Source organism: Lupinus angustifolius, chromosome LG08 (genome assembly GCF_001865875.1).
Source record: "Lupinus angustifolius cultivar Tanjil chromosome LG08, LupAngTanjil_v1.0, whole genome shotgun sequence".
In the NCBI taxonomy this organism is placed as follows: Eukaryota; Viridiplantae; Streptophyta; class Magnoliopsida; order Fabales; family Fabaceae; genus Lupinus; species Lupinus angustifolius.
This window is the reverse complement of record NC_032016.1, coordinates 22,272,350-22,344,438: the sequence shown is the minus strand read 5'-3', so window position 1 is coordinate 22,344,438 and position 72,089 is coordinate 22,272,350. Positions and strand designations below refer to the sequence as shown.

Here is a 72,089-nt window from a genome sequence, read left to right as displayed (position 1 = left end):
ATACCCGTACTATTTGCGGGTACTCATGTGAATATTCACAGGTACGCAACGAGTTTTCGGTTTGAATCACATTTTTATATATTTTATAATAATCAATATATAAAAATTATTATTACTTAAATCACCTGTTGTACAACTCCTAGATATTAACAAAATTGTTGGTTCACTAAAATAAAAAAAAATTAAATCCTTTTGTTCTCTCATTATTAATTAGACGAGGTTGATCATTTAAATCAATTAGGTAAAAGTTCCCAAATAATTTAGGTAACTTTGGACAAATTTATTTTTTCATTTTTCCTAATAGTATGTTCCATTTTAGTGTATCTCTGGGGATTTATTGAAACCATTGAATTCAGAATATGGTAAAGTCATTTGAAGAATTGTGAGGCGCATGCCCCCACTATGGACTGAGTAGGTCCAATGTGATTTTAACCCTTCACGTTGTTACACATAAAATTTCACACTCGTTTTGTTATTAAGTTTTCCTAAACTACCTTCTAGATCTTTTAAATGCTCTCATTTAATCTTTTCAATTTTTACACCGTGTTCAATTCTATGGTACCACCACTTTCTTAGCTCATTTTTGTCTTATCCAAAACCTTTGAGTTTGGTGGCGCATTAATCCACCATCGTCTAGATCAATCTATTTCACATTTATTCTTTAACACTTTGTGCACACGAAAATGAAAATATGGCATGCCACTCACTTATAAGTCTAGGTGAGCACAACATTTCTTTCAAAAAATGACACTAGATTTTCACTTATTGTTATTTGTTAAAAAAAATGTAGTCAAAAAATTAATAACTAAATATTTGCTGGCCAATCATATATACACACTATGGTGGAGATGAAGTTAAAAATGAATAGGAATTTGGTAGAGGTTTGTTATGAAGCTAAAATGGAGTGAGGAAGATAAAGCTTCTTTGGGAGATGTTAGATATGAGGGTATAAGGTGAAGGAGTTTGTAGAGTTTTAGGGTTTGAAGTTGCATTGATGGAGGGTTTTTTTATGGGATGTTTAGCGAACTGTAAGTATTTCTCTAAATTATGTGTGAATTTTTAAATAAGTCATTATAGTTTAAATTTGTAATTTGGTACCTAATCTCTATAATTATTTTTAATTCGGTTATTGTGATAAGGAATCATAATCAAAATTGGTTCAAAGACTAACTCATTCAACTAATAGAAGAAGATAATGGACTAATTTTTTATATTTTTTATTAGTCTTTTAAATTTTAGTGTATCACTCATTTGAAGATTTGTGGGAGTGCATGCCCCCACCATGGACTGAGTAGGTCCAACGTGATCTTAACCCTTCACTTTGTCACACATAATTTTAGTGTATCACTCATTTGAAGATTTGTGGGAGCGCATGCCCCCACTATGGACTGAGTAGGTCCAACGTGATTTTAACCCTTCACTTTGTCACACATAATTTTTCACCTTTGCTTTGTTATTATGTTTTCCTAAACAACCTTCTCACGCTCTCATTTCATCTTTTTCATTTTCATTTTTTACATCGTCTTCAATTCCATTGCACCACCACTTTTAGAGCTCATTTTTATCGTATCCACAACCTTTGAGTTTGATGGCGCATGAATCTGCCATCGTCCATTTCTTTCCATTCCACTACCTTTGTACTTTTGCGGTTCTACTAACAATTAATATCCTTCAATATGACGTATCAGACATACCATTATGAAATTCAACTTGTCATCTCTAATGAGATCATTCTCTCAACATCTAGAGAGATATTGTCAGCATCTGTCTCATAACCAAACTCAACACCTGAGTCCCTATCTTCACCTTGATACTAATCCGGTACATGAAACTTATGGGGTTCTAGATTAACATATATCACCCCCACCATAGTTCCACCATGTTTTCTTCTTCTTCAACTCATCTACTTTATCATTGTGTCATACCTATGATGCACCTTATCTAGCCATCACGCCTTCACCACTTTTGTCATTATCAGACATCTAGGTTAAGAGTCATTTACCAATTGGCTATGATACAATTGTTGGTACAACAAAAGCGATCGTTGCACAACATTGGTCACAAGCAATCAAATAAAGTGCATAAAATAAATAGAATAGAAGAAACAAGAGAATTTGGTAACAGCGTTTAGACAATTGTGCTTACATCCTAGGGAGACCGCTGAGCGGCTATGAAGATATTATTAGAGAATAAGTATTACAAGCCCTAGCATACCCATGAGCCTAAGTGCACATGTGTGTTTCTATTTAGTACTTATATCTAGTATGTGCACATAAAAGCACGAGATTTGAGTCTAATGTATAACATTGACATTTTACTCTATTATAATGCTAGGCAATGTGAGACTTCATATAATAACATATTTTAAACATTTCCAACAAGAGACTTGGATAATTTTAACCCTTCACACATAAAATTTCACCATCACTTTATTATTAAATTTTCCTGGACTACCTTCTCACTCCTTTATATGCTCCCATTTCATCTTTTTCGTTTTTACATCGTCTTTAATTCCATGGTACCACCACTTTCGGAGCCCATTTTAGACATACCCACAACCTTTGAGTTTGGCAGTGCATGAATCTACCATCGTCTAGATCAATCTTTTTCGCATTTATTGTTTAACCCTTTGTGCACACGAAAATGAAAACATGGCATGTTACTCACTTATAATTCTAGGGGAGCACAACATTTATATCATAAAATGAAATTCTAGATATCACTTGTTGTGATTTGCGAAAGATATAGTTAAAAAATTAATAATTAAATATTTTTTGGCCAATCACATATATACATTAAGGTGGATATGAAGTTAAAAATGAAGTGGAATTTGGGAGATAAATATGGAGTGAGGAGGATACAGTTTCTTTGGGAGAGGTTGGAGATGAGGGTATAAGGTGATGGAGTTTGTGGGAGTTTAGGGATGTGAAGTTGGCGTTGATGGAGGGGGTTTTAGGCTATGTTTGGAGCACTATAAGCATTTCTCTAAATTATGTATGAATTTTTAAATAGGTTATTATTGTTTAAATTTGTAATTAGGTACCTAATCTCTAATTATTTGTAATTGGATTTTTGTGATAAGGAATCATAACTAAAATGGGTTCAAAGTCTAACTCATTTAACTAATTGAAGAAGACACCTCAGAAGACTTTAATATTTAAATGACTTGATGCTTATATTAACCTAAATAAGCACTAGATATGTGGGTGAGGTCTTGAAATTGGATAATTGGTGTATGGTTGTTGTTTGTTTTGGATATTAATAGAGATGATAGTGGGGTTGGGCAAACATAGTAGTGCATACCTATACTCATACTTATACCCACATTATCTGCGGGTACACGTGTGGATAGTGGATATCGGTCGGTACGCAACAAATTTTCGGTTTTGATTACATTTCTATATATTTTATAATAATCAATATATAAAAATAATTATTATCTAAATCATTCGTCATGTGACTCCTAGATATTAACATAATTGTTGGATCAATAAAATAAAAAAATCAAATCCTTTTTATTTGCTTGTTATTAGTTAGACTAGATTGATCATCAATTAGTTAAAAGTTCCCAAATAATTTACCTAACTATGGACAATTTTTTTCCTAATAGTATTTCCCATTTTACCGTATCTCTCATTTGAAGAATTGTGGGGCACATTCCCCCACCTTCATGCTATTACACATAAAATTTCAATCTCGCTTTGTTATTAAGTTTTCCTAAACTACCTTCTAACTCTTTTAAATGCTCTCATTTAATCTTTTCAATTTTTACACGATCTTCAATTCTATGGCCCCACCACTTTCTTAGCTCATTTTTGTCCATCCGAAACCTTTGAGTTTGGTGGAGCATTAATGAACTATCCTCCAGATCTATCTATTTCACTTTTATTAACTATATAATAAAAAAAAGGTCATTCCATATCATCTATTGTCACATGTCAACTTCTTATTCATTTTTACATCCAAAATTATTTCATTTCCTTCATGTGTACATTCATATACTATATATTTTTTCCTTATTATAATAATATAATAATATTAAATTCATTATTGCATTTCTTAATTATTTCAAAACAATAAACATGTCATTCTATCTTTATCTATGATAGCTACATTATATATATTTCATTTCCTTATTATAATAATATATTAAATTATATAATAATATTAAATCCATTATTGGGTTTCTTAATTATTAAAAAATATGGCATTAGACCTTTATTTATGATGACTATATTATATATTGTCTTTCCTTATTATAATAATATAAAAATATTAAATTCATTATTAAATTTCTTAATAATTTCAAAATAAAAACATGACATTAGACCTTTATCTGTAATGACTACACGTCATACTAAATCTATTTACTATATAACAAAAAAGATCCTAATGATGTCATCATTTAATGCGTGGTAGACGCTGGTGCAATTTTTTCCCTCATAAGCAGCTCCACACACTTACAATGTATTGACTCACACTCTATTCGCTTCTCATAAAAAATATCATGTTTTAAACTTCTTCCATGTCATCACTTGCCACATGTCACTTCCTCCTTAATTTATTTCCCTCCTAAAAGGTTTCATGGTACTACTACGTACCTACCTACACCATAATTAATTTTGTACAATGTATATTTTCATAATTAATAATAAAAATTATATAAAGTATGCAACATGTTATGTTGCTCACAATGATGAAAAGTAATTAATGAAACACTCAAACCTTTTAAAGTTTTAATTAACATAATTATGAGAGAGGTGATAAATACTATTTCATAATCATATTAATGATAAATAGCTAAAATTTAAAAGAAAAATTATATTGTGTATTAACAGTCAGATCAATTATTTTCTTTTTTAAAGTTTTAATTATGGGAGATGTGATGAATACTAATACATATACCATCATCAATCTAACTATTCGACCAATTAATACTTTTATTATCAAATATTATGATAACACTTTTGGTAACAAAACCTTAATATAACCCCTTCATCTTCCCTTATATTGTTATTTAATTTAAATTGAAAAATTATACAATTTCACCTCATTCAATATTTCTATTAATCTATCTATTATATTTAACAATTACTATTAGTCTAAGAATTATTGTACTTTTCATTCCATCAAAGTTTTGTGATACTTTTTCCACTGAATTTTAATATTACAGTTTAGATTCTTTGAATTTTAATTTTTTCATATTATAATTTGAAAAATCAAATCCGAAATTGAAGTTTTTTAGACTTTTAATATATTTTTAATAAAAAACTCATATAGTATCACAATTTGATTTTCCTATTTTCATTAAAAAATCAAATTCGAAATTGAAAAAATCATTTTATTTTCTACAACTTTTAAAATATTTATTTAAAAAAAATCAGATAGTATCATGTTTTGGTTTCCTATTTTCATTAGAAAATTCAAATTCGAAATTGTCATTTTTGTGCCTCATGTGTTTGAAGAGACAACTACACGAGTAACATATATGTTGATGCCTCTCATTGCTATGCCTTAAAAGAATTTTATGACAATTTTATGGCTCTCTTTAAGGGCATTTTATGTCACTTTTATGGCTTTGTTTCCAAGCATCCAATGCTTCATATCCAAGATACCAAGACTTTGCTTGCCTATAAAAGGACACATATAGAGAGCTTCAAAATCATCTTCACAACATCTCTTTCATTTACACATATATTGTGAGTGCATTCTTGGTGAGAATTCTTGTTCTACTTGAGAGAGTATTTGTGAGAAAACATATTGTCATTTGTCCTCATCATTATAAGAGGATTTCTTGTACTCTTCTTTTTTACATAGTGGAATTTTGCTCTTGATCGCCCGTGGTTTTTTTTCCTCTCACACTGAGGGGTTTTTCCACGTTAAATCTTGTGTGTTATTTTCTTTATCCTTTACTTGCTTCTCTTTTGTTCTCAATTGATTCAATCCTGTGCTTCCGCATTGTGCTCTATCCTTAACAATTCTTAACAATGCAATGCACGGGTAACATGTGTTTTAAATACGCAAATGCATGAGTAACATGTGTATTCTTACCAATGTGAATGTACGAGTAATACGTGTGTTCTTAGCTATATGAATGTACGAGTAACATGTGTGTTCTTAACAATATGAATGCATGGGTAACATGTATGTTTTTAACTATGCGAACGCAAGAGTAACATATATGTTCTTAACCATATAAGTACACATATAATATGTGTGTTCTTAAGCATGCGACAAAAAAATATCGCCATGTGCTAATGCATAAGTAACTTACTACTTTATTCTTTAACACTTTTTGCACAGGAAAATGAAAATATGGCATGCCACTCACTTATAACTCTAGGTGAGCACAACATTTATATCAAAAAATGACACTTATTTTCACTTATTTGTTGTTTGTTGAAATAAATGTAGTCGGAAAATTAATAACTAAATATTTGCTGGCGAATCATATATACACACTATGGTGGAGATGAAGTTAAAAATGAATAGGAATTTGGGAGAGGTTTGTTATGAAGCTAATATGGACTGAGGAAGATAAAACTTTTTTGCGAGATGTTAGAGAGGAGGGTATAAGGTAAAGGAGTTTGTAGAGTTTTAGGGTTTGAAGTTGGCGTCGATGGAGGGGTTTTTAAGGGATGTTTGGAGAACTATAAGTTTTTTCTAAATTATGTGTGAATTTTTAGATAATTCATTATAGTTTAAATTTGTAATTTGGTACCTAATTTCTATAATTATTTTTAATTGGGTTCTTGTGATAAGGAATCATAACCAAAATTTTAAGAATTTTTGGATCACACATGTGTTTAAGTGTGGTTAGGGTCATTATTTTATGTAGCCAAATTTAAGTAATCTAATTTATGTAAGGTATATGGCTATAGACACAATTGTCATGAAAATTACTGTTTAGATACCTAAAGTCTTATTCATATTTTATGATAAGCAAATTGGAATAAGAAAATCAAGTAGCATCATCCTTCATGGAATGGTATGTACTTCCTTATAAATAAGAGGTTATGGTCCCCAATTGTAGATGCAACAAAATAACTCTATTCTCTTCATCCTGTTAGAAGATAAACTAAAGACTAGGGGTGGTCTACAATTGGAAGACCAAAGAACCTACATATTCTATATGAACATGCATTTGCATACAAGGACAAAGGACATGAAGTTGGTGGACTCATGATGCTGAGAATGATATAAAGTTCATCCATCATATTCTCAAATGAATACATTAAGGGACGCTTCCGCTCAAGTTCTAGTTTTATCTTTGTTCTTCTTGATGATTTAACATGAAAGATCTTGGCTATATGATGATAGTTTCTTCATCATCTTTAGTATGTATGTATTATTATTTATCTTTTAAATATAAAGTCTCCCACCATTAAAGTCTCTATATTAAAGATTATTTTCTTACAAGTGGTATCAGAGCCAATTTCATATTATCTCATTCGGAAAATAAGTTTTCTTTTTTGGTATCTCATTAGAGAAGTAGGGTGTAAGTAGTCTTTCTATAATTATGCATGATATAGAACTTGTTTGTAATATTACATATATTTACATGCATATAGTTTCATGATGCACATGATGCTTGCAAGGTGTGGTTTTACCAAACAAAAGGCCATACATGTTGAATTTGATATATTTAAATAATGCTCATGTTCATGTGAGAATGATCATCTCATTTTAGTTTAGACTTTTACAGTTCAGAAACTCAAGTAATATATCCATTGGTTATGTGGTTCAAGAGTTGAACCACTCAATTAAAGGTTCCCGGTCAATTCTCACCATAGTTCATATTTTGCACACTTTCAGTTTTTCTTAATTACACTTCAAAAAGAAAATTACAAAATGGACAGTGATGAATTGGAACCGAACCAGGTTATGGGTGGTCAAATGGATGTAACATTATGACAAGGCAATTACTATAATATATTCTCTAAATTTGTTTTATGACTGAATATAGAAATGAAATATAGTTTTGTAGACTGGTTGGGGAATGTTCATGTTAAAAAGTTTTGGTCTCAGGCTTGACACTAACTGAGTGCACAATTCTATTACTTTTCAAGTATAATTTATTGAGTTTATGGTTGGTTGTGTTGTTTGAGGTTGTGTCGTTAAGTTAATTGCTTCAAGTTCGAAGCCCATTTGCATCAACTATAGCCAATTTGTGCTCTGTCTATAGAAACAATTTCTAGAACATATTAAAATATTTTGGTTGCCAAAACTTCACAGTTGTTGGTTGCATTGTTTGGGACGTACTCTTAAAAGGATTGGGGTTGCATGTTCTACACCAACCCTGTCCCCTATTTTGGAATTTAATACCCAAATGCTTTTATAATTTATTGTTGTGTTTGGTTTCCGGTTCAACATCAGTCCAGTGATTGCAAATTTAATTCTACAGTGTGCCTTACTGGTGTGAAAAATTAACATTTTATGTCAACCCATGCAATGATTCATGGTTGGATAAAGTGGAATCTATGAAATTAATCCATTATGCTATTTCATTCATTCAACCAACACCCTAGTTGGAGTGGTGGTTGTTACATCCTATTTAGCTGCAAATGAAGCTTGCCACTACGTTACCAATGCAGCATGGTTGTTGGTCCAAAATATATATTTATATGCTGGATGTAAATTATATATTTTGGATAAAATGTTCAATCAAATTCAACTAAATGATTATCTTTTGAATTATAAAATTGTTTGACTTTTTTGGGTGAACATATTAAATAAGAAGTCACCAAAGTGACATCTCTTGTGTAGATTGTTCATAATAAATGTTGAATATTAGTACGTATATTTATCCATGCGAATATTAATCAGCCCAAAGGAAGATTATTATTTGGCCGGTTATATGCACACATGTGATGGTAAACATGCGATAATTATAAGGTTGCATATGTGAATTATAAATCAGTCCAAAGAAGGGTTTATTATTTGACATGCATTGTGATTAATGTTTGACCATTATAACAAAAGTTTCATTATCAATTCATATTGAATATCAAGCCAATTGTATGTTTGTAGTTTTATGCAAATAATGATCAACCCAAAGGAAGATTACTATTTGGCCAAAATTATAAATATACTTGTGGTAGTAAAACACTATGTTGGATATGCAAGTCAAAGTGTCTCACATATTTAGGGAAGGGAATGCTTGTGCAGACAAGTTGGCTAACTTTGGTGTGCATTCTAGATCCGATTCTTGGTGGAACTATCCTCCTTCGTTATTTTGCATGATTTTAATAGAAATATGTTGCTTCTCCGTAACTATAGGTTTATGGGCTTGTAATTGACCTTTGTTTTGGCTTTTCTAATATATTTGTGGGTGTAGTTTCACCCTTGCTTTAAAAAAAATGTGATAATCATATAGTTTTCCATGTGATAGTAATTCAGTCCAAAGAAATGCTTAGTATTTGACATGACTGATTATCAATATTTGATTACTACATTGAGTGTACCACTTATAATTTAATATTTTTATCCAAAGACTAAATATTAATGTTGTGTTAGGTAACTCGTGATGTGTCCCACTAATATTTGAACTTAATGGTTAAAGTTTATTGTGAGTTTAAGTGAAAGAATTATAGAAATTTCTTTTTGTTCTTTTTTCTATTGAATTCTCTGCTTTTATAATGTCTGAACATACCCATTCTACAGTCTTCCTAAAATTAAACTAACTTTAAGAATTAATGAGAGAACATTGTGTTTGTTCTCGAATGCATGAATATAGACCTTGCACTTTAGAAAGGAACAACTCATTAATTTTAAGGAAGTTCCATTAAGGATAAAGAGAACGATGAGTAATGATAATGTTCAAATAGCATGACTCTTATATTCATTAGGTATACGAGTGCAATGTTTTTTTGAAGGAATTTTAAAGTTAAAAAAAATATAGCAGATTCCTTATGCATTTGCTAAGTGAGTGTAATGTATATATAAAGTTGTGCACATCATGACATTGTGTATTTGGTTAAATGCATATATTTAAGTAATTCAATAACCAATAGTTGAAAGACAACCAATTATATTATAAAGTAGTTATAAAGAACAAATAAATTATATTGTTACATATATAAAGTGATTAAGTTAAAGATCATACAATATTATTATTTAATATTGTTAGGTGCCAATACAGTTGAAAATCCATGTAAGGGTATATGTGCCTATTAGGTGGATGATGAGCTATTTCGAAAGGCGCTAAGTAGACACATATAGTGTCATCTATTATGATAGTGATTTTCATAGCTTATTATGAGACATACAATTATGGGATATGACTATACAATTGTCGTTTGGCTACTGATTTGGATATATCGAAAGGCCATTAAAGTTATATTGTGACAAAAGGATAATATTGTTATATCCCGTTTAAGGAAACAGTTCAGAATGGTCAAATGTCTATAGAGCATATTGACACAAACTCCAATTTGCAGATCTGCTCACTAAAGGTTTATCATATAAGGTCTTTTAGATGTATATTGCTCATATGAGTATTGTATCACTTGATGATATTTTGGTTCAGTGAGAGTTTGTATTTGAGTATTCTCTTTACATAGACATGTCTACGGATATGGATATATATTTTTCTGCAGAATAAAGTTTATGGTTCAGTTTCACTCTGAAATTTACTTATGATGTCTCACTAAAGTAAATGAGGATCAGTTGAAAATTGACATGTATAGATCACCTTCATATGATTTTCATGCTACATATTTCATGATTGATTTAATGTCATTTAGTTGAGCTAATATTAGTGATCATTGATTGGTTTAGTTATGATTGATATAACGAAAGTCACTTTGGTTCTATATATTAATACAATTAATGAACGAGATAAAGATATGTCTTGGGTTTATAATGACGTGTTTTTGAGCTCATAAAGTCCAACACAATTTATAAAATTACATATGTGACCAGTGGAAAATTGTAAGAATTTTTGGGTCACACATGTAATGTTTAAATGTGGTTAGTGTTATTATTTTATGTAGCCAAATTAAAGTAATCTAATTCATGTAAGGTATATGGCTATAGACATAATTGTCATGAAAATTATTGTGTAGATACCTAAAGTCTTATTTCTATTTTATTATGGGCAAAATTGGAATAAGAAAATCAAGTAACATCATCCTTCATGGAAGGGTATTCACTTCCTTATAAATAAAGGGTTACGGTCCCCAATTATAGATACAACAAAATAACTCTATTCTCTTCATCCTGTTAGAAGATGAACTAAAGACTAAGGGTGATCTATAATTGGAAGACCAAAGAACCTGCATGTTCTATATGAACATGCATTTGTATACAAGGACAAATGACATGGAGTTGGTGAATACATGATGCTAAGGATGATATAAACTTCATCCATCATATTTTCAAATGAATACATTAAGGTACGCTTCCGCTCAAATTCTCGTTTTATCTATATTCTTTTTGATGATTTAACATGAAAGATCTTGGCTATATGATGATAGTTTGTTCATCGTCTTTAGTACGTATGTATTATTATTATTTATCTTTTAAGTATAAAGTCTCTCACCATTAAAGTCTTTATATTAAAGATTATTTTCTTACAAAAATCTGTCGAAAGACTAACTGATTTAACAAATAGAAGACAATTGAAAAGATGAGACTTTGTTATTAAAATGACTTGATGTTTATATTAACCTAAAGGAGCACTAGATATATGGGCGGGGTCTTGAAATTGGATAATTGGTGTATGTTGTAGTTTGTTTTAGATGTTATCATAATTATTGGATAATTAAAATAACAAAAAATTTCAAATCTTTTTTTTTGTTGGTTATTTACTAAACGAGGTTAACCATTTGAATCATCAATTAGTAATAAAACATTACCACATCCACATGATAGATTATAAAATTTGGATACATGATTATAATTTTTTTGTATTTAGGAACATATTTAAAGTTCCCAAATAATTTAGGTGGAAGGACTAATTTTTCTATATTTTTTAATTAGTCTTTTCAATTTTAGTGTATCACTCATTTGAAGATTGGTGGGAGCACATGCCCCCACTATGGACTAAGTAGGTTCAAAGTGATTTTACCATTCACTTTGTCACACATAATATTTCACATTTGTTTTGTTATTAAGTTTTCCTAAACTACCTTCTCGCTCTCTTTTAAATGCTCTCATTTCATCTTTCTCATTTTTTTACATTGTCTTCAATTCCATGGCAACACTTTTGGAGCTCATTTTTGTCATATTCACAACCTTTGAGTTTGATCACACATGAATCTGCCATCGTCCATTTCTTTCTATTTCACTTTTATTCTTTAGCCCTTTGTGCACAGGAGAATGAAAACATGACTATGTTACTCACTTATAACTCTTGGGGAGCACAACATTTATATCAAACAATGACACTTCATGTGTCACTTAATCTGTTTTGTTGGGAAAAATGTAGTCGGAAAATTAAGAATAAATACCTGTTTTGGTTGTGCAAGATTTTCAAGTATACTAGTTTAGTCCATCAAAAATTAAAAAAATATAATATGGTCCACAAATAATTAAATATAGGACAAATTAATCATTTTAATATATTTTTTGACATGTGATAGACACTATTTTGACTTATACTTGTGATCATTGAGAATTAATTTGGATTTTCTTTTCTCGGAATCATATTCGTATATGCGAAATTTTTTAAGGATTAAAATAAGTATTCATCACTCAAAAACTAAAGGTACACATTAAGGTGGAAATGAAGTTAAAAATGAAATAAGAATTTGGGAGAGGTTTGATATGAAGCTAAAAGGTGAAGGAGTTTCTGGGAGTTTAGGTGTTTGAATTTGGCATTGATGGAGGGATTTTTAAGAGATATTTGGAGAACTATAAGTATTTCTATAATTATGGGTGAATTTTTAAATATGTCATTATAGTTTAAATTTTTAATCGGGTACCTAATTCCTATAATTATTGTTCTTCTGATAAGGAGTCTTAACCAAAATCGGGTCAAAGACTAACTCATTCAACTAACAAGACTTAATTATTAAAATAACTTAATGTTTATGTTAACCTAAACAAGAAATAGATATGTGGGTGGGGTCTTGAAATTGGATAATTGGTGTATGGTTGTTGTTTGTTTTGGATATTAACAAAATTGTTGGATCAATAAAATAACAAAATTGTTGGATCAATAAAATAACAAAATTTTGTAAATCTTTTCTTTTTGTTGGTTATTAATTAGACGAGGTTGACCATTTAAATCGTCGAATAATTTTGGTAATTGTGGAGGAATTTGACATATTTCTCTTTGTAATAGTCTTTTCCATTTTAGTGTCTCGTCATTTAAAAAATAAAAAAAAATATCCATTCTAAGATATAAATAAAGCAAACATTATTGTTTATGTTCTTTTATGATTGTTGATGTTAACTAAATGACAAAAGTAAAAAATGATTGTTGCAGTTCCTATTTTATTTTATCTTTGATCTTAATTCTTAACACAGGACTGAGTAAATAATCCACTGGTTCGTGATGATTAAAAAAAGAGTAAATTATACTGACATCTCCTGAGTTTTAATGAAATTACATAAACCACTCTTCATTTTTCTAAACTTACACAAACCTCCCCTAGTTTTGTACTTTCATTACACTGACAACCCCTGGATAAGAAATAAGTGTAATCTTTTAAACAAAAAATGTGATAAATGCAATTAAGTTAAACAAAACATGATATATTGCGTAAACAAGTCTAAATAATATACAAATTAATGTATCTTTGTTATTTTTTTGTTACAAAATGCATCAACAATGATAAAAAAATATTGTTTAAATCACTCTTATAATGCAGTGTAACAATATTGATTTGTATATTATTTAGACTTATCTACACAATATATCATGTTTTGTTTAACTTAATTGCATTTATCACATTTTTTGTTTAAAAATTACACTTATTTATTATACAGGGGTTGGTCAGTGTAATGAAAGTATAAAACTAGGGGAGGTTCGTGTAAGTTTAGAAAAGTGAGGGGTGGTTTGTGTAATTTCAGTAAAACTCAGGGGGTATTAGTGTAATTTACTCTTAGAAAAACATAATGTAATTTCAACCTAAGCTTTGATGCTTTTATCTTGAGTTGGGAAAATGTTTTTTCTACCACTAAACTTCTAAAACTACGCAGACAATTTCTCTGTTGGGTAATAATAAAGAGAAGAAGAAAAACAAGAAAACAAATTATTTAATTCCATTTCTTTTTCAAATATAAAAAAAATTGTTTCATAGATATATAATAGAATTCTAGCTGTACATATAAGATAGTAGTTAATTGGGTTATTCAACTATGTTCATTTAGTTAAGACATGATTATCGTCATTTTTAAAGACTTGAGTAGCTTCAAGATCATGATTCTCACTATGTGCCTCACATCGGTACATACATAATATATAAGAAAGAAGGTTACAATGATTATTACTTAGTTTTTAGGTGAAAAAACTGGGTGAACAAGTAATTGAATTAGAGCTTATCCTTCCATACACCCTTCAAACATAACTTTTTATATAAAATAGTTTTTACATAAATATTATTTGTATATATATGCATAAAGCTAAAGCAACCTATATTAACATATATGATATATTCTGCGCATAAAGCTAAAGCAACCTATATTAAACATATATGATATATAATGCATGTGAGAGATCGACTTCAGGTAAAAAACACTGCATTTTATTATTAGAGTAAATTTTTACCCTTAAAGTTAAAAGAAAAATAGTATTTTTTCTCTAATACTTGAAACGGATTTAAATTCATCATTAAGAGTCAAAATATTCACCAGCACTAGAGAGGAAAATGTTATGAAAAATATAAAAAACTAAAATGCAATAAAACATGTATTTTTTATCCCAATAAATATTAACTACCATCACTAAGTCATCATCTAAGATTCAGTGCCTAGCTGGGCTATCAAATATAAAATAGCAACAAAATTAAAACGTGGAGTCTTCAATATTTTAATATTTATGATGAACTATAAATATGATCACATCCCAATTAAATCCCATATGCAAGCTTCAATCAACCTAGAATTTGATGGCCCTAGTTAGTCCCATGTTGCTCAATTCCTCCTTCATTTCACTTACTGATTTCGGTAAAAATATAAAACCAGGAAGGGCTAGTCTCCTTGTGCATAGAATTGATTCCCCCATCCGATGTTTGGCAAGCAAAAATGTCTCTGAGAGAAAATCAGCCAATTTTCAACCTAACATATGGGATTACGATTTTTTGCAGTCCTTAAATCATGAACATGGGGTGATGAATAATTCATCTTTATATAGACAACTTGATTTTTTTTGGACTTAAAATATCATTCTATAGCTATTACTCCCCATTCCCATTGTATGTATTTTATGGTACTCATACTTGATTTGATCTTTGTGTATATGTACATAGGATATAAGATATGAGGAAAGTTCTATGAAGCTACAAGAGGAAGTGAGGAAAATGATCATTGATGAAAATGTAGACATATGGACAACATTGGAGCTAATTGATGATGTTAAACGATTGGGTCTCAGCTACCATTTTGAAAAGGAAATAGCAAAAGTCCTTGATAGGTTTCTCTCTCTGGAAATATGCAATGTCCAAAGTACTCACACAAGCCTCCATGAAGCTGCTTTAAGCTTTAGGCTCCTCAGAGAATATGGTTATAAAGTCTCATCAGATATAATAGTTTAGTTATGATAAAAATGGATAAAATTGTAGACTTTTGATTTCACTTAATATAATAATGCAGAAATGTTTGAGAGGTTTATGGACCATAATGGTAATTTTAAGGCAAGTCTTAGCAAAGATGTTAAAGGAATATTGAGTCTATACGAGGCTTCATTTCTGGGTTATGAATTTCTGGGTTATGAAGGAGAAGACATCTTGGATAAGGCCAAAGTTTACTAGCTTCCATCTTAGGGTGCATAATGAAGATAGAGAGAGTATTCAATTTGAAAAAGTGAGCCATGCATTGGAGCTTCCCATGCATCATAGAATCCAAAGGATGGAAGCCCAATGGTATATTGATGCATATGGTAGAAGAAATGATGCAAATAAAGTGTTACTTGATGCGGCCAAACTAGATTTTAACATTGTGCAGTCAACACTGCAGAAGGATCTACAAGAAATGTCACAGTAAGTTTATATTTATACATAAAAATTTGGAAAATTATAAATCTAACAAAGTAGCAAATCTATATTATTCTTTATGGTGGGAGATATTCTCATGTCCGTACCTCATATTACTCATAACATTATAATTAAATTAATATATTAGAATCAGTCATAAAACTTACAATTTCTTACTTAATTAATATTTATGAATATAGCAAAAATGATTGAATAAAATTTAATTTGCCTATCCTGCCTTCTTCTAGTGAATAAAATTTAATCATTTACAAATTATATTTTCGAATTGTCACATCTCGTTAATTAAATTTTTAATCTGAAACTTCATAATCTTGATTTCCTAATATATACAGAGATAAGCAAAATTTACTCTTGTAAGACACACACAAAATAAGTATTTTTTTTAATAAATTGACTTTTAATAAAATAAATCAATGGTATATCTATTACATGCAATTATCTAGGGTATTATTTTCTTATGAGCGAATAAGATGTTAATAGATTCTCCAATCAATAATCACTCTCGAGCTTAGAACTATTATTCAAAAGACCATATTATTCAAATTCAACTTAAAATAGAATTTTCTATGTTTTAACCACAAAATAACATAGTGATAACTCTGAAATGTTTCATTGCCCAAAAATTGGAATGTAACACTAGTTTTGCCCAACATCTAAATGAATTGAAAGGGCACACATCTTTATATATTATAGGAGTACTCATACTTTTTTTTCATGCGACTTACTATATATGAAAAAAGAAAAAGATGTTTGTCCATATGTAAAAACTTATTATTTTATAATACAAATTATTATAAACATCGCAACTCACACGTGGTTCTTCCATATATGTTATTTTTGTCAACAATTTATTATTATAAAAGTGTTTATCATCTACATTTTCCCAATAAATTACAAACATGTTTAAATTACTGTTGCACGCTAATGAAGGTGGTGGAAGGGGACGGGACTAGCCTCAAATATAAGCTTTAGTCGGGACAGGTTAATGGAAACTTTCTATTGGACGGTTGGAATAGTCTTTGAACCTCAGTTTAGTCATGTTCGCAAAGGTTTAACTAAAGTGTGTTCCCTAATGACTATCATGGATGATATGTATGATGTTTATGGCACCTTGGATGAACTAGAGCTTTTTACTGCAGCCGTGGAAAGGTAATCTATTTGTTTATTTATTCCCTTATATTATTGTAGTGAGGTATTAGTCAATGTTAATTAGTGAGCTAACTAGATACAGATATTTCTTTCAGTTGGGATATAAAATCAATTCAACTTCTTCCACAATACATGAAGATATGCTTCCTATCTATTTACAACACCGTAAATGAAATCGCTTATGATACATTGAAAGACGAAGGAGAATATATCCTTCCGTACCTCACGAAAGCAGTATGTGATAATTGACACTAAAGTCACATTTGAAATTAGAATTTAGACTAAATTAATTATAAGAGTAATGTATTTAGTTCTACAATATAAAATATTCTTTGCTTTTTATCCATTTCCTTAGTTATATGTTCTTACTAAACTAAGTGTTCGTTTTCTTAATATAATTATAGTGGACAGATTATTTGAAAGCAATCCTACAAGAAGCTAAGTGGTCTAAGGACAAAAATTTACCAAAATTTGATGACTACCTCAAGAATGCGCAGGTGTCGGTGGCTGGTGTAATTATGTTGATTCATGTTTATTTCTTGCTAAATCACAACATCACTAAAGAGGCACTTGTTTCCTTGAAGAATTACCATGAACTATTGCATAGGCCATCCATTATTTTTCGCCTTTGCAATGATTTAAGTACTTCAAAGGTAATTTTACTATTGTAACTTACCTTAATCATCCATCATGTCATTTGTCATTACAAGATCGTTGTGCTTGATATGCTACTTAGACACTAACTAATTAGAAATATGTTGCAATAAATAAAAAAATTAGTAAAATTACATAAACCATTTATATATAAATAGTTATTAATTTATATACATATAATATATTTATTGTCCCCGCAATTGTGTATTTCACTTTTAATTAATTATAAGTATGATAAAATTTTGTATTTTATATTTAAATATCATTACTAAAAATAATAAAACATTTGAGTTTATCTTATTATTCAAATATTTGTTATTTGGTAAGGTTAATACATTTTGAAAATGTTTATAAGGAAGTAATTTAAGGAAGGAAGAACTTGTTGTTTGGCCCAACAAAAGTTGAATTTCAATTTCTCCATTAAGTTGTAAGAAATGATCATTATCATATTTAACAATGTAGAATATTTCAAAATTTATCTAGTCATAATTTCCTAGATAACGAGTGATACACATTACAAAGAAGTAAAAACATAATAAATGGTAAAAAAATCTCATTTTAGTTCGTTACAAAATGTATCTATAATTTTAAGGAGATGTTGCTTAAATACATAAAAAAGAAGTATAATTTCATAATCAAATTCTATATGCAAATTTATAAATAATCAATTTATTCTAACTAATGTATAATTTAGTAAGAGTAAATTACACTAACAACTCTTGAAGTTTAATTTAAAATTACATTCATCACCTTTTTTAAAAGATTATAGTCATCTCCCTTGTAGAGTTAGGTAGTGAGTATAGCCCGTGTATTAAGGGTGATTTATGTAGATACAAAAAGTGAGAGATGATTTATGTAATTTACTAAAATTCAATAGTGTCAAAGTAATTTAAATAATAAAATTAGAAACACAAATTAAATTTGAGAGTTGAATAATTGACTAATTACTTGATCATATATTTGAATCTTGCAGAGTGAATTAGAAAGAGGTGAAGAAGCAAAGTCGATTTTATGCTACATGTCTGAAAATGGTGTTAGTTATGAGGATGCTTATAAACATATCCATAGTTTGCTCGACGAAAATTGGAAAAGGTTGAACAAAGATCGAGTCACATCTTCTCCTTTCCCAAAACATTTCGTGGAAATAGCAATCAACCTTGCTAGAATTTCTCGGTGCTTTTACCTTTATGGAGATGACTTTGGTGCCCCAGATAATGCAGCAAAAAATAGAATTTGGTCCTTGATAATTGAACCCATTGCTACTAGGGAGACAAACGCATAAATGAAATGTGTTTTTTATATGGGACGTGCTTAATGTACTTTAACCAATTAAAATCTTAATATATAAATAAACTTTTGTACACAAGTTCTAATAAAGCAACAATTAAACACCAAATATTCAAAGATTATTATTTTTAAACAATTGAGTTGGTTATGTACGTATGTAAAAATTAATTAGGTTAAGGAAACATCATTTAAAATATAAATTTACTATCAAATGTATGCTCAATTGCACATGATTATCCCAACTTAGTCAAAAAAAAACTAGAGTTCAAGAGTTAATTTGGAAGCCCGACTGAATTTTAGCATTTTCAATCTTTAATTAGTTTTACCTTTCAAAATTTAACATTTCCAATCTCTATATTGTCAAGCTAAGATTTTTTCCTCCAATTTTTAACTTTATTGAATTATTTGAGATTTCCTACCAATGTCACCAACAATTCAACCTTCCATAAAATTGTGCATTTTGAAATATATAACAAGAGTTTAAGTGAGTCGTATTGGGGGTCACCAAAGATAGAAAAATGCTTCAAGCCTATAAAATGCTTACAAAAATATTTACATATTATAGATCATAGAGGTCCTCACCCCGGTAATGGAATTGGAACTCATGAGTCTGGTGGATCATGAGCTATTTCTAGGTGGACCAACTTTCGTCCATGATAAGACAAGACAACAACCAGAAAAGTAGACATAAAATTGAGCTCTAATATATCCAATACACTAAGTAAGATAACTCATACTTGATGAGGATATGTTGAGCATTCTATTTGTGAGTTAGTATGGTAAAGAGCTCTCATATTATCTAAAGGCATGAGTTAAATAACATATATGTGAGTTAGTATGGTAAAGAGCATTCTATTTGCTTAAGATTTTGAGTCAAGATTGTGGCATCAAGCTCATATGTTTTTCTATAAAAGAATACTTTAATTTATGGATGAAGATATATCATTGTTTGGAATACCCAATTCCAAAGAAGCCTTGATTTTGTCATGGATGTAAACCTTCACTCTCTCGAGTAATAAAGTTTTTCCCATTTAAAAGAATGTATGTTCATGCTTAGTCCATGCCACCTTATTTAAAGGGAACGTAAAATTTATTTATGAAAACTTAATCTTGTTATACGACATTGTTATATTACTCTCGTGTTCAACTTCCACCCAACCGTCACCCACCTCTAAATCTGCCACCACTCAACCATATCAGAGCTCGCACCCTCAACTACTATTCCACCAACCACCTATTCAACCCCCTCAAACCCGTCTTGTTCAACCACCAAGCTCACGACTCATGTATGATTATGTGTGTGCTTGGTCACATATGCCTATAATAAGAAGGATATTAAAATTTTCATTATAAAAATGAGGTGTTGGTTTTTACCATCGGGAACTAAAATGAACTCCCTAAAAAGTATGGGGTGTGATATCAATAGAGAATAGACTTGTCCTCATGGTCCAAAGAACTAGTAGAGTGGCTCATCATTGGGTTCCTTATTTCTAAAACTATAAGAATGTAAGAAGGGGTCCATTTTAAAAAATTAAAATTAAATTTTTTTATTGTATGTTTTATTTTAGAGTAAATTATACTCATACCCTGAGTTTTAGTGAAATTATATAAATCACCCTACATTTTTTTTTGTATTAATAAGGATATTATATCACCATATAGGCAATGAACTAATCCCTTTCAGAGTGCATGACTACCCCTTCCAACAAGTATCGCTATCAGGAATTGAACTTGTGACTTTTTGGTCATCCTGAGGGTCTAGTGAGGCCTTACACTACTAGATCAACACTTTGTTGGTTAACCTCTTCATTTTTACACCTACACATACTCCCTTGATTTATATTCATGTATTACACTTTGCATAAGATATAAGTGAAATCTTTTAAACAAAAACCTAAACAAAATGTGGAATATTGTGAAAACAAATACAAATAGTATATGAGTCAATACATCTTCATTATTTTTGGTTAGTTAAGTATAAGAGTGATTTAAATAATATCTCCTTAGAATTATTGATACATTTTGCAATGAAGCACAAATATTGATGAGACATTGACTCTTATACTATTTGATTTGTCTCGACAATATACCATATTTTGTTTAACTTAATTATACATATCACACATTTTTGTTTAAAAGATCACATTTATTTCTCGTATAGAGGTTGTTAGTGTAATGTATGTATATAAATAAATGGGTTTGTATAAGTACAAAAAATAAATGATGATTTATGCAATTTCACTAAAACTTCGGAGATAGCAGTATAATTTACTATTTGTTTTATTAATATTTTTATTTTTATAAATCATATAATAGTCTTAATACATTTCATAGTTTTACTTTAAGTTCCTTTAGTAAACATAAGATAATAGAGACAAGATGGTTAAAATTTCAAGACTCATAGAGATTTAAAATTCATAAATCAATACTTTGTTCAACCTATGGTATCAAGTTTTAGATAATCTCCACACAAAAAAAAATTAATCTAGTTGGTAAAACTCTAACACCTAAGGTTAAGAACTTGTCGCCACAATTTCCTCAATCCCTATGAAAAATTGTTCATTTTTTTTTATTAATTTAGGGTCAACACTTTTTTAACCTGCATAGAGCCTCAGATATGTGGCACCGGTCACAACACAATCCAATAAATGTGGTATAGTCTGGGGCAATATTTGAAAGCTACTTTTTAGAAAGCTATTTTTTATAAACCTAATTCAATTATTGTTAAAAGTTAAAGTAACTTTCAATAATTCGTTTACTAATTTTACCTTTTAGGTTTAAAAAAAATAGATTTATTAGTCATCTACAATTAAAAATTATATTTGTGATGTATTAATTACTTTTAACATTTATGTATCAATAATTTTTTATTTGATTGTTAGTTGAATATATAATATATTTCCATAATATATATGTCAATAATGAAAGAATGTTACAAACTTATTCAATTTAGTCGTATTTTTAGAAAAATTATGATATTGAACAATGTTGTGAAACTTAATCCAGACATTAAACCGGAAGAGGTCTTAAATTAGGTTTAACTGCTTTAAGCTATTAAACAGTCCATCTTTTTTTTTGTATAATTAATATTTATGTGTAATTATATTGAAATAACAATTTTCCCTCTTTTTTGGATCGGAGTAAAACCAAACAATAGAGTAGTGTTTTATTTTTTTAAAATTTTTAGTGAATTGTCCGGTTCACCTCTCGGAGTATTCCGGTTCAATCGAGTTTAATACAGTCGGATCGGAATTTTCTCTGGTTCAAAGCGGTCTAAACTAGAGTCATTTTCAAATCCGGTCAGTGGTTAAACCGATTGGACTGCCTAATCCATTCCGGTTATCACAACACTGATATTGATAACGGAAAAACAAGAAAAACGATGTATCTAATTCCATTTCTTTTTCAAATCAAAAACTTGTTTTTTTCTTTTTTAAATAAAAAAGTTGTTTACTAACAAAGCGTTGGTATAGTGGTATAAGATCCTTTTGATTCTCAAGGTCGAGAGTTTGATTCCTGAGAGCAACAATTGTTTGGGATACAACTACGAACCACGAAAAAGATCAATTCCTTATCCAAAAAAGTGAAAGAATACTCTTGATAATACCGGAAAAAATAAAAAAATTGTTTCATACATATAAAAATATACTGGGACATATTAGATAGTAGTTGATTGGGTTATTCACCTATGTTTATTTAGTTAAGCCGTAATTATCATTATTTTTCAAAAGACTTGAGTAGGTGTGTGTACCAAAAAAAGGACTTGAGTAGCTGCAACCTGCAAGATCATGTTTCTCACAATGTGCCTCACATAAATGCATACATAATATATAAAAAGAAGGAAGCATGAAAAAAGAAGTTATAATAATTATATACTTCTTGAGTTTTTAGCTGAAAAACGGGGAGTTACCGTAATTGTTTTAGAGTTAATCGTTGTTATCCAATCATACACCCTTATATAAAATGGTTTTTACATAAATTTTATTTGTATATATATTAGCATAAAGCTAAAACGACCAACATTATACATATATAATATATAATCTGCACGTGAGCGATCGACTTTGAGTAAAAAGACACTGCATTTTATTATTAGAGTACACACCAGCATATAATCCTTCCGCGATAGGAAGTAATAATAACTATCAACTATCATAATCGATATAATTAGTAAGATACTCGTGCATTCGTATGGGAGAATATTTTTTGCCGCATGATGAAGAGTATACATATTATATGTGTATTCACATGATTATACAGATGTTACTCGTACATTCCCATACTTAAAAACACACATGTATGCATTCGTATTGCTAAGAACACACATTCGCATAATTAAAAATATATATGTTACTTATACATTCACATTTTTAAGAAAACACATGTTACATGTGCATTCGTATAGTAAAACACACATGTTTCACATACATTCTTATTGTTAAGAACACATGTGTTACATATGTATTTGTCTATTCTAACACATAAGGAAAATAAATGACAATTTCAAATTTGAATTTTTTAATGAAAATATGAAATGAATTCTATATTTTTTTTAAATAAATATTTTAAAAGTTTTAGAAAAGGAAATGATTTTTGAATTTTGATGTTTTATATAATAAAAATAAGGAAAATAGATCATGATACTATATAGTTTTTTTTATTAAAAAATATTTAAAAGTTATATAAAAACTTCAATTTCAAATTTGATTTTTTTAATTATAATAGAGAAAAATTAAAACCTGAAGAATCTGAATTGTAGTATTAAAATTCAATGAAAAGATATCATAAAACTTTGGTGAAGTAAAAAGTACAGGAAATCTTAGAGTAATAGTAACCGTTAAATTGTATAGATAAATTAATACAAAATACATAAGGGAATGTAAATAGTTATATTAAGATTTTGTTACCAAAAGTGTGATCATAAGATTTATATGTTTGCTCATCCGCTCAACCAGTAAGATTAACATTAAATTATTAAAATATAAAATGTATAAAAATGGCAATATAATGTGAGAATGTACACAATAGTAGCATAGAACCTTTTTGGAGGAAAAAAGGTGTGGTGAAGGTGACATGTGGGATTACAATTTTTTGCAGTCCTTAAAGCATGATTATGTGGTGAACAATTCATCTTTATATAGATAAATTGATTTTAACTTAAAAGATCATTTTCTACCTATTACTCCTCATTCCCATTTTATGAATTATATTGTACTCATGCTTAATTTGATATTCGTGTATATGTACATAAGATATGAGGACAGTTCCACTAAGCTACAAGAGTAAGTGAGGAGAATGATCATTGATGAAAATGTAGTTATAAGGACAACATTGGAGCTAATTGATGATGTGAAATGATTGAGCCTCAACTACCATTTTGAAAAGGGGATAGCAAAAGTCATTGAGAGGTTTCCCTCTTTGGAAAGATGTAATGTCCAAAGTACTCACACAAGCCTCCATGAAGCTGTTTTAAGCTTTAGGCTCCTCGGAGAATATGGTTATGAAGTTTCAACATGTATAATAGTTTAGTTATGATTAAAAAAAATGGGTAAAGTAATAGACTTTTGATTTCATTTAATGTAATAATGCATAAATGTTTGAGAGGTTCATGGACCATAATGGTAATTTTAAGGTAAGCCTTGGCAAAGATGTTAAAGGAATATCGAGTCTATATGAGGCTTCATTTATGGGTTATGAAGGAGAAGAGATCATGGATAAGGCCAAGGATTTTACTAGCTTTCATCTGAGGGTGTATGATGAAGATAGAGAGAGTATTCAATTTGAAAAGTGAGTCATGCATTGTAGCTTCCCATGCATCATAGAATACAAAGGATGGAAGCCCAGTGGTATATTATTGATACATATGGTAGAAGAAATGATGCAAATAGTGTATTACTTGATGCGGCCAAACTAGATGATAAAGATTAAAATTTCTGCAATGAACAGAAATGAATATAAGGAAAATAACCTAAAGAGATTTCTGGAAATTCATCATATATTCCTGGGAGCAGCTGTTGCTATAACTAAATAGGAATAGTAACATTAGGGTTAACACTGTTGGGCTACTGGGTCTCAGGCCCATAGTCTAACCACAATTAAATAACATAAAAGAAATTACAACTTTTAAATAAAACTTTTAATAAAATTCTTTCATCCACTAGGGTTGTTGTTTCACCCTGTTGGATCTTGAGTTTGAGCTGCATCTTGTCCTCAAGGTCCATTGTTGAACCGGTTTTGTTTTTTGGTTAGGTCTGCCAAGCCAGCTGGAAAGTGAAGAGTTTTCTGAAGTGCAGTTGGGAAGTGCATTTGGACCATTGATGGGTGCGTTGATTGAGGCACTTGGGACAACCTTTCTCCTGCTTCAACACTGACAGCTAGGTAGTGGGTGGGATAATTAGTGCATTTTGAAATTTGAATGGATGGGGCATTAATTGTGCTGTGTGGGAGTGGCAATTTCTCACTGCTCAAGGAATCTTTCAATGAAGACAAATCTTAGTTCCAATGAGATCCCACAGTGGCGAATGAACCTCTTGATCCAAGGGCCCAATTTGTATGGTTACATCAACTAGTTCAGGCACGTGGGTTCTTGTATGCATTAAGTTATTAGAGAAATCATTTCCCTCATTCATAACACTTTTCCCTTGTACTTTCTCTCTAGGCATGTCTCATCTCCCTATCTTTCATCTTTTGGTGCTAAGAGAGAAGGAAAATGAATCGAACACATTGCGGTGTTTAGTTCCTTGTTCTCACTTAAGACTGTTGACACCATGGAACCCTCCACAGTCAGTGGCTGAACCGTGTGAGACATCGGCTTCGAGTGTGGGAACTCCTAAAACTCCCTTGGTAGCTCAAAACCATGTTGAAGGGGATTTCCATAGAACTTTTTCAGCAATGAGACATGAAATACGGGATGTACTCGTGCCGTTTCTGGAAGAGATAGAACATACGCAAATGGCCCAACACATCAAAGAATCTGGAATGGGTCGTAGTAGCGTCTAATCAGCTTGTGAGAGAGGCATCTTGCTATAGAATGTTGCCGATATGGTTGGAGCTTCAAAAAAATTCAATTATCGGGGAAAAAGGTAATATTTTGTCTTCCTAAGTCCGCATGAGCCTTCATCCTTTGTTGTGCATGTCTGAGATGTGTTTTTAAAGTGGTTAACATATGTGTTCTTGATAATAGGGTCTTGTTGACTTGCTCATTATGTGAAGATATAGATAAATAGTCATGGATGGTGGGTGGTTCACGCCCATAAAGTACTTCAAATGGGGAGACTTGAGTGGATGAATGATGACTGATATTGTACCATTATTCAGCCAAAGCTAAATGAGTGTACCACTTGGATGGTTGAGACTCGGTGAAGCATCAGAGGTAAGTCTATAAACATATGTTCAATACCTCCGTCTGGCCATCAGACTGGGGATGATATGTCGTGTTATAGCCCAAACGAGTACCCCAAGAGCTTGAAAAGTTCTTTCCAGAAGGTACTCAAATTTTTTTATCTCTGTCCAACACTATAGACTTTGGTATGCCATGTAACCGACAAATTTCTGTTAGGAACCGACGAGCTAATGTCTCAGCCGAGAATCTGATTAGTAAGGCCACAAAGTGTGCATACTTAGTTAATCGGTCAACAATCACCTAAATCACATTGTGTCCATTTGTGTGTGGTTGTTGAGTAGGGTGACGTATGTAGGATTGTTGGGTATTAAAAAAGGAGGAATTGGGGTGTTATATGTTGTATAAGGTGGTAGTTGGGATGGTATAGGAAAAGGGGGTGGAGTAGCATTTTTGCCAGTAGGAGATTGTTGATTAGGGTTTATGAGATGAGAAGAACTGGGAATGTTGGGTGGATCTGGTGGTTGGGGAGGTAAAAACGAAATTCCAGCTAACTTATCCGTAATAATACGTAAAGCAACAGTAATTACCTCATGTCTTGCATCTTGTTGGTCTTTGTGCTCTTGCAATTTATCAGCAAAAATCTACATCAAGGTCTTATCAATTTATTTGTTGGCAACTTTGGGAGGCATAATACAAGAATGGAAGCACTAATTAATAATGATTAAAATTTGTGCAGTGAACAGAAGAGAAAATAAGGAAAATAACCTAAAGAGATTTCTAGAAATTCATCATATATTCCTGGCAGCAGCTGTTGCTATAACTAAATAGAAATAGTAGCATTAGGGTTAACATTGTTGGGCTACTGGGTCTCAGGCCCATAGTCTAACCATAATTAAATAACATAAAAGAAATTACAACTTTTAAATAAAACTTTTAGTAAAATTCCTTCATCCACTTGGGTTGTTACTTCACCTTGTTGGGCCTTGAGTTTGGGTTTCCATCACTAGATTTCCTGCTGAAGAAAGCTAATGGGTGACCATCTTGAGATAAGACTGCTCCAATCGCCACCACTAATGCATCTATTTCAACAACAAAGGACCTAGAGAAATTAGGCAATTGTAGCACATGAGTAGTTATCATTTTCTATTTAAGTTGTGTAAAGGCTTGTTGAGCCTCTATATTTCATGTAAACTGCTTGACTCTAACTAAATCAGTGAGAGGAGCGGCGAGAGTTGCATAATGCTTGACAAATTTGCGGTAGAATCCCGTCAGGTACAAGAAACCTCTGAGGGTTGTGAGGGATCCCGGCTATGGCCACACTGTCATGGCTTGAATTTTCTCGGGATTCGGTTGGACTCCCCCCGCAGAAATAATGTGTCCCAAATAAGCAACTGAATCAACTCCAAAGTAAACTTATATAATTTTGCATAAAATTGGTTAGAAACCAATAGGTCCAGGATAGTTTACAAATTCATTTCATGATCATCCAAGCAAGAACTATAAATAAAAATATCATCGAAAAACACCAAAACAAAACGTCAAAGATAAGGTCTCAAACGATCACTCATTGTTGCTTGGAATGTGGTATGTGCCTTTGTCAGCCCAAACGACATTACTAAAAACTCGTAATGGCCATCAAAAGTTCGAAAGGCCATCTTATGGGTATCATCTGGTTGCACACGAATTTAGTGATACCCAAATCGCAAATCAACCTTAGAGAAAATAGTTGCGCCCCCAAGTTCATCCAATAGTTCAACAATTGTAGGGATTGGAAACCTATCATGTATTGTGATTGTGTTAAGAGCCTGATAGTCAACACAGAAACGCCAAGTCTCATCCTTCTTCTTGACAAAGAGAACAGGGATGAGAAGGGACTTGTGCTAGGGTTTATAATTCCTTCTTGGAGCATGTTTTGAATCATATATGTCATTTCTTCTTTTTGGGAGTGTGGGTATTTGCATGGTTTAATGGATATTGGGCTAGAGTTAGGTATGAGAGAGATATGGTTGTCATGAGGTCGTGTGGGAGGTAGGCTTTGTGGAGTCTTAAATACTTTGCTGTATTTGGTGAGAATAGGTTGTAGTTTGGGATGTGTTGGAGGGTTTTGGTCAATAGATTGGCTTTATGTTTGTGGTTGGTTTAGAAGAGTAACAGTGTGTAGGGATGCAACTGCATCCATGTGGAGTAGTCTAGAAAGTTGATGGAATGTGGATGGGGTTAAGGAAGTAGTAGAGTCTCCTTGCAAAGTAATAGAATTGTCTCCCACAGAAAATGTCATAGATAGTACCAAAAAATTAGAAGTAACAGGTCTGAGTGTTTGTAGTCATTCTATGCCCAAAACCACATATGCACCTTTAATATGAAGTAAGTAAAAAGGAATATAAAACAATTGATTCTGTAGTGTGATGGGTGCGTCATGACACAACCCTGAACAAAAAAAGTGTGCCCCATTACCGACCATAACTGGAAATTTCGGTGTTGGTGAAATAGGCAGATGCAAATGTTGTGCTAGATGGGGTTGAATGACATTGTGGGAACTGCCAATGTCTACCAATACTGTCACCATGTGGCCCGCAATACTACCTTGAAATCTCAAGGTTCTCGGTGATGGGGGTCCTTCTAGGGCTTGTTCAGATAGTTGAAAGTGAATAAGTTCCTCAGAAGTGTTAGGAACCTCCTGCTCCTCACTAGAAGGAAAAGCAGCCAGTGTGGTATCATCCTCATAAACCAAGTCTTCAGTCAAAAAAATCATAAATGTCTTAGGTTGGCACTTGCGGTCGACAATGAATTTTTCATCACAGTTGTAACAAAGACCCTGAGCTCGCCGCTCTTGCATTTGAGCGGTTGTGAGACGGCGAATAGGAAGGTTGGCTTGGGTAGTTTGGTAAGTGGTGTTTGGGTTGGGTGGGTTTTGTACCTCGTTAGGCATAGTTGGGTGTGGTGTATAAGTAAAGTGAGGGTTTCTTTGGTAAACTAGCTTAGAATCCTTGAGGTTGGATTCTACAAGTTTAGTTGGACCAGGTGTGTTATCAATATGATAAGGCCTTAAAATTGCTAATTCACGACGTATTTCAGGAATAAGGCCAGAAATAAAACAATTAAGGATTACCTCTAGTGACAGGCCCCAAATTCTGTTACATAATTTTTTGAACCTGTGTTGATAGTCTGCCATTGTGGTGGTCTGGCGGAGCTTAAACAACTATGTTTGGTGATTCTCATAGCATGAATGACCGAAACGGGCCTCTAAGGACCGTGTGAAACTATCCTAGTTAGGTATCGAAGAGTTGTGAAAAGCTCATTTAAATCAACTGAGAGCTTCTCCTTTCATGTAGAAAGAGATGATATGCAATCTTGGATCTGAGGGAACTTGGTATAGTTGGAAGAACTACTCAGCTTGGAAAAGCCAATCTAAGGGTTTAGAACCGTCAAACAGGTTTAGTTGCAGTTTAGGGGGTCTATGTGGTTAGGGTTTGTGTGTGGTGGTTGAGTAGGGGGGTGTATGTAGGATTGTTGGGTATTAAAAAAAGGAGGAACTGAGGTGTTATAGGTTGTATAAGGTGGTATTTGAGATGGTATAGGAAAATGGGGCGGAGTAGCATTTTGGCCAGTAGGAAATTGTGGGTTAGGGTTTGTGAGATGAGAAGAATTGGGAAGGTTGGGTGGATCTGGTGGTTGTGGAGGTAAAAACGAAATTCTAGCTAACCTATCCGTAATAGTACGTAAAACATCAGTAATTACCTCATGTCTTGCATCTTGTTGGCCTTTGTGTTCTTGCAATTTATTAGCAAAAATTTGCATCAATGTCTCATCAATGTCTTTGCTGACAACTTTGGGAGGCATAGTACAGGAATGAAAGCACCAACTGATAAGGATTAAAATTTGTGCAGTGAACAGAAGAGAATTACAACTTTTAATAAAAGTCTTTCATCCACTTGGGTTGTTGTTTCACCCTGTTGGGCCTTGAATTTGGGTTTCCATCACTAGATTTCAACATTGTGAAAGGATCTCCAAGAAATGTCAAAAATTTGGAAAATTATATTTATACACAGTAAGTCTATATTATTCTTTATGATGAGAGATATTCTCATGTTTGTACCTCATATTAATCATAACATTATAATTAAATTAAATATTATAATGAGTCATAAGACTTACAATTTCATTACTTAATCAAATATTTAAAACCATATATACATCTTTATACTATTAATGGAGAAATATTACATTCATTTTGTATTAGTTGGTGATCCTTATTTACTGAATTTCTGTGGTGTTTCTTATCTGTCTTGTCCTGAATAATATGAATTGAAAAAATGACCGCAACTTAATAATATGAATTGAAAAAAAAAATGAACTTGTCAAATTTGTTGTCATCCCTCATTGAAGATGGCCCATGATGAGGCCATAACCATCTAATAATTTTCACAAAAGTCAATAGACGAAGTCGTGGTGGCGAATAAGGTAGATGGTAAATGATAGTGGTGGTGTACAACATTATTGTGGAGATGAGGTTCTAAAGCTTTGGTCACAAAGATGATATTAAGATATTGAAGAAGGGAATGAGAAGAGAATAACTCACCCCTTTCTTTTCCATTTTTTCAAAAAGAAACAATAATTAAATTTGTTGGTAGATATCATTCCTTCATTTGTTGTCTCCAAATTAAAGATAAGATGTTGGTTATATCTTCCTTTAAATTTTTGTCCATGAGAAAAGTTACAAAAGCGTGCTACTTGCGGGTGAACATTAACATCAGTATTGTAGCCTCAGTTATGATCCGCAAACATGACTATATGTGTCCGGTGAATAATTGATTGAGCAAGTTTTTGATTACCACAAATAATTGTGGAATTATTAAAAGTCTGGCCATGGGTAGGCGCAACTGCACCAGACCCACGATAATAAAGGTCCATTTTAATATGTTTTATTTAATTAGTATGTTTATTTTTATAAATCATATAATAATTAACTTAATTTAAATTTATTTAGTAAACCTATGATAATAGAGATATGATAATTAAAATTTAAAGACTTATCTAAATTTGAAATTCATAAATTGATACTTTTGTTCAACCTCTGGTGTTAGGTTTTAGATAATCTCCACAAAAATTGTTGATAAAAATTATTTTAATAAATTTAGGGCCCATGCACAGAGCAGTCACAACACAAGCCAATAAATGTGGACTATATTTGTTGTCCCACAAATTCTATCACTGCATGTACCATAAACTATAATTGGTCAGAAAAATAATTAATTATTAATGTTTACATTTAGATATATTTTCTTAACCAATCATAGACTAGTGATATAGATATTGACACAACTTATGAGACAATAGATGTGCTCCCATAATTGTGATATTTTCTACTTGAGTTATGTTGGAGCTTTTTTTGTTCTAAGCAAAAATTGTAGGAACTTTATAACTTAAAAAACATGATAGTGTTTGAAAACTACATTTTGGAAAACTACTTTTTAGAAAGCTAATTGAAGTATTGTTTAAAATGTTAAAGTAACTTTTAATAATTCATTCACTAATTTTACCCATCAATTTTTTTAAAATTGATTAGTTACCCACAATTAAAAAACCATATTTGTGATGTATAAATTATTTTAATATTAGATTTTTTGTAATATATAAAATATTTTAACAATAGATTTTTTCTGATGTACAAATTATATTTGTATTGGATTATTAGCTTAACAAATAACTTTTTCAATAATATATCTTTTTAATAGTGTATATATCTATCCTATATCTATAGTATATAAAGAAAAAACACGGTGTAATCATTATTATAGTATATTTTTCCTTTTCTATTTTGTTATTAATCCTTTTTAATTTCTAAAAAAATATATAATTACCTTAATTTGAAAATTAGAATAAAGACAAAGAAATATAATATAAACTGCACTAAATAAAAATTATAATATAAATTACATTTAATGCAAAAAATATATTCTGATTTAACAAAATAAAATATATAAAACTTAAATATTTAACACCAGAAAGTAAAAATGTGGGCCAGCAGATACGAAATGTTTATGGCCAGTGTTAATAATGGAAGAATACTATAAAGTTATGGAATTAATCCAATTTTTAGAAAAATAATAATATTTATAACGGAAAAACAAGAAAAGCATGCACTGTATTTAATTCAGTTTCTTTTTCAAATAAAAAAGTTGTTTCATAGATATAGAGATAGAGTTAGGGATGGCAATAAACCCGTACTCGTGGGTACCCGCAGGTAAAACTCGTACGGGCACGAGTACGGGTCACAAATGGATACCCGCAGGTATTACAAACGGGTTTTTAAAAAATACCAGTAGTACATACAGGCGGGTATGAGTATTATGGTACTCGTGCCTGCGGGTACCCGTTATTTATATAATTAATATATTATATTTAATTAAAATAAAAAGTACATTATTCTAACATTCATTACACTATGTATATTTTTCATTTTACTTTGTTTATATATTTTATTGAGTTCGATGGTGAAACACCCTACAATATTATTACATGTGTAGAAATACACATGTTTTACAAAGAAAATATATACTTTTTGTTAAGGAAATGAGAACAAAAAATCGCACAAATAGAAAACACCAAAAAATTTAGAATTTTTGCCAAATATTCAATCAAAATGTACAAAAATAATTAAGTTTCATATCATTTGAAACATAATATAATATAGGAAAATTAAAAATTCATTTATAATATAGGAAACCAGCGGGTACTCGTTGTACCCGCGGGTACCTAAAAATACCCGCAAATACTCGCATACGGGTACCCATACGAGTACAGACGGATATGAGTAATGTTCTCCTATTATAAAACGGGTAGCGGGTAGTTACTACCCTTATCCACTTGTACCCATTGCCATCCCTAAATAGAGTGATACATATTAGATAGTAGTTGATTAGGTTATTCACCTATATTCATTTAGTTAAGTAGTAATTATCATTATTTTTCACTTGTTGAGTTAGAGTAATTGTTAATAGTTGTTATCCAATCATACACCCTTCACACATAACTTTTCTATATAAAATGGTTTTTACATAAAATTTATTTATATATATGTGCATAAAGCTAAAACGACTAACATTATACACATATAATATATATTCTGGAGCACATTTTGTATCTCAAATTTTATATTATTCTATGTATCATTTATTCTTATTTGTCAAAAATATAAAGTTAATATATATTTAATTCATGTTTATTTTTTGACTAATGTAAAACAAGAAATACATAAACACGTTGGCAATCGAATTTAGGTAAAAATGGGTGTTCATCTGCTTTATTATAATGAGTATCACTTTAAGTATTATGAGATTGTTATTGGTTGAAAAATATATTTAAGTGAAAAATTAATTTTTAGGTATTTTTCTAATCAATCATAACATATGATGTATGGAGTGATATAAATTATGAGACTCGATTAAAAATACACTACTTCTTATTAATAAAGTACGTACCAGCTAGCATATCAATCCTTTCCCCATGAAGCAATAACTATCAACTATCATCACTAGCACATTTTTAAATTACTTATTAGACATAATAATGTAATAGTTCAATCAATTAATCATATATTGATCTAGTAGTCTAAGCTCTTCTTTGGTATGCAAGAATTAGTGGGGAAAGAAGTTGTGAAGAGAGAAAGAAGAGAGTTAGTATTTTTCTCTCATTTGGTTTAGATGTGAAATAGGGAAGAAAGAATAAAACTTCTGGGACCCATGCCCAAAATTAATCTCTCCATAGATGCAAAGAAAGTAGAATGAAGAAGAGAAATGATGGAGAATGTCAAAAATATCCTTCACTTATTTTGTTTTATTATACAAACTACTACCTACTATGATTTAATGAACAAATGTTGTGACAATTGCATGAACAAATTTTAATATTTAACATTATAATATTTAATTTAAAGTAAATTTATTATTTTGAGAAAACATTTTATCATTTATTTACATTATAATCTTAATTATTCAATTAGGAATAAACATTTTTTTATACTTTATTTATTGTATGGATATTTTTGTTATTCAAAGATTAATTTTTAGTGCATAAAAGACATGTAATCTTCATTTGTCAATAGTAGTTTATAGTGTATAAAATATAAAAAAAAATATAATATCTTTGCACTTGTAAAGATTTATACATATTCAATATATCATATATCATTTATTTGTATTTTTTAATAATCAATAATGATTAAACATGAATGATAAATGATACAATGAATCCATTTTTTTGAACAAAATTAAAACATGGACTATTAAATATCCCAAAGATAGAAAAATGCTTCAAGGCTATATAACGCTTACATAAATATTTACATATTATGGATCATAGAGGTCCTCACCCACATAATGGAATTCGAACTCATGGGTGTGGTGGATCATGAGCTAATTCCTTAATAGGTGGACCAATTTTCTTTGATGATAAGACAAGACAACAATCATAAAATAGATATAGAATTGAGCTCCAATGTATTCAATACATGAAGGGGGATAACTCACACTCGATAAGAATATGTTGAGCATTCTACTTGTGAGTTAGTATGGTAAAGAATTCTCATGTTGTCTAGAGGTATGAATTTAATAACATATGTGTGGATGAACTCACATATCGAATTGCTTAAGATTTTGAATCAAGATTGTGATATCAAACTCGCTTATATATTTCTCTACGAAAGAATACTTTAATTCATGGATGAAGATATTTCATTATTTTAACTACCCAATTCCAAAGAGGCCTAGATTTTCTCATGGATGTAAACCTTCACTCTGGATTAATAAAGTTTTTCCCATTTAATATATATATATATATATATATATATATATATATATTATTCTCATTAAATTTAGGTTGAGTTTGATGGATGCCAAGAGTTTCGGTTAGGTTACTATCTCTCTAACCATTCAAATGTGAGATACACATATGCTATCCCACATTTTGTGTCACTTCATGTCCAATGGACATGTGATTGGTCATAAAAATATATATATATATATATATATGTTCATGCTTAGTCCATGCCACCTTATTTAAAGGGAATGTAAGATTTATTTATGAAAATTCAATCTTGTTATACGACATTGTTATATTATTACTCTCTTCTTCAACTTCCACCCAACCGTCACCGACCTCTAAATCTGCCACCACTCCACCATATCAGAGCTGGCACCCTCAACTACTATTCCACAAACCACCTATTCGGCCCCCTCAAACCCGTCTTGTTCAATCCAAAAAAACTCAAATTTTAGTTTTACACAATATACTCATCTAATGAATGAACTTAGATTTGGTTCTACTTTTAGGTGGTTAGGTTGTGGCATCTTATGGTGTAGCAAAATTAGTATGTATTGTGGTGGCAGTACTAATGGAGCAGATCGACTTAGTATATTCATTCTCGCAATTAATAATGTGTGTGCCGAGAATGGGTGACTGGATTGCATGATTTAGAGAATACATATAACCTATCTTTTTACATTTAACGGTAGGTGAAATAACGTATGGTAAACTTACATTCACACTTAAAATTACATAAATCACTCATTCATTTTTTTTGTACTACTAAGGATATCTCTTCTCCTTATTGACAATGAACTAATCATTTTGAAGTGTGTGACTGCCCCTTCCAACAAATATCACTCTCAAGAATCGAACTCATGACCTTTTGGTCATCCTAGAGATCTAACGGAGCCTTATACTACTAGACCAATGCATTGTTGGTTAACTCTTCATTTTTACACCTACACAAACTCTCATAATCTATATTCATGCATTACACTCTGCATAAGAGATAAATGTAATTTTTTAAACAAAAAATGTGATAAGTGTAATTAACTTAAATAAATGTGGAATATTGTGAAGACAAATCCAAATAGTATATGAGTCAATACCTCTTCATTAATTTTGGTTCGTTACAGTATAGTATAAGAGTGATTTAAACAATATCTCCTTAGAATTATTGATATATTTTGTAATGAACAAAAATATTCAAGAGACATTAACTCTTATACTATTTGGACTTCTCTCGACAATAAACCATATTTTGTTTAACTTAATTATACTCATCACTCAATATTGTTGAAGAGATCACATTTATTTCTCATATAGGGGTTGTTAGTGTAATGTATATATACATAGAGGGGTTTGTATAATTATAAAAAAATAAAGGGTGATTTGTGTAATTTCACTAAAACTAAGGAGATGTCAATATAACTTACTCTTTATTTTATTAATATTTTTATTTTTAAAATCATATAATAGTCTTAATACATTTCATAATTTTACTTTAAGTTTATTTAGTAAATACATGATAATAGAGATAAGTTGTTTAAAATTTGATCCAAATTTGAAATTCATAAGTGAATACTTTGTTCAATCTTTAGTGTTAAGTTTTAGATAGTCTCCACAAAATTAATCTAGTTGGTAAAACTCAAACACAATTTTTAGTTGTTTGAAATTAAGTTTTACGTTAAGAACTTATAGCCACAATTTCTTCAATCCCGGTGAAAAATTGTTCATAACTTTTTTTTATTAATTAGGGCCGACACTTTTTTACCTCCATAGAGCCTCGGATATGTCAGGACCGGCCCTGATCACAACACAATGTTTGAAAGTTATTTTTTAGAAAGTTATTTTTCATAAACCTAATTGAATTATTATTTAAAAAATTAAAATAATTTTCAATAATTTACTTACTAATTATGATATATTAGTTATTTTTAACATTAAATTTTTTGTGATGTATAAAGTATTTTTTATTTGATTGTTAGCTGAATATATAATATATTTCCATAATATATATTTTAATATGTATATGTCAATAATGGAACAATATTATAAACTTATTCAACTTAATCGAATTTTTAGAAAAATAATAATACTGATAACGGAAAAGCAAGAAAGACAATGTTTTTAATTCCGTTTCCTTTTCAAATAAAAAGTTGTTTCATACATATAGAAATCTAGTCGGACATATTAGATAGTAGTTGATTGGGTTATTCACCTATGTTCATTTAGTTAAGCCGTAATTATCATTATTTTCAAAGACTTGAGTAGTTGTGTTTACCAAAAAAAAGGACTTGAGTAGCTTCAACCTGCAAGATCATGTTTCTCACAATGTGCCTCACATTAATACATACATAATATATAAAAAGATGGAAATATGAAAAAGAAGTTATAATAATTATGATTGAAATTCCTCTTCATTAATGGAAATGAAAGTTCTATGAAAAAAATATAAAAGAAAAGTAATATACGTTGACATTTATATCTTTTTTTATTTAAAATGATATTACACTTTTATTCTTAAAATACAAAGTAAAAAGTCATTTTTGAAAAGTCTCTAATTATGTACTTCTTGAGTTTTTAGCTGAAAAACAGGGAGTGACCGTATTTGTTTTAGAGTTAATCGTTGTTATCCAATCATACACCCTTCAAACATAACTTCTATATAAAATGGTTTTTACATAAATTTTATTTTATATATATAAAAGGCTTATATAAGCATAAAACTAAAACGACCAACATTATTCATATATAATATATAATCTGCACGTGAGCGATCGACTTTGAGTAAAAAGACACTGCATTTTATTATTAGAGTACACACCAGCATATCAATCCTTCCCCCACCGGGAGTGATAACTATCAACTATCATCACCAATATAATACCATTGTATAATTAGAAAAAGAAAAAAAATCTTCTGTCACTGGCACAATTTTAAAATAATTATTACACATAATAATGTATTATTTCAAACAATTTAAAATTACATTAAGATAAGTTCAATAAAAAGTCAAAATATAACACTTAATAATAATAATAATATTTATGAGTGGCATACTCTACCTAGTAGAAAAGCCTATGAGCTAAGTGGATATTTTGGATTAACTCACATATTTTTCATTTCATATTCAGCCAATAACTACAGATAGTCCCATAGACAGCCCAACTTGTGTCCAAAATATTAAAGTGTGTAATATCTAAATATTGTTGGTGCAAAGATTTATACTCATTTAATATATCATCTATTATTTATGTGTGTTACTTTTTTTATATAGTCAATAATATTTAAATTAGAATAGTGGGTGATTCAATAACGGTGTATTAATTTCATATATGGTTAATGCATACATATTTTTCTCAATATAAAATAGCAATAAAATTAAAACGGGGACTGTTAAATATCTCATTTTACACGGACTTTAATATATTGATGTATGTGTACCCAAAAAATATTGATGATGAACTATAAATATGATCCCACCCCAATTAACATTCCACGTGCAAGCTTCATTCAACATATGATCTGATGGCCCTGGTTAGTCCCATGTTGCTTAATTCCTCCTTCATTTCACTTATTAGTTTAGGCAAAAATATAAAACCAGGAGGGTCTAGTCTACTAGTGCATAGAACTGATTCCCCCCTCCGATGCTTGGCAAGCACAAATGTTTCTCAGAGAAAATCAGCCAATTATCAATCTAATATCTGGGATTACAATTTTTTGCAGTCCTTAAAGCATGATTATGCGGTGAGCAATTCATCTTTATATAGATTAATTGATTTTTAACTTGAAAGATCATTTTCTAGCTATTATGATACTCATGCTTGATTTGATATTTGTGTATATGTACATAGGATATAAGATATGAGGACAATTCCATGAAGCTACAAGAGGAAGTGAGGAGAATGATCAATGATGAAAATGTAGATATATGGACAACATTAGAGCTAATTGATGATGTTAAACGATTGGGTCTTAGCTATCATTTTGAAAAAGATATAGTAAAAGTCCTTGATAGCTTTCTATCTCTGGAAAGATGCAATGTCCAAAGTACCCACATAAACCTCCATGAAGTTGCTTTAAGCTTTAGGCTCCTCAGAGAATATGGTTATGAAGTCTCAGCAGGTATAATAGTTTACTTATGATAAAAAATGGGTAAAATAATAGAGTTTTGATTTCATTTAATGTAATAATGCAGATATGTTTGAGAGATTCATGGACCATAATGGCAATTATAAGGTAAGCCTTGGCAAAGATATTAAAGGAATGTTGAGTCTATATGAGGCTTCATTTCTAGGTTATGAAGGAGAAGAGATTATGGATAAGGCCAAGGATTTTACTAGCTTCCATCTTAGGGTACATAATGAAGATAAAGAGAGTATTCATTTTGAAAAAGTGAGCCATGCATTGGAGCTCCCCATGCATCATAGAATCCAAAGGATGGAAGCCCAGTGGTATATTGATGCATATGGTAGAAGAAAGGATGCAAATAGAGTGTTACTTGATGCTGCCAAACTAGATTTCAATATTGTCCAGTCAACATTGCAGAAGGACATCCAAGAATTGTCACAGTAAGTTTATACTTTTATACACAAAATTTTGGGATTCATATATCTAACAAAATAAGAAGTCCATATTATTCTTTGTGAAGGGAGATTATTCTCATGTCTATACATCATAGTACTTATCACATTATAATTAATTTAAGAGGTTATAATGAATCATAAAACTTACAATTCCATTACTCATTATATATTTAGAAATATAGCAAAAATGATTGACCTAAAAATAGACTAAGAAATGTGTGTGAGGTTAGACATTTGATTCCATGAGTGGTTACTATAGGAGGTGATTTATCTAATTAGTATTTCCAACTCCACAATAAAAATATATTCAATTTATGCCACATCTAATTAATTATTTTTTAATAGAATTACCTAATTTTGATTTTCTACTATATATAGATATACATAGGAGTAAGATTTAATATTGTGAGACACAGAAATAAATAAATATTTTAAATAAATTAGTTTTTAATAAAATAAATCAAATGTATATTTAATTCATGCAATTATCTTAGATACAGTTTTGTTATAGGCGGCGAAATGATAATATTTTCTCTGATCCGTAATCGACTTTCGAGCTCAAAAATCTTATTCAAAAAACCATATTATTCAAATTGGACTTAAAATAGAGTTTTTTATATTTTAAGGACAAAAAATATAGCAACTAGTCTAAAACGGTGTATAACCGAAATTTACAACACTAATTTTGCCAAATAAGCCCAACATCTAAATGAGTTGAAAGCATTGTTATTAATATTATACCGGTCATTAAACCAGTTAAGGTACTGATATAGTGGTATAGCGTTTTAACCGGTGGTTCATTAATTAAACCGCACACCAGTAAAATTAGATATACATATATAATATATTAACATTAATGTTGAAAAATCAATAAAAAACCAATATTTTTTTATTTTTATTAAAACTTAATTTTAAATAAAAATCAACATGTACAATTCAATTGAAAATTGATCGGTATGACCGGTTTTGGCTAGTTTTAACCGATATAATTGTATAGTCGATATAATTATTGTACCGTATTGATATTGGGACAGATTTATTGGTTGAACCGGCCGGCACGAACCAGTTTTTATAACAGTGGTTGAAGGGAACTCGCCTTTATATATATATATATATATATATATATATATATATATATATATATATATATATATATATATATATATATATATATATATATATATATATATATATATATATATATATATATATATATATATATATATATATATATATATATATATATATATATATATATATATATATATAGGAGTATCAATATTTTTTTCATGGGACTTATATATAAAAAAGAAAAAAATGTTTGTCCATAATTAAAAATACAATTTTCATATATAAAGACTTATTATTTTATAAAATAAATTATTATAAACATCATAACTCACAAGTGGTTCTTCCATATATGTTATTTTTTTCAACCATTTATTACTATATATAGAAGTTTTTATTCATCTACATTTTCCTAATATACGACAAAGAGGGTTAAATTATTCTTGCATACTAATGAAGGTGGTGGAAGGAGATGGGACTAGTCCCAAAGATAAGCTTTAGCAGGGACAGGTTAATGGAGTGTTTCTTTTGGACGGTTGGAATGGTCTTTGAACCTCAGTTCAGTCATGTTCGTAAAGGTTTAACTAAAGTGACTTCCCTAATAACTATAATTGATGATGTATATGATGTTTATGGCACCTTGGATGAACTAGAGCTTTTTAGTGCAGCTGTGGAAAGGTAACTTATTTGTTTAATTATTTATTCTCTTAAACTGTTATACTCTTATCACACTATATAGAATTGAAGTGAGCTAACTAAATAAAGGTGTTTCTTTCAGTTGGAATATTAAATCAATTCAACTTCTTCCAGATTACATGAAGATATGCTTCCTAGCTCTTTACAACACTATAAACGAATTAGCTTATGATACATTGAAAGACAAAGGACAATTTATCCTCCCATACCTCACAAAAGCAGTATGTGAAAATTGATATCAAACTCTCTCTTTTAATTAGATCAAATTTAGAGTAATGTATTTAGTTATACAATATAAATTATTTTTTATTATTATATGTGAACACTAAACTAAGCTTCTGTTTTAAATACAATTATAGTGGTCAGATATGTTGAGAGCATTCCTACAAGAAGCTAAGTGGTGTCGGGACAAAAATTTACCAAAATTTAATGACTACCTCAACAATGCGTGGGTGTCAGTATCTGGTGGAGTTATACTCATTCATGCCTATTTCTTGCTAAATCATGACATCACTGAAGAGGCACTTGTTTCCTTGGAGAATTACCATAATCTACTGCGTAGGCCATCCATTATTTTTCGCCTTTGCAATGATTTGGGTACTTCAATGGTAATTTTACTAATCTAACTTACCTTAATCTTGCAAATAGATATATGTTATTCCAAAATGTTGTCTCCTTTCACAATTAGATTGTGGGATATTATTATTTAAAAAATCATTTGCTAAGTTATTTCACAAGCTGATCTCTATTCTAATCTTACATCATACCATTTATCATTACATTATCTTGATTGATATGCTACTAACTAATTCGAAATACATTGTACCCAAAAAATAATAAAATTAGGAATACTGATTAAATTCCAGAGTTGGGCAATTGAGTAATTACTTATCATATATTTTAATATTGCAGAGTGAATTACAAAGAGGTGAAGTAGCAAACTCGATTGTATGCTACATGTGTGAAAATGATGTTAGTTATGATGGTGCTTATAAACATATCCACAATTTGCTTGATGAAAATTGGAAAAAGTTGAACAAAGATCGAGTCACATATTCTCCATTTCCAAAACCTTTCGTGGAAATAGTAATCAACCTTGCTAGAATGTCTCGATGCACATACCTTTATGGAGATGGCCATGGTGCCCCAGATAATGCAGCAAAGAATAGAATTTGGTCCTTGATAATTGAACCCATTGCTGTCAGGGAGACAAACATGAAACATGTACATTGATGAAAATGTGATTTTAATATGGGAGCATGTGCTTATTGTACTTTAATATATTAAAATGTTAAAATAAATACTCATTTTAGTATTTGATGTTTTTTATGTTACCAATTTATGTTTTGAAAAATTGAAAATGATTCCAATTTTTTTAAATGTGGCTTAAATTAATCAATTTTAGCATGTTTTACAATAATTGATAAAGACTAATTTAACCTTGAAAATGACTAGTTTGACGTACATTTAAAAATATTAGGACCATTTTAGATTTTCCAATTTTTGAGAGATCAAATTAGTAAAATTAAAAAACATGAGAGACTGAAATAAGTATTTAACTCAAAATCTTAATTTAAAAATAAATTTTTTTTACACATGTTCTACTAAAGGGATAATTAAACACCAAATATTCAAAGATTACTATATATTTGTAAACAATTGAATTGGTTCTCTACATGTGTAAAAATAGTTAGATCGATGAAATTAAACATCATTCAAAATACAAATTTACCATATGTGTGTTCAGTTGCATGTATTATCCCAGGTAAGTAAAAAAAACTCGAGTTCAAGAGTTAATTTGGAAACACCGTTGCATTTCAATATCAGGGGAATTACTAATTAATCTTTAATTAGTTATATGTTTTAAATTTTAACAATTCCAAACTCTATATTGTCAGGTTTAGATTTTTTTTCTACCACATTTTACCCCTCATTTTTAACTTTCGTGAATTTTTTTATGATTTTCTACCAAAGTCACCAAAACTCATTTCAACCTTCCAAAAAATTGTGCATTTTGAAATATATAACAAAAATTTTGGTCACTGGAGCCTTGGAACTTACTGTAGTTTGAAAAGGATTCAATGTTATACAGCTCTTATAAAAACATTTACATATTATACATCGGTGACTAAGAAGGTGTTGGTTTAGTAGGGTAAGGTTTCGTTAGATCTTCAAGATGATCAAAAGGGACAATAATATATTTTATCTCCGGAAATGGACAATAATATATAATTATATAATTTTACTAAAAATATTAATATTTTATCTGCAGAAAAACCTCAAATTACTTTAAATATATACACATGAGGGTTTCAGAAACCCTCTAAAACTTTCTTCCCTCCTTCATCCAACTCTCAAACAATGAGGAATTTCCAAAGTTATTCATTTCCCCTCCAAAACCACACACCCAAACATAGCCTAAGGGGTGAGCTAACTTTCATTGATAACTAGTAGGAGACCCGTGCGTTCGCACGGGTAATAATATGTATTGCATGAATTTAATTAAATAGTGATTACATAACTTGTTAAATGAAATGTCACTGAGAAATACTTAGTAAAATATGTTTTATAGTAAAGCAATACTAATGTAAAGATTGTTGTACAATGTATTGAACCTGTAATGTTAAAGGAAAGAAACATGTTAGAAAAAGTTGAATGAATTTAGATGATATTTTTAAAAGGAGAATATAAGTAAAGATTAACTCATAAACCTTGTTTTGTATATATCTGATTGTTGATATAAAGTTGTTGTACAATATGATATTCATTCTGTTATTATAAAGAAATGTAATAGTTAGAAATAAATATTTCAAATATAATGTAAAATAAGTTGTAGAATACATGTTAAAGATTTTGGAAAACTTCTTTACAAATGGCATTTGTCGTTATCTTCAATAGTTTACTATCCTTGTTATATATCAATATCTTCAATCCCTTTTTGCTTTGTACTCTTGAAACAGCTACATACAACTGACCATGACTAAATATTGGTCTAGATAAATACAACCTCACACTCTATAGGGAATGGCCTTGCAATTTGTTGATTGTCATAGCGTATGACACAATTATAGGGAACTGTCTTCTGATAAGCATGAAAGGTCATGAAGATTGGGATGGTGACATTGAACCTAGGAATGTAAGTGATATTTCCAATGTTTTTTCCAGACATTATTTTTGCCTCAAGTACATGATTAGCCATCTTCGTAACCACCAACCTTGTACCGTTACATAACCCTTCAGACTGATCTAAATTCCTCAATAACATAATTGGGGTGCCTACTTTCAGCTTGATCTTATGATTTGGAAGGCCTGATGTTGAAAGTGAATTTAGAAATTCAGGAGTTAATATGTTGAATGTTTCATTGTCATTAGCATCAGACATATCAACTTCATCTGAGCTCAAGTATTCTTTTTCATCGCCTGTAAATATACATTAGAATAGTTATTAATATGAATGTAATAAATTTAATACATTTAACATAATGTGTATGTTAAATAAACTTGAATACTTTACCTGGAATTTTCATCAAAACATATTCATTGATTTGATCAACAATTTCAATTGTTATTGCAAGTATTGCTCTACATTGAAGAAATAGCTCATCCTTGTAATGTTCTTGCAAGTTTGGGTATGTGCTAGTCACTATCGCATCAATTGGGTTATCATAATCTACAATAAGAAGTTCCTCTGGGATATCAATTTCAGCAGAACCATCATTAGGTTCAGATAGTTTTCCATTTCCCATCTTTAGTATCCAGTCAGAGAATTGCTTGATATCTGATTCATTATCATGATTTTGTAAACGCATGTTCTTCGTAAGCGTTAAAACTGTACATTGATGCCAAAGATAAGAAGCATTAATTGTTGCATGGACAATATCTGAACGACAACCTCTTGGAATCACTGGTAATATTTGTCTAAAATCACCTCCAAATACTACAACTTTTCCTCCAAACAAAATTGAGCCATTTGTTGTTCCCATAATGTCACAAAGGCTTTTATCAAGTATGGCGAAGAAATTGAGTTTCAATATATCCAATATTTGAAGGGAAATAACTCACATTTAATAGGTAGATATTAGATATTCCAAGTATGGCGAAGAACTCTCATTATCTTGAGATTAGATAAGTTCAAGAAGATAAGTGAATGAACTCATTTCTAATTCTTGAGATTTTAGGTAAAGGAATACTATCAAACTTGCATATATTGGACTCCAATTGTTAAGTGGAATTTGTTAAGTGGAATGGAAAATGATGAGACAACTTAAAAGGATATCGCATCAACAATGTCGTCACATAATGAATTGGTTTTAATATTAGAATGTGAGATAAAGGAATATTTGATTATTTATAATTTTTTATTTAAATAATCATTTATAAATTTTTATTTAAAAATAATTTAAAATTTGTACTGTTAATTTTTTTTAAGGATATATGTTATTATTTTCATTCAATATTGCACTCTCCAATACCACAAAAAAATATAGTTTCATTATAGTCACTAAGAGCAAAAATAACAAGTTTTCTAAAAGAAATTCTCTCAAATCACTTTGCCACCAATATCATAAGTCTAGATGGAGGCAAAGTAACTTTAGAGATTTGTCTGGAAGATATTAATTTTATTTTGAATCCCTATAAAAATTAAAATTTGTTTTTAGGCTCCAGAATTTGAGGTTTTTACTCTCTATTGCATATGCCAGGAAAGTCATCTAATCATTGGAACGGAATTCTATGTCCCTTAAAAATTTTATATCATATGTAATCATTTTTTCCCAACTCTGATGTCAGTTACTAAAAAAACAAAATATAACATAAAATCTAAAACCTCAAAAATAATTATAAAAACGGACTAAAATCAACGTCAACCTTAAATAACTAAAAATGATCCCCAAAATAACGCAGGGAGGTGGACCACTGATCAGGGGCATACGATCCATCCTAATATCAAGGTCAGGGAGGTGGACCACTGAACCGTGAATAACGCAGTATCCCTCTCAAACTTAGCCCCTTAATCAAATTTCCCACAAATTATTAGTTTAGACTTCAGACAGACACTTCTTTCACGTTTCAGATTTTTTGGTAGATTAGATGGAACTAATATATATATATATATGTACGGTCATAATTGTTCTTTGATAGTTGGTCGGATGATCGGATCTGATGCCTGGATGAGGTAACCTTCTCCTGGTCTGGGTGGTATTGAGTCTTGATGGAACTAAGTTATATATATATACTAGCAAGTTACCCGTACATTTGCACGGGGAAGTACTTTGTAGTATGATTAATAACATATATATTTCTCGTGCATTCGACTGGATAAAAACACATATTTCCTAAACCATTGTTGGTTTCATGCATAGTCGAAACAGATGTTTCAAAAATATTAAACTGAAAATGATAAAAAAACAACTACAAAATAAACAATTATAATAACAAAAAGTTTTGATATTAATTACCTCTAATTAAACAATGATATATACTGTTAATGTACACCGTTTATGACTTCAAAAAACCAAAAATTAACAAAATAAATACATGTTTGCAACATGTGTAAAGGAGCCATGGTAGCAAAAAAGGAAAATGATATATCCTCCTACTATATCATTCTACCCACAAAAAAGATGACATGTGTCACAATAAGATACTTTAATTATTAATAATTGGATTACAAGTGACATGTGTCATTTTTTTGTGGGTAGGGGATTAGTATGAGGATATAGCAATGCTCCTTTGGTAAATGAAGAGTTAACATCAATCAGTGTTATTTTGGTCATAAAAATAAACAAATGCTTTAATAGGTAATAACTCAAAAGTCATATATAATAGGTAATTATACATATTTTAAAATGATGATGAGTTATTATTAATGATATTAATTTATGTAAAAGTCATATTTTAAAATGTCGTGACATTACTTGGTGGAGAGAATCCTTACTGCATTAGGACCCACCCATGTGATCTGTCATTTAGTGCAATAAGAACGTTTTTTTAAAACTTTGGTGTACACTACTGCATTTTGCGGTTGATAAAATCTTAACTTGAGTCTACTTGTAAAGATTAGGACCTTAATGGCTATGCTGCATTGTGCGAAGAAGTGGTTATGTGGTTACATGAAAACAATATTAAATGCATTCATGCACAGAAAAAATGTGGTATTGCATTAGTAGGATCCACCCATGTGATCTGCCATTGACTGCACTAAGGCATTTTTCGGTCAATGATCCAAAACTAATTTCGTTCAAGATATAAAGATTTCTAAAGTTTGTTTTTCTTAATAAGATGCTCTTTTCCATAATTCCATAAGCATGATATAAGTTTAACCTCTAACATCATTAAATTAGCAACTTACTTATGTGTAGGACAGGTTAATTTCTACCGGAAACTACTTGTTTAGAGATCAAAACTTTGAAGTCATCTAAACACGTCTATTTATCGATTCCATTAATTTATTTGATGATTTTTTATTATCTAATGTTATAAATGCATCATATAATTAAGAGTAAATTACACTGACACCCTTGAGTTTTAGTGAAATTATACAAACCACCCCTCACTTTTCTACAGCTATGCAAACCTCCCCTAATTTTTAAACTTAACTTTCATTACATTGACCACCCCTGCATAAGAAATAAGTGTAATCTTTTAAACAAAAAATGTGTTAAATACAATTAAGTTAAACAAAACATGATATATTGTGGAGACACGTCCAAATAATATATGAGTCAATATTTCTTTATTATTTTTGGTTCGTTATACTATATTATAAGAGCGATTTAAACAATATCTCTTTAGAATTATTGATACATTTTGTAACAAAAATAATAAAGATACATTGATTTGTATATTATTTAGATTTGTCTACATAATATATCATGTTTTATTTAACTTAGTTACTTTTATCACGTGGTCAGTGTGATGAAAGTATAAAAACCAGGGGATGTTTGTGTAGGTGTAGAAAAGTGAGAGGTGGTTTGTGTAATTTCACTAAAACTCAGGGGGTGTCAGTGTAATTTACTCTATAATTAAGTACATATAAAGGTTGGTTGTATTGAGGGATACACATTTTTGTAGTGTGAGATACATTATATACAGTGTATTCTAAGTGCTTGTTTGAGAGTTAGATTTTGGAGGAGAAGAAAGAGAAATGGAAAGCTGAGAAGTCATGAATTACACTTTGTAAGAAGATTGTCAAGTCTTCCCTTTTCCTTCGTTCCCCTCCAAAATCCAACTCTAAAACTAACCCTAAAGGTTGCGATATAGTTTGGATCCCGACATATGTTCCATAATTGCTAGTTGATACTCTTATTTGGGCCTAGGCCCGTTGATTTAGAAAAAAATCTCAATCTGAAGAAATTTAGACATGTTCAAGGATGATGAATCAATTTTTATTTCAGAGCCATCACAATCTACCATTCAGTTTTTTTATGTGTATAAATTTCAATGCAAATATCAAAGGGTGCAAGTGTTGGGAAAATATTTAGTGCAGATGTTCTAGCTGAAGGATGTGCTAACATGAATTCTTTGGGCTTGGACTCTACAAGCAAGCGTAAGACCCCATTAATCCCGAGAATCACCAAAAGGTTAAAAGTTCGATTCCTGAGAGTGACATTTATTGAGAATGACAACATACTCTCCAAAGGAGGTTAATTCCTTACTCAAAAAGGTGAGGAAATACTTTTAATAGTACCAAAAAATAATAAAAGGATAACATTAATATTTATATATTATTTTTTAATATTTGTTATAATTTAATTTCATTAATAAAATCTTATCGTTTAAATTTAATAAACAATAACTTACGGCACACCTGATTATTCAATATTTCTAATTCGAATTGAAAATTTCATACATTTTATTAAATAATGTTTCAAATGATTATTATGATAGAATGCTTTAAACATCATGCTTAAATTCGTGGATTTCCAGTTGTATGTTGTATCTATACAAATATATAAAGGCAAAACAATTGTTAACTGTCATGGATGGAGTAATTTTGATATTCCAATTTTAGTCTTTGCTCTATTATTAAAGTAACTTTTATATTTTACCCCAATTTTAAACTGCAAAACAAAACTGATACATGTAAATTATATAATAACATAAAATTATACTAATAAATAAAGGATAAACATATCCTAAATACCCATATAGTATAATTTTATGTTTCCCATATTGCCCTTCCTATTAACTATACCTCTATATCTAAAAACATATCTTTTAATTTAATCTTAATCCCAAATTCAACTTCCTATTTCTACTCCATGGAAGTTACTATTTCTTAATCCCAAATTCCTCATTCTACTTCATGAAAGTTACTATTTCAAATAACATTCTCTTTCTTTCGATCCTCTTTTTGTAATCCTTCATTGGCCATAAAGACACCACCAATAATACATATCTATGTTAAACATGTGATAACAAAAGTTTATAACTTCACATTTGTCCCTCTTCCATTCTGCCAGTATGCACAAAATTTATTTCATTTCAATCATGTAATTATACTTGCTTACATTTAATTAAGTTTATATGTTTTCTGACGAACCAAAATTCCAATTTTTATTTATGTATGTCTTTTCACTTTCTAATTTTCAAGGCTATGAATTTGTAGATGAAAAAAATATGTCATTTATGTGTTTTCACAATTCCTATCACCCAATGCTTGAATTGCATCCCTAAAGATTATAAGGTATGATCCAATATTCCCTCTTTGATTTTCTTTAATCTAATTTCAGTTTCAACAAATCTTAGGTTTCCTTCTTCCTTTTCAATTCTAACTCAAATTCTTATTTATACTACACATTAATTTTTATTTTGCACCAATTTCAGTGATTCCATAATTTGAATGTTCACTGCCCTGGATATTTGCTTAGTTTTACAGACAAAATGTTGCTCACTTTGACCAAACTTGACATGTCATTGGTATTAATCTCTAGAACATAGTCGGGCTCTATTTTTACTAAACTGTACATGTCATTAGTATTAGCCTTTATCACATATCACTGATCAGACAATATTTGACCATAAATGGAGTTTTAATTTCACTCTATTGTTACATACTTTCCTCTTCACTTATATTCTGTTCCATGAAATGCCAAAGTGAGTTATATTGTTGTGCACATCTATGAATCTTTGTTCAATTGTTCTCTCACTTTTCATTTTCAAAGTCATTCACATCCCAAAATAAATTATTGTATTTATTCTTATTGTCATATTATATGGATTGGTAGAGTAAATTTTGCTTCTTGAATTGTGTTATTTGGTGACTTATTAGTGGCTTAATTTGGAGGAGATTCTTCCTCCATCTTGTTAATTTGGAGTTTTGATATCTAAAAATATGGATGGTTATGTCTTTACTCTGGCACTGGGAATTGGATTTTTCATATCCGGTTGGTAGTGTCCTCAAGTATATGGGAAGATGAGGTCATTCCTTGAATGTCATAACATTTGTTAAAGTTGAACCATAACATTGGTAGAGCATGTGTATGAGTTTAAGTTGAACCATAACAATGGTTAAAGTTGAAGATTTATCATATTAACAGGAAGGGATACTTAATACATTGTGTGGATGCTATACCGATATAGTATTGCTCTCATATAGTTTGTCACTTTTATAATCCGCAATATTACTTCATTTAATTTTTTTCTCTATTTTGGTAAAATTTGTTTAAAATTCAGTTCTAATAATTAGGCTATAACATACTTTTTTCCTGATATTGGTCTCGAACTACTAACACCAAGCTGAAGAAGGTTTTGCATGAAACAACTCTACTGCACCTGTACTGATATTTTACACTGTTGAATATATGCATTAAGTGTAAGGGACTATTGTGTATCAATTTTGTAAACATTTTCACTTTATCATTGTAGGGATTATATCCTGGATACATCATATTCTTTGTTCAGTCGGCGTTAATGATTGCTGGTTCCAGAGGTAATAAATTGGATTATGCTCATTTTCTGTTATTTCTTCATTAGTTGATTTATTTTTCTGTGTTTCTTTTCAAGCCATCATATACAGATGGCAACAAGTTGTGCCTCCAACAATTAAGAATGCATTGGTGTTAATCAATTATGAATGTATTGTAAAATTTGTTTAAAATTTTGTTCTAATAATTAGGCCATAATATACTTTTTTATGATAATTGGTCTCTAAGAATTGTGATGCATGCTTCCTTTCTATGTGGAGAACAACATGCTTTGATCCCGCTCTTTTTAAATTGATTTTTTTAAACTAAACATGTCATATAATCTCTATTACCATATAGATTGTTATTTATAGTAGAAAGCAGTGGAGTTGAGGTTTGCTTAACATCTATTATAATAAGCCAAAAATCATCTTTCATGACTCATAATAGGATGCAGTTACATGCTTTAATCTGAATACTTTTTTTTCTTTAAGTTCTATATACATGCTACCTTTATAGTGTTGTTGTAATGAGTTTTTTCTATAAAAAATTGTTTTCACTTTAACTTTGTTTCAGTGCAGAATTTATGAAGTTAAGATGAGTCTATTTAAGAGTGATCAATTAGTACATCCAACCATAGCACATAATAAGAAGTAAGAAGAAAATAGAATAGATGAAATAAATGCTTTGTAACTACCTAACACTAGAAGCAACAAAAATAAGAAGCTTTCACCGTTGTTTTTCACCTTCTAACTATTTAGTTGATAAGTGATTTTTCATGATCAGAATGATGTTATTATGAAATATGGTCTACATGATACATTAGACTATATGGAATAGAGTGATGTTATTGTAAAATAACCAATTACTCTTATGATAAGGTAGACTGCTGGAATTTCCCATTCAAACTTGCCCATTGTTTTTAACTGCTGCAGTTTTCCATTCCCACTTTCCTTTAAAAAATATCAGTCATTTATTCATTGTTACACTCTACCAAGAACGTGGGATGAATGGATTGCACTTTCACACACATTTGGAATAGAAGGTGGATAGTATGTAGAAAATTGGCATAAAGAATATAAGTTAATATTTATATTATTTATAACTTCTGCTACACTAAATTTTCTCCAATCATGATATTATATTGTGTTTACCTTCTCTTAAGTTAGATGTATAGATACTATTGTCATCTTTTTCCTTTTTGCTTATATTCTGTTCGATAAAATACTAAAATGAGTTATATTATCATCTACATTCATGAATCCTTTGTTTTTTAAATTGTGTCACCCTTATAATTTAATATTGACATAACTTTAAGAGATTGTGCATCAATTTTGTTGTCATTTAATATTCAATTGTGCATCCATTTAATATTAAATTGTACATCCATTCTAATAACATATGCTTCAGTTGCTATATTTATCATAGTGTATATTTTGTATCATTTTTTTAGTGTATATACCTTATACTGCCAGTAATTAATGTTTGATTGAAATGCAATTGCAATAGTTTTACATTTTGAAGGGAATATGGATGGAATATAGTTTTACAACAGAGAATGTGGATGCAATGCACAAAACGTGACATGAGTTAAAGTTGCTATTATCATATTTCCTTCTCTCCAACCAATTTTTGAGATGTATTAAGAAATGTCAGATATGTACTAAATATTGTATTACTTATAATTTTGCAAGATGAACACAATTGTATATGCATCCCTTCTTTAAGATTGAATAATTACCCTAATCAATTATATTCAACTGTAAATTATAATATCTAACACAATTTATTATATTTCATATTTACAATATGTAAACTACGCTTTAGAAACGATAGGAACAAGAGGGGTTTCCGAATTTACCACAATTTTTTTTATTAAAGAAAGAACAACTCAAGGAATGTTAAAATAGTTGAGTTTTTGTTAGTCGGTTAGTTAATTTGGTTAGGGTAGTTAGTGTTTTCTTCCTTTTATATAGATGATTCAATGTAACTTTGGAATTCAATTCAATAAATTTTCTCATTCTTTCTTGTTCATCAAGAATCTCTCTTATCCATGTCTACTACCATTTTAACATGGTATCAGAGCAATGTAATTATTTCTTCCGCTGTTTATCCATCAACCTCTCTTCTTGTACTTTCTTTGCTTATGAGCAAAATCCATTCTTCATAAGCATGGTGTTTTGATTGAAGTTTATGGTGTATCCATGTCTACTATCATTTTAACATGGTACGGAGCAATGCAATTATTTCTTCCACGCTATTTGTCCATCAACCTTTCTTCTTGTACTTTCTTTGCGTATGAGCAAAATCCATTCTTCATAAGCATTGTGTTTTGATTGAAGTTTATGGTATGGCTGTTGGGATTATTCCTAAAGTCTGGAAGGTACAGATTCATCATCTTTCTCAATGAGATCTCATGTGGATTATAGAACATTCTTGCACCAAGATGGAAATCATTAGGTCATTTAGAGTCATGAGACTTACGACCACAAGGGCTCAAACATGCAAACTTACTCTTCTTGAGATTCTTGGTAGTTCGTCCACTTCACCCCTCTCCTCCTCAACCTTTTGTTGATGAAAATCATGTTGAAGAAACTATTCACTACATTGTACAATTGAATAACAGCACAAGGAATGAGGATTACATCATTTCCAGCACAAAGTTTGATTCAATGGTTCACACGTATTATGTGTTGCATTTTGGGGTTGTTGTTTAAGTGAAAGAAAAATTTTCTTCCTATTCCAGGGTGCGTCATTCATGTTTAGGCATGGACCAAGAAAGAACACCAAATATTATGAAGTTCTGGGTGTTTCAAGAAGTCCAACAACTTGAAGAAGATAGGGAAGACCAAGAACAACATAAAGAAACAAGAATACCATGCAACAGTGTGTGTCCAACCATGCACAATGGCCGATCATCAGATTAGGAATCTACACATTCTTTCATCTATTCCCCCAATTATTTCTCATTTCTTTATTACTCTAGTTTCTTTATCCCTCTCTATCTCATTAAACACACAACATTATAGTGTGTAATGTTTTCTCATTGAAACAACATATAAGGATCAAAATTAAGGTCCATCTCTTTTATCTCTTTCATCCATTATGATTGGTTTGCTTCTGTCAAATAGATGGTTAAGCATCAGGTGAAATTGCTTCTGCAAATGGTGGTTAAGCGTCAGTATTGCTTCACGTTCATATTTGAAGACTGGGAGACGAAGATTCGCTCACCAGCAAGAGAAGATATTAGAGTATATCATCGTATTCAACACAATTATTTCAAGCTTGGAATATTTGACACATTCCAGCTTGCGGGGGAATGTTAAAATAGTTGAGTTTTTGTTAGTCGGTTAGTTAATTTGGTTAGGGTAGTTAGTGTTTTCTTCCTTTTATATAGATGATTCAATGTAACTTTGGAAATCAATTCAATTCAATAACATTTTCTCATTCTTTCTTGTTCATCAAGAATCTCTCTTATCCATGCCTACTACCATTTTAACAAGGGGAGGAGGGTGATTTCACAAAAAATATTGTCTTTAAAGATATTTTATTGTCTTGATTTTATGCTCTTAATGCTACTGTGTATCTCTATATTTATGTGACAGTCATACATCCATAACAACCACTGATTGTAAGAAACAACCCAACGGTTCTCAATAATCGCACATCTATTGATACTCATAGTTCCATCATGTCGATATTTACTTTCTGGTGTACACTCATTATTTGTTTTTCACTCACAAATTTTTTCCTTCATAACGCAATTTTCCTTCATAAGGTATAATATGAAGAATAAACTATTTTTCGTTACTTTCATGCATTAAAAAATTTCTTTTTTTTACCTTACCTTATTACTTTTTTCTAATTCAATTGACATTTAAGGTACACATTTTATATTTACTTTAACAAATCTCATTACATCACACAAATTACCTCTCAAATTTTACCCACAATAATATGGAAATTTTAGTATTAACTATAATGAGACATTGCGGTTTTATTATTAGTCAATAATAACACTCTACAACTGTAATTGTTTATCATTTTCATCGTACAAAAGAAAACACATTACTCGGTTTATCATATTTGTTAATTGTGTAATCATTATTAAAAATAAGAATGCAGTTCAAAAACATTTCATGACGATCTTACATATTATTTTCTAAACATAATAAAAAAAATTAAATTATTTCGCCCTAATTATACGCTTTACCTACAAAAATAATTGTGAGTCACTCAATTATTTCAATGTTCAATTTAAAAAATGAACATTACACTAATCGAATAAATTCTACTACAAGTTTAAAATATTTAGCACCAAATACTATATTTAACATTTAAGAATACACGATATTTATTACAAACAATAGGAAAGCGGGTTGACAAATACGGTAGTGTCTTTCAATATGCTAGTAAATATAAATGAAATGATGATAGTTTAATACTTTAATTACCAGATTTAAATAAATAAAACAATATTTAAAATTTGAAATTTTAGGATGCCTAGGTTCACATGTGGCATATCCAAATACAGAATATTAGGTTGCGATTGGTGCATTTAAAATATTTGATTTTTAACCGTTTGGAAGTCCTTAATTGAGGACAACAGGCTTCACAGAATAGTGATTCTTTATGTCTACAACACAATTAGGCCTTACCCTTTATTTTATTTTTATATTACACGACTATTACGGTTGGGTCAACCATCAATGTGAGAAATTTCAAAGACCTACATCGAAAGAGGGAGAAGAGTAACGTCTAAGGGAAACATAACACAATATATAACTTTGTTTTTCTTCACTAAGGTTTCTTGGTTTTATGGTACTATATAGTATACTCACCATAAACAAAGGATATGATGGAAAACTAAGTCTCACATTTTTTAAATATTTGTTGAATAAATTCTCACATTTTCAATTAGTTTTGAAATGAAAACTTAAGATGATATCAAAATCATGATTCAACTGGACTACTATTTGTTACTATTTGTTTTGAGATAGAATTTTAATAACCTAAAATGTTCAATAAATAAAACTATATAGTACTTACTGATCTGAGACTTATTAACCGCAAGTTCATGCAAGTAACCGACTATGTTTTCTAAATCAATGCGTCTTATTCGTTACGGCACATATAGTTTACACACTTTTCAGAAAGAAAGAAACCTGAATGCTACGTTATCTATACAAACCTCTCTTCATTATAAATCTATAATAAAGCCAAAGGAGCAGCATGACTTACACTGACCATAAAATGGCACAGTTAGCACTTAATCAGTGCAACTGCGAAATGACAGTTTGTAATGATTTGTGTGCATTTTAAATTTCATCTTGTGTATCAGAAAAGGAACAATAAGTGGAATCGTGGAATGAGTTAAGATTTTTCATTGTTTAGGAAGTGAGGGATACATTTTCCCCTTGGGGGGGTGATGAAGTTGGAATTTCCTAAATTTAATGTACATGCTTCTTCTAGTAATTTCACCCTTTGTAGGTTCATCATGATTCATGTGACCTAGTACGATAAAGATGGCCATTACACCCTATAGGCCTATACAAAGGATAGAATGCAGAAGAAAAAGCAGTGATATGTCCTTTAGATATTTTGACACACCATCCAACACTAATGTCCAGTAATGTCCCTCTAATTAGGACGGTTATTTAAATATTGTGTTCCTTTATGACCCATGCAGCGTAGGAAATACTGGCTTTAGTCCCTCCTTTATGCAAAATTAACCTTAACACTAATACTTCATTTGGGAATCTTATTTTTAGGAGAGGGAAGGAAATAGATGTTTTTGGAAAGAGTATTGCGAAAATAACGCGGAAACATAAAATGAATATTGTGAATATTCATTACTTTAAAGGATTACAAGTCATGTGCTTATATACACAATACAATGATAACTTGTGATACAAGTAACAACTTAACAAACTAACTAAGATATTAATCACATGTGTAAAATGTGCAAAATGTATCATGGTTATTTTTTATCTCCAATAGCCCCATAAAGCTGGAGGATAAATGTTAATGACTCCAACTTGATAATTTGATTTGATAACAGTGTGATGGATCGGAATCTTGATCTTCATGTGATTGGATTTTCTCAACCACTTGACTATTTTCCTGGTAAGAAATCTTGACCATATTCCCATGGTTTTTCTATGGTTTTACATTGTTGGAGGATTCTATGAGTATGCAAAAGAACCCAAGAAAATGCATCACTTCTTGTTCTTTAGACAAGATTGATAGTGTGATGATTAGAGTATGTATGATTGTTGTTTTGTTGATCTTCTTGTTGTTATTGTTGTTGTTGATCTTGTTGATGATCTTGTTGTTGATGATCTTGTTGATGATGATTTTGTTGTTGTTGATGATCTTGAACATTGGTAGAAGATATGGGATAGAATCACTGGACTCCAACAATTGGTTGGGCCTTTCGAAAAAGACTAATACAACCTCACTGTCATCATTCCCCTTAACATGAATGCAAAAGTTTTTTTTGTTGCATCATATGGATTATCTTTCATATAAACAACCAGTTGCTCAAAAGAATCTGGCAGCCTTGAGTTGCAATATGTTCTGGATGTTTCTTTATTTCTTCCTCGTAAATTGGAGCAATCAGTGCCTAAGGTTGAGCAAAAGCGGGTTTGAATGCCATACAAGGGGCACGTTGTTGTTGATGGTGTTTGATGAAGAACACATCATTCTTGAGCAATGTCTTCCTTCGATCTTCTCTCTACAAACTTCTCCGCTTCATGTGAAATTGTTGAGATGATTCTTTATTGAATCTTGTAAGCGAAAGATAATAATTAGTATAGAGAACGCGCAGTGGTTACCAAAGCCTCGGGATGAAGACTCTGATACCATATTGCGAAAATAACGCGGAAACATAAAATGAATATTGTGAATCTTCATTGCTTTAAATGATTACAAGTCATGTGCTTATATACACAATACAATGATAACTTGTAATACAAGTAACAACTTAACAAACTAACTAAGATATTAATCACATGTGTAAAATATGCAAAATGTATCATGGTAGCTTTTGATCTCCAATAAAGAGTTCCTGTTTCAGAGTTTAGGATGTTGGTGTAGCAAAAGTGATCATTATGCAAGATTGACATGAAACAATCAAATAAAAGACATAGAATAGCTAGAAGAGAAGAAGAAAAGAGTTTAGTAATGGAGTTCGGTCAATTGTGTCTACATCTCCGGGAGTGTTGGAGCGACTACAACATATTATTAGAGAATAAGTATTAGAAGTCCTAGCACACTCAAGAGACAGGTGTCTATGAATTGTTTTTATTCGGTGCTTCTATCTGATGCACATTATAACAAAGGATTGTAAAATAATAATAAATATATTTCAAACATTCTATATATACATTAATTAGTTTACTCTATTTCCAATATTGCATTGTAAGACTAATATAATAAACATATTTCAAACATCCAATGTTTTAGATTTTTTTGTGGAAACAAACATGTCAAAGTATCTAAACAAATTTAGTGAAATGTTATTTATATTTTTGTACTAATTAGATTTTTTTGAGGAATATTCTTGCACTATGGCTACTTCCTTCTCTCATCTAACTACTTGAAACTCGATATTAGAGTTTTGCCTTCCTTTCCATTTCTCTTTGTCCCTATTGTTGTCCTTGATCTCTCTCATTCTATTTCCCTATAACTCCAAAAAAACATAGCATAAAGGAAGGGGAGAAAACATTCAACACTGGTCCAGTGCTTTAATGGGGTTCCAGTTGCTTCCATGCTTAGCCCCACAAATACATGTGCTGTTTTTGACACTACCATACCTTTGCTGTACGAATATTCTTTAGACGAAGAGACCTTATATTGTATATTTATGATTATAATTATCATTAGTTGTGACATTGTTCCACATGAGACCAAATGAAATATAAAGTATTATGCTTAAATTTACCACAGTTAAGGGTTAGGAAGATTTTTCATGTTTGCATGCTATCAAAGCATTTAGTGGATTTAGTTTCTGATGTAGCTAATGCACTCAATTTGAGTTTGTTGACGAGGGTCATTTTGTTACACACTAATACCTAATAAAACCAGCACGAAAAATGGAGCAGGAGGGAAACAAGGGTGGCCATGTGAATCCATATTTAGTGACTTCACAATATAGTGCATTTGATACTGTTAGAGCAATCTAGAACATAATTGAGTATAACACCATATGATATCTCATCCTTAAACACTATTCACAAAAATATTACTATACCTAACATGAGACTGTTATTGAAGTCATGTAGCACACAAGTATATTCATATAGTGGTGTCTGGTTATTATAGTAACTATGTGGTCCTCTTTTGTCACTGCTTTTATACTTTGTCAACAACTACGTTGTCTTCATCTTTTGGTAAGTTAACAAACCATAATTTTATTAGTTGAAACTTGATGTGAAATCATCTGGCAGGTTATATTTTAACTTACAATTGGAGGGTCAACTTTGAATTACTACAAATAACTACAGAATGCATAATGTATTAATGTTCAATTCAACAAATTGAGAAAAAAGTAGTTTGGGAATTGAATATGAAAAATGTAACTCATTTTTTAGCATAATCATGTACAAGTACTACAAATATACCTTATTCTCAAGACATGTTATAATGTGTAGATAGAGTGGTATTAATGATTCATGTTTCAATTTAAAAGTCCAGTCTGAAACCCATCAATATTTTCCATTATTTGATGACTGTACATCTAAATTTTTTGTTCTTAACCAATCAACCCGAATTAAGCAGAAATGAGGCAAAACTACAACACATGAAATTAATTCCTATGCTGTACAAATATGAAGATTATAATGAGAAATGAAAACTGTCATGAACAGAGTTTAGGCAAGGATCTTGCATTACTACAGCCTGATACTTTTGATTTGGTGATTTTTGCCATCTGAGATTGCATTTTCAGACAGATTTTCTCGAGTTCCGTAACCCTGCATTGCATTCCTTGCAAATGTACTCTGAGTTTCTCATTATCAACTGAAAGATCAATGTTTCCATCATATAATACAACCTGTTCACTAATTTTGTCTTTCTTTCCTCTTTGAGCAGTACCACTCGAGCCGCAAGGCGAATTGTTGAATGGAGTTGTACTAGGAGTAGTACGGAGTAAGTTGTTGAGCTTAGATTGCTTAGAGATGAGAGCCTGAACTGCAGATTTTGAAGGAAATTTTGAGTTCTGAGAAAGGTGTAAACAGGCTTGAGATGAAAGCTTCTCGTAATTTAATCCACAACAGATCTTTACCCTTTCTTCTTGTGACAAGTGATCATGTACCTATAACATAATTTAGTCAGTTCAACTACACTACCATTGAGGAGGCCATTAATTCAGTGATAGATTTTAATTTTAGAGAGGTTTAAGCTAAATTTTGAGACTATGTTCACATACACTAGCTTTTCCAATGAATAGAACATAAAGATTTAAATCACTTTCTTAATCAAGTGATTAGCCATATGACTAAAGTTAAGAACAACAGCAACAATCAAACATTTTCCTACTAGGTGGAATCGGCTAGATGGATCAAATGACACTATAATAGCTTATCATAAATCACGTCTAAAAACAAATTATTTAAATCTACAGGTCTTCTCAACACATGATGAAAGTTAAAGACTTCCAAATTTAAAATGTAACTTGGAAAGAGTTACTGTACCTCTAGATACATGTTCACTGCATGATAGAGCTCATCATAAGAGTCTCTAGCAGAATCTGGAAGTACTGTGGCAATAGCCAAGAACTTGGAAGCTTTTAAGTAAGGATCAGGAGCTATTTCTGCTATATACACATCTACTAAGGTAGCAACTTTCCTCATCTGAACAGGAGCGACTACACCAGTTCCTCTGCGAAGGAATGCTTTCAAAAGTCTTAGAACAAGGTTCACATCATATAAGTAGCTTATTCCATGGGGAGATGGAACAAGCAAATTGTCCAAGGTTGCTTGATCCAAATGAGAGCCAATCATATTCTCCAACTTTTTCCGGCTACATTTACTAATATTCAAACTCAAAGTGACCCGAAGAATCCCAAATAAAGTCTTGCAAGAAACATAATTATGATCCATATTGTAATGCATATCAATGACCATTTCTATAATCTTGCATTTCTCATCAGTAGCAGCATTGGAAAACTTTGCTTTCTGATAATAGAGCAGAAACCTGCTAATGACAACATGGTCTAACTTATGGAAAACCATTGACTTTACCAACATCGCAACCAACAAGGGACTCAAAAACAGGAGATCTTCAAACCACCAAGTTAAACGAGCGGAATTCGTCTTTATACTCTCAGTACTTTTAGAGTCACATGAAAATCGAATTCCAGAGCTATCAGTAGAACAAGTTGATGGACAAGGGCTTGTTTCACTTGCCAAAACTAGCCTCCCTACTAAGGTATCGAAGCATTTCTCTAGCATAATAGAAGAATTTGCAGCTAATGATAAATTCTGGCACTGCTTCAATGCAATCAAAAGGCCTGACCATGTCCAAAAGTTAATCTCTTGAAGTGATTTTTCTGTTTGTTCCAATAAGTTAGAAACACCAGCCACAGATTCCTTCATTTCCATGAATTCAGCAGCACAACGTGAGAGTAACAAATTGGAGGGAGTTAAATCAGTTGTTCCATTGTTATAACAGAATCTTAACATATGCTCAAAACCTTTTGCACCTCCTGGAAAATCATTGAATATTACTTTGAGTTTCCCTCTGGCTCCACTAGATTTTCCAAATAATTTCGCAAATTTTCCTGAGTACTGAGCAATAATTGTCTGCAAAAATACAAATTTAAAACCCAAGTCAGATTGTTAATAAAAGGAAGAAATGTAAATGTACAATCCTCCATGTACAGCCATAAATGAGAGAAATTCCAGCAGAAATTAATGTTGGGGAAAGGAGCATTTTTTATTGTGGAAGAAGCTATCAGTGACATTTGGTTAAATACTATAATAGAATCACACACAAAAGACATGAGTTGACAAGAAAAGGAACAAGATAGAAAATGGGAAAATAGGCACAATAATGGAAAATTCTCCACCTAGTTAAAGCTCCTAGACCAAAAAAAATGGATTGGGTACATAGAGGTTGTTAACCACAATAAATTGTACATGAGGAGTGAGCATAGAGGATCTCCACCCATTAATCATCTAGCATGGAAGGGTATAGAAAAAATTAAATGACTTGAAAGTAACCCTTGGCCCCTCTCTAAAGATGTGAACAAAACAATCAAACAAAATGAAGGTAAAGAACATTAAAGCCCCAGAAGACCGTAGCAGCAGCATTTAATGTGTGACAAGCAGCATAAAAAGTAATATAATAAAAAACAAAAAAGATGAAAAAAGGTATCCTGTGTTTGTGGTTTGTGAAAATGGTGATTGAAAGCATGGAAAAACAGAAGCTGCCCCACCTCACTGTTATGTAGGTGCAAATTAATGATGGATGGAAAGCACAATCATAAAGTTACTGAGGGTAAGCTAGAAATCAGAAGAGAGAAAAGAAAATAACAAATTAGAAAGTTTAAATCATTGGACCATGATCATTTCTAAATTCAAGAGTAGTTACATTTAGCATGAACTGAAACCATAAACAAAAACCTTGTGACTATTATATTGACATAGTATAGATCCTATAAACAAATTCAAGGCAAAAAAAGATTAAGAATTTACAGTAAAGGCAGAGAAAGCAAAACATAAAAAAGATAAAGTAAATCATTGTCCAATAAAGCATGTAAACAGTTCTGAAACAAACAAGAAAGAAGAGAAAGAGAGGTTTACCTTGTCCACCATGAAAGTTTCTTCTCCATTTACATCCACTTCAAGATTGCAGCAAGGTTCCATAGCTTAAAAACAAGTAAAGAAAACCAGAACACACCACAAACCAAAAGTCCTTAATTGACTTTTTGGAACTTGCTTAAAAAAACAATCCAATTAAGGGATTAAGAGGAAGAGTTATAGGATGACACAAGACACAAAGAACATATTCTAAGATTAAGAAGAAGACATAGAGAAAGAAGACACAATCACTGGTAATGTGGTGTTAGTCAAACGGTGCTTGAGTAAATGGGGTTCTCTGAAGGGATACATACAACAAAAACAACTCAAAGTGAAAGACAAGTAACAAGGCATATAAAGACAGAAGAGTCACACATAAAATGTGTGTAGGGGATATGAGAAAGAGAGAGTATACACCACTGTATTTCTTTTACTATCAAAATATCCCTCACTCTTTTAATGAGTGTGTAGTTCCCCTTTCAACGAGTGTGTCCCCTTTCAACGATTGTCGCTCCCAGAAATCAAACCTTTAACTTTTTGATCATTCTAAGAATTAGGTAGAACTTACCCCATTAGACTAACATCTTGTTAGTATAAACAATACTATATGAGAAAGAGGAAAAGAAAAATAGTTATATAGTTTGTTTCTGTGTAACATAATGTTAATATTATAGCATATGGTATATTGCACCACCAAACCTCTTTCTGACATTCCTGCAAAAATATGACTTGTTTCTTAAATAAATAACCACATAGTTTATAATAATTCTGATTTTTTTCTACAGCAAGTCACACAAAAAATAATGAAAACTTAGAACTCAAGCTTTATTGCTGGTTTGGCCCTTCTCTTATTCCATTTTCTTTATTGCAAGTCTCTATATCTGTGCACCCACCAATACTACACACTCTTATATTTTAGTGGCTTTCATGCCCCCACCCATCTCTCTCTTCCCTTATATATAAAGTTATTGACAAAATTTACCATGTAGACCTTTTTCATGGCATGCGCTTGGAATATATATTAGTTGCAGAAGGGGCATTATTGGTATGTTGGAGTGATTAAGGAGACAGATTCGAAATCAATTGGGTTATGCTGCCAAATCATGCTGTTTATGTCTGAGTTCAAGAAAATGTCAAGTTTTACTTTATTAATTGTTATAGGATTTGACAAGATGAGGATAAACTTCTAAAAGAAAATAATTGTATGTATTTACTTTGTAAATGTACATTTATACTTTTCAAGGTGCCCTTTTTACTTTTTTGGTCCAAATATCGTTATTATCTATATATTTTTAAGAACTCGGATTCGGAATTAGTTAACTAAAGTACAGAATAATTAAGGTACATGCGTACATGAGGAGGATTGAGAATGATTAGATACTACTAGCTACCAAAGATATAAAAGTAATATTCAATATAACGGTATGGATATTTTATTTATAGAAGATTGTCTCGAAAAGGAAAAGAATTAATTAGTAGAACAATTATTAAAAAATTGTTAATATTTAGTAGAATAATTTTAAAAAATTGGTTAATATTTTTCCTAATTATTTCTCTAAAAACTTTACCAACTACCTGAAAATATAATGAATTTCTCATTTATATTTTTTTCCAGATCTCTACGTTTGTCGCTGTGTTTTGGGCTTCTTTCTTCTATTTGGCAATCATAGTAATGTTCAATGCATTCTCTCCCTTTGATTGATAACTTGTGTAACACTAAGCTCTAATGAAAATGCTACCTAGGTAATAGGTATCACAAGTTCTATATACATCCCTGGTGATGAGGTATTCTCAGAGGTATTTAAATAGCTTTTGAAATGGGCATTAAAAGATTTATTATTGAATCATATGATTCTTACAGAGACTGTGCTCTAATATAGGAAGGATAGACAAGACAACATCCTAGTACACAGTTTTCCCTGTCACTAACTTTGTCCCCATTTTTTGTCACTTGAAAAGTGACATATACGTAAAATAAAAATTCATAAAAATAAAAACTAACATTTTACATGATTAGATATAATGTTATTGATTAGTGACATGAACATGCATACTTTGAGACAGAAGATATGAGTCATATTTTGTTTATTCATATTCCAAATCTATCCTTCGTCTTCGTCTGTATGAGCTGATTTCTCATGGCAAAACTCATCTAATGTGCATTCCACTTTAAAATTTAACATACATGAATATAGATTAAAATTTGATGATGATTTATTGACCGTTAATAATAATATCGATTATTCATCATATAAATTGATGCTTATAAGCAAATTGTACACATTACATGAACCTGACATAATTTCTATTATACTCCTTACAAAATATAAAAATCCAACTCAATTGAATTTTTTATTATAAATTTCCATGTGTACCTCTTTAATTATGTAAATTAAAAATTCAAACTAATACCAAAGAACATAAATATGAGTCAAAATAGTATCACATAAGATAAAGTATCAAAATTAGTTAAATATTAAAAAATTAATTTAACTAGAAAAAATGTGTATATTCACTTTTCAAGAAAAATTAATTTAACTAAGAGAAAAATTATTATTGACTTTTCTTCCAAAATTCATAATTTCACGTTTAATCATTATTGATTTTTCGAGAAAAATAATATAGATAAATAATAAATAAAACATTAAATGTATATAAATCTTTATATTGATAATATATAAATATTATTGTGAATAACTAATATTTAATATGTTGGACCATCATTTAAAGATTTTCAATTTTACAAAAACACAATTGATGAATAGAAAAGTTTTGAATGAGAAAATGATATTTAGCCTAAATTAATTTAGAAGTTATCGCACGTCTTTCAGTCTTAACACGAGAACTCTCACAGCTAGAGAGAAAAAACGCGAAGATCTATTTTATGCAGTTACAGAGAAAGAAAGAAAGAAGAAGCGCTAGATACAAAATCTTCGTCAAACACTGTTTACAACTCACCATTTCTCTTCCAACGCTATAATTTCTCGATCCCCGCTTCGCTCGATCTTCTTCCATTCCCGATCCATCTTTCTCTTTCATTTTCTCGTTAACATATTTCTCCTCTTCCTCGAATTCACTCTTCTTTCCATAAAACCCGACATTTCTTGTGGTTCTTGTTTTGTTTGTGAATTTCTGGATTAGGATTTTGAATTTGAGCTGTGGGATTGAGAGGGTCGTGAAGCATATGCAGCATGAGCATCGATAGTCCCGGTGTAGTAGAGGATTAGGGTTTCAAGGTTTCTATTTTGGGGTGAGATTTTTCCATGGGCGATGGAGGCATGTCATGCATGCCTCAGCAACAACAACAACAACATGTTACGGAGAATGAGGATGGGTTCGATTCCAAGTTGGTAAAGGTAGCTGATGGCAAAAAGAAGAAGAAAGTGAGAGTGGTAAAGGTGAAGGTGAAGAAGATAGTGGTTGTGCCGAAGAAGAAGAAGGTGAATGTATTGAACAGCAGTGGCGGGAACAATGTTGAGAGTGGTGAAGTATGTGGGGAGAAGGTACAGAAGGAAGAAGCTGAAGAGGGTGAATTCGGGACTTTGAAATGGCCAAAGACTGAGCTTGAAAATGGAGAGTTTTCACAGAAGCCGCAGCCACCACCACCACCGCGGAGAGGTGAATTTGAGAATGGAGAGTTTGCACAGGAGAAGTTGCCGCCACCTCGATCGCAGAGAGGTGAAATTGTGAATGGGGACATTGTTACTGAGAGGTGGCAGAAAGAGGTGATGGTTGCTGAGAAGGGAGGTAGGAAAGGAGAAGCCGAGAAAAGAGAGTATGGGCTTTGGAGAGGTGGAAATGGAACGAAGGATGACTTCGAGAAAGGAGAGTTTATTCCGGACAGGTGGAATAGGGGTGGAGACACGGGGAAGGATGATTACGGTTACAATAGAATCCACGGGAGCAGAGGGTGGAAACGTGAACGTGAAAGAACACCCTCTAATGAGAGATACACTGGTTGTGATGATTATTTTAGAAAGAGAGAATTGAGTAGAAGTGGCAACCAGCATGCTAAAAGTGGTCCCAGGTGGGAGAGTGGGCCGGAGAGAAATGTAAGGATTAGCTCAAAGATTGTGGATGGTGAGAAAATTGAACGCAGCAATGGTAGGAACTATACACGGGAATATTCGTCAGGAAGTCGGTTGAAGAGGCATGTTAATGATTCAGATGCCTGCGACCGCAAGCAGTATGGAGATTATGCTGATTCAAAAAGTAGAAGGCTTTCTGATGATAGTTCACACCATGTTTATTCAGAGCATTATTCTTGGCTCTCTGTGGAGACATATTATGGAAATAGTTCTTCAAAATTATCAGCAGACAAGTATTCTTCCAGGCATCGTGAATCTTCTGTGTCTGCGAGATCAAGTCATGACAGACATGGACCGAGCCATGGTCATTCGGAGCGATCCCCATTTCATCGATCCAGATATTATGGTCCTAGAGATTGCACTCCAGTGCAGCGATCGTCCAATGGCCGTGACAGATCTCCTTATAAACATGAGAAATCCCCACATGGACGTGAGAGATCCCCATGTGATAGGAATTGGGATAAAAGTCGTCACCATGAGCATAAATTGAGAACTCCTGCTCACGCTGAGCAGACGCCACGAGATACAGGTCAATATCATGATCGCAGGGATCAAAGTCCAAATTTAGTAGAGCGATCCTCACTTGATCAAAATAAGCAAAAAGATCGAACTAGGCAAAATGTTCACCGAGAAACAGGTGGTAAAGCCTTATCAAGTGAAAAACACAACTCACAATATACTTGTAAAGATCATGAAAATAAACACATAAAAAATAAGTCAATTCATTCATTTATAGAATCTCAAGGTGAAAGGAATTTGCATGATACCAATGGGTCTATTGATATAGATGTCTGCAGTGAACCTGAAAAGAAACAGTCATCCTGCAGTCCGACTGTAAGCTGCAAATTCTCTCCTTTATTGGAGCCATCTCCTGAGGAGATTCCTTCCATGGAAGAAGATATGGACATATGTGATACCCCTCCACACATCCCTGTGGTGGTGGATTCATCACCAAGGAAATGGTTTTATCTTGATTATGATGGCGTGGAACAGGGACCTTCTAAGTTATCTGATATAAAGACCCTTGCTGATCAGGGTGTACTAATGCCAGATCACTTTATTAAGCACTTAGATAGCGACAGGTGGTTAACTGTTGAAAATGCAGCGTCTCCATTTGCAGCTCAGAGTTTTCAATCAATTGTGTCAGACAGCATAACCCAACTGGTAAACCCTCCAGAAGCTCCAGGTAATCTTTTGGGAGATACTGGAGATATTCAATCCGGCCCTGAGAATTATCAGGAAACACCAGCCCCTTTGATGCAGCCAATGGTATGCCCTGATAATAGTGTGCTTGGATCTGAACTCTCAGAGGACCTCCACATCGATGAAAGGGTTGGGTTTCTGTTGGAGGGTTATGACGTCATGCCTGGAAGGGAGCTTGTCATAATAAAAGGTTTTTATTTCTTTTGAGTTTTTTTCCTGTCAATTATATTCATGTGGATTTCCTTTAAGAAAATTAATGGAATCTTAGATTTTTATGCCAATCTTCAATTGTCTCCTTATTTAGTTAATTGCTGCAATTTCTTATATTTCCAAACTTGTTTATTTTATTGTCTTGCAGAAGCTTTGCAAATTAATTTTGAATTTGCAAAATGGGAGGGGTTGGGAGGCTATGAAGGTATGTAACTGCTGGCCAGTGCTTGTCCATTCTCATTTATTTTTATTTATCAAATCTAATAATTCATGGCTTACACTGGGTTTATATTTGTTCATGTAAAGGTGCCATGTACCGATTTACAAATTTTACCTTTGACTTGAAGCATCAAATGGTGTTATACATGACAAATATTGAGGTTTTGTGTGTGTGTGGACTAAGTAATTGTCCACCATCAGAGTGTTGCCTTGACTAATGGAATCGGAAAGTGGCATGTCGCTGTTTCTAACATGTTACTGATTTTACATGAAAATAGATTTGGTGAAAAAATATCATGTTTTTATTTCTACTAAAAAGGAAATGCGTTTTGATGTGAACTAAGTTTGTCAGTTTTATGTCATATATGGAACTTAAATGCACGATTTTATCAATCATGTAATGCACCCAAAATTAGTTTGTATTCAAAAAAGCAAATGGATATGCATGTAGAGGTATGTGGTCCATGATATGTTTTCGCTTGTCTGTGTCCAGGTTTTCCTTGGCATGATATGTGTCTGAGTACAGAGTGTGATTCAAGAATTGATTCAGCATCAAGAGAATATAAATCTCAGTTAAGTGTGTCGTCTGCTGACAAGGATAATGAGTTTACCTTTGGGGCCTCTGGTGATTGGTTTTCTGCTCCATGGTCATGCAAAGGTGGTGACTGGAAGAGGACTGATGATGCCCAAGACAGATATTGCAAGAAGAAACATGTCCTAAATGATTGCTTTCCATTATGTCAAATGCCTAAGTCTGGATTTGAAGATTCTCGTTGGTCTGAAAAAGATGATTTATATTATCCTTCTTACAGCAGGACTCTCGATCTTCCTTTGTGGGCTTTTTGTACTGATGAGAGGGTTGATTGCAGTGCTGTGAGCAGACCAGTTCAAAGTAAATTTGCTTCTGTTAGAGGAGTGAAAGGAAATGTTCTTTCAGTGGTCAGATTAAATGCATGTGTAGTCAAGGACCAGGGATCACTGGTCTCTGAGTTATGCGAGAAGACCCGAGGCAAAGCTAGATACCATTCAAGGTCAAGTCGTCCATGCTCTTCAGCCAGTGACAGCAAGAAATCTTCCACTGAAGAGGATTCTCAGTCAAAAGCTTTTAATGATCAAGACTCTCATGGCTCTTGCAGGAGCATGGAATTCATTAATGTTCCTAAAGACCATCTGCGTACTGTCCATGACTTACAGTTACATTTGGGTGACTGGTATTATCTTGATGGATCTGGGCGTGAAAGAGGGCCTTCATCTTTTTCAGAGCTACAGTTTTTAGTAGACCAGGGTATCATAAAAAAGTATAGCAGTGTGTTTAGGAAATGTGATAAACTCTGGGTTTCTATTACCTCTCTGGCAGAAACTTCTGATGTTAATCACAGAAGCCACTGGATGAGCAGTTCAGTGTCTGGTGAATGTTATGGGCATCCATCAACACAATCCCAGGGTGTTTCATTCAGTGAACCTTACACATTTAACAGCATACACCCTCAGTTTATTGGTTATACTCGTGGGAAGCTACATGAATTGATAATGAAATCATACAAAAGTCGGGAATTCGCTGCAGCTATAAATGAGGTTTTGGATCCCTGGATCAATACAAGACAACCAAAGAGAGAAACTGAGAAACAAATATATTGGAAATCAGGTAAAAAATTATCATTATTTACAGCTATCCCGGTGTATTTTTCAACCAGCTAAGATACTTGATCTGCCATGCATTGTTTTTCTTTTACCTTGACTCAGTTTAAAGGTGCATTGTTTGGATTTATCCTTTCCTCTCTGTATGATATATCTTAATCTTGTTTCTTCCTTTATTTTTTGTTCAAATTTTTAAGATAGTTGTTGTTTGATAACCAAGTTTGTTTGCTTCTATGTATCTAGATTGCACATTCTCCTCACCAGCTATAATGGTGCATGGGTACTCCTAAATGGTTGCCATAACCGTACTGAGTGTGTGTCCAATTCAGTTTCATATTTTGCTGTTAACGCCAAATTTTTGCTTCCTAGTTGTTTGGTTTGCTACTAAATGAAATAAATTGCTACTTCATCCTTCAAAGCTTTGTGTGTTCTTTAGGTAGTTTTGCAATCTTGCTTATTTGATAGTTTATGGATTTTTGTTGAAAACTTGGGCTTAAAAACATATTGGAATTTGTATTTATCTTTATAATTTAATCACTTTATTGTTTATTTTTAGTTTTATATTTTACAATTACATCACATATCGTCTGATTCCTGTATCTTAATTTTTAGAAATTTGTGTACCTCTTATTTGTAACTGTACCCGTACAGATGATCATAATCCTATCCATGTGACCTTGTTCTACTGTGAGTCTGTGACTAGCGACATCTAGTTAGTGCTATGATGATAAATTTTGGTTGTGTTTGACCGAGTTCTGGATGTTTTCTGTTCATTGCATCATGTATGCATGTCCATATGATCTGCATTGAGAATCTTCTAGTCGACTTCTCGCCCATGCTGGTGTATGTATGTTGAATTTGCTTCGCTTATATTATATGCCCTATAACCAATATTAAGCTTTCTTTTTATGCACGGTATTATGTAATGTGCATCCTTTTTTGCTCTAGATTGCATTTGGGATAGGGTTTTTCTTTTAGCATCCCTTTGGTGCTCCGCCTATGGGTTTTCTAGTGTTCTTTGTCAGACATACAGAGGGAGTGACATGCTTTGTTGCATAGAAATGCCCCTTAGGTTTAGTTGTTGTGTCTATTTTTTGTGAGGATGCATTATCTGCTTCCTTTGTGCTTTTCTCTTCTCATCTAATAATATTTCTTCCATTATAAAAAAGTAATTCATTAATTTGTTTTCTTGGTGTGTCTGCATGTGTTGGGGCATCTACATTTCAGAAGGTAAGACACATGCTTCAAAAAGAGGGCGGATGCTGGTTGATG

At 31.2% G+C, this 72,089-nt stretch overlaps 3 protein-coding genes, 1 long non-coding RNA gene and 1 pseudogene across 7 annotated transcripts in view; 3 read left to right on the top strand and 2 right to left on the bottom strand.

Moving 5' to 3' along the window:
• LOC109355201 lies at positions 15,012-19,296 on the top strand (annotated as a pseudogene).
• Positions 17,160-41,890, bottom strand: LOC109355204. The gene is made up of 2 exons (XR_002108636.1): positions 41,776-41,890; positions 17,160-17,333 (listed from the first exon to the last, which is right to left on the bottom strand). It is a non-coding gene; the product is annotated as an uncharacterized LOC109355204 (long non-coding RNA).
• LOC109355202 (tricyclene synthase EBOS, chloroplastic-like) lies at positions 38,914-43,002 on the top strand. 2 transcript variants are annotated; one of them, XM_019598212.1, is made up of 7 exons: positions 38,914-39,147; positions 39,255-39,525; positions 39,599-39,971; positions 41,514-41,732; positions 41,833-41,971; positions 42,110-42,358; positions 42,663-43,002. In XM_019598212.1, the coding sequence occupies exons 1-7, from the start codon at positions 38,929-38,931 to the stop codon at positions 42,981-42,983; spliced, it is 1,791 nt and encodes a 596-aa protein (XP_019453757.1). In that variant the 5' UTR covers positions 38,914-38,928; the 3' UTR covers positions 42,984-43,002. The 2 variants fall into 2 exon arrangements, with proteins under 2 accessions (XP_019453757.1, XP_019453759.1); XM_019598214.1 differs by lacking the exon at positions 42,110-42,358.
• On the bottom strand, positions 60,316-63,856 carry LOC109353290 (BTB/POZ domain-containing protein At3g22104-like). Of its 2 annotated transcripts, none has more exons than XM_019595505.1 (3): positions 63,463-63,856; positions 61,351-62,460; positions 60,316-60,971 (listed from the first exon to the last, which is right to left on the bottom strand). In XM_019595505.1, the coding sequence occupies exons 1-3, from the start codon at positions 63,523-63,525 to the stop codon at positions 60,516-60,518; spliced, it is 1,629 nt and encodes a 542-aa protein (XP_019451050.1). In that variant the 5' UTR covers positions 63,526-63,856; the 3' UTR covers positions 60,316-60,515. The 2 variants fall into 2 exon arrangements, with proteins under 2 accessions (XP_019451050.1, XP_019451051.1); XM_019595506.1 differs by lacking the exon at positions 63,463-63,856 and adding an exon at positions 62,727-63,208.
• Positions 66,281-72,089, top strand: part of LOC109355200 (histone-lysine N-methyltransferase ATXR3-like) — a 14,441-nt gene continuing 8,632 nt past the window's right edge. For both annotated transcript variants that reach the window (XM_019598211.1, XM_019598210.1), the window contains exons 1-4: positions 66,281-68,940; positions 69,109-69,165; positions 69,673-70,824; positions 72,045-72,089. The exon at positions 72,045-72,089 is cut by the window's right edge and continues 326 nt beyond it. In XM_019598211.1, the coding sequence (XP_019453756.1) occupies positions 66,723-68,940; positions 69,109-69,165; positions 69,673-70,824; positions 72,045-72,089 (3,472 nt within the window). In that variant the 5' untranslated portion in view covers positions 66,281-66,722. The remainder of the gene's footprint in view (positions 68,941-69,108; positions 69,166-69,672; positions 70,825-72,044) is intronic.

Bases quoted from the DNA above. Each gene is read 5' to 3' on its own strand.
- LOC109355202 (XM_019598212.1), top strand. From the start codon at position 38,929: ATGGCCCTGGTTAGTCCCATGTTGCTTAATTCCTCCTTCATTTCACTT. The intron at 39,526-39,598 runs GTATAATAGTTT...GTAATAATGCAG, and splicing joins TGGTTATGAAGTCTCAGCAG to ATATGTTTGAGAGATTCATG. The intron at 41,972-42,109 runs GTATGTGAAAAT...ATACAATTATAG, and splicing joins TCCCATACCTCACAAAAGCA to TGGTCAGATATGTTGAGAGC.
- LOC109353290 (XM_019595505.1), bottom strand. From the start codon at position 63,525: ATGGAACCTTGCTGCAATCTTGAAGTGGATGTAAATGGAGAAGAAACT. The intron at 62,461-63,462 runs GTAAACCTCTCT...GTATTTTTGCAG, and splicing joins AAACTTTCATGGTGGACAAG to ACAATTATTGCTCAGTACTC. The intron at 60,972-61,350 runs GTACAGTAACTC...ATTATGTTATAG, and splicing joins CAGTGAACATGTATCTAGAG to GTACATGATCACTTGTCACA.